Genomic DNA, 72,089 nt, shown 5'->3' with positions numbered 1-72,089 from the left:
AGAAACAATTAGATTTGTTGGTTCCTGAGCTGGACTGAATCCTATGTTCCAGTCATATACTGTATCAGCAGCAGTTAGGATCAAGCCCCTGGGTCCACCAAGCAGGCCGGTACCCTGGGCTTCTCCCGACGCGTTTCCCCCCCTCCTAACTAAGTGGTCGGGGGTTCATCAGGGGTAAATTGCCAACAACACCTGAAAGAATGAGAAAGACAAATGGTGTAATTCAATATAGAAATTACCTTGATATCAATCTCCAAAAAAGGCCTTTACATGTATAAGATTTACTTGGAAAAACTCCCAAGATAGTGATGTAGCAGCAGCAGAATATGCTTGCCTAATATGTCTTACTGAGATCTCCAAAAAGCATATGTGGCTTCCTAAAACAGATAACGGCAAAAGGTCTACATAAGTTATTTATCCCCACTACTTGTTCGTCCCTCCTAAAGTAAACCAAAACAAAAGGTGGGCCAAGTCAATACACACTGAGCCTCTACCTTATTTCCTCAAAGAATGATGTCTCAGCATAAATAGTGCTATTTATGATACATAGATGCAGTATATAACACCTGAAAGAAAAGAGGGGGAGGGTCATGACAGAATAACTCTCAATACGTCTGTCTCCTCCCAATTTCCAGAGCATAAAGGCTTATAATGTCTATAGATCCCATACCTTATTAGATCATATAGGTAACCAAGTTCCCCAGGAACTCTCAATAAATCAAAACAGCCTCTTAGCTCCTGTAAATAAATAGGAAGGGGAGACAAATCAGCAGCATAAATAGAGACAGTGTCTAAGTCTAGACACTATATGCTGCACATCCATGAGTGCATATTAACATGCGTGGTGGAAATATACCTATATTTGTGTTGGTAAGCCTTTTATTAATACAAGATACACAGCTTTGAATCGGGGGATTAGTCGGCCCTCTCCTGTATTATACAAGTTGCTGTTCTGTGATCCAGGTAGCAGTCCTGTGAAACAACACATATTGCATCACCTATGTGTGGGGCGAACACATGTGACCTTACATCACCATTTAACCCCTAAATACCTGCAATGTACTGATTCCTACATGGAAACGCTGGGTCTCTGCTTTAAAATGTACAGGGCCGTGTGTGCACCTGTGAAAAGAGTATATACATAGAGCTAGCACAGGATTTCTAAATGTCTGGCAAATATCACTGGTCAATAGAGGAGTATGCAAACAAGGGAACAATTACCTACCAGAGGTATAGCAAACAACACACTCAATCTGCAAGGACAAATGTCCCGAGCACTGTTTGCACTCTAATCACGCAGAGAGTGGAGGAACGGCTGCCAGGGCTAGAGGTGGTACATCCTGAGGTATCTCCGCATGCTGTCTCGTCTGCCATTACCACAGGCATCTTTAAAGAGCCCGCGCCCGGAAGTGAAGGTGGGCAGTCCCATCCTTGCAGGACTGACAGATGAAGGGACCTATCCCCTCATTGTTCCGTGAAACCGGAAGTGTGGTATCGCTTTTTGATTGACATATCCAGCAGCGTATTGTAGCCTCTCCTGCTACAGGAAATGACAAAACGGAACCAGCACCCAGTCACTATCTTAGCAAGATTGACACATGAGGGAGCATATCCCCTCAAGGTTCCGAAAAACCAGGAAGTGAGATATCACTGTAAGATTGACATGGCCAGCAGCCTATGGTATTCACCACTGCTAACACTAATCCACTGGCTAGTCCCAGATCTCCTGTACTATTTTAATAATAATAAGCCCACAAGCTTCCAGTTGCTGCTCTGGCTACCCAGATTATCCTATCACCATCCGTGAATATTCCTGCATAATATACCGCAGATATAAAGACTGGACCTATAATAAATAGTGTAGCCTATAGAATAATGAATATATTTGTCCATAACTGGCTATAATCGCCCCAGAAAGCATATTCATCAACCAGGGACATACAAACCCTGTCTATACACGGATCAGATTATCATGGTGAAGGACAAAAATGGACCCCTATATCAAAACTGGCCTGCCAGACCATAGAACTGTACATATGATATATATAGCTTTAAGACCTAATTACACGAAAACAGCGTCAGTCCATCGGTAGTACCCAGCATCATCTCCAGTGCACTATTCTAAATGGTGCACTCAGGTCAAGGTAATTAAGCCCCAACACTGCATGACTATCCCCAGGTATCTCAGATTACCTGGAGATTTTAGAGGTATCCGTGCCCAATAGCTCACGCAGACATGGACATTGCCCTTTGTGAAATGCTATCGGGAATATGCTAATGAAGAACCAGGCTAAGGAGATTAGTCAATGACTAGAGTCAGGTATGAATGACCTGGCCAAGGCAAAAGATGTATAACTTCCTATCTTATATGATATACAACCAACATTTCAGATGAAACTGACAAAGCTCAAAGTTTCGTTAAGCCCACCAGGGTTAACGGAGTCTAGCAAAAAGGTCCATCTAGCCTCTCGTTGAAGAATTTTGTTATTCCAATCACCCCCACGGAGAGGTTTGTTGACCACCTCAATCACTTGAAAAGATATTGTATTGATGTCTCCATTGTGGCAGGAGTTGACATGTCTGGCGATGGCCGTATCTCTTTTATGGCCAATATCTCCCAGGTGTTCCCCAATTCTGACCCGCAGCTCCCTCTTTGTCTTGCCCACATATCCCATAGGGCAGCTGCAGGTACAGAGGTAGACTACTCCCTCCGTCCTACAGTTTGCAAAGTCCTTAATTTTGAAGATTCTACCTGTTACATTATTGCGAAATTCCTTAGTTTGATTCATGCATGGGCAATATATGCACCTACCACATCTGAATGTACCCTGGGGTTTCCGATCCAGCCATGTCCCTTGTCCCTTTGGGGCTGAGAAATGGCTGTGTGTTAGGTGATCTCTAATTGATCTACCCCTCCTAAAAGTGACACTTGCATGTGGCGAGACAAGTTTTCCTATATCCGGATCAGATTTGAGAATAGGCCAGTAGCGTCTAAGCACCTCCATAATCCTGGGATTTTGGTCATCATACGTGCCTATCAATCGGGTAATCTGGTCTTCCTCCCGCTTTTTTATCGATTTCAGGAGATCTCCTCTGGTGGTAGATCTTGCATGTCTATATGCTGGTTCCAGCACATGTAGAGGATATCCTCTCTGTCGAAAACGGTTCCCCATGTCTAGCGCTTGAGATTCAAAGTCAGACAGGGACGAGCAGTTCCGTCTTAGTCACAGGAACTGTCTCTTTGGGATGCCTTTCCTCAGGGGTACTGGATGGTAACTTTCCCACCTGAGGAGACTGTTTGTTGCTGTAGGTTTTCTATATATACTTGTAGCCAATTTACCTCCAATGTCTTTAGATATTTTTAGATCAAGAAAGGCCAGGCAATCCCCACTCACTTCAAAAGTGAATCTAAGTCCAACATCGTTACTATTCAATCTCTCCACAAACTGAACAAACAGGGCTTTCTCCCCTGTCCACAGGACGGGGATGTCATCTATATAGCGCCCCCAAAATTGAATATGGGGGGTAAAGATGACATCCTCGTCCTTGAATACGTAGGTGTCCTCCGACCAACCCAGGAACATGTTGGCATATGTGGAAGCACAAGGGCTCCCCATCGCCGTGCCCCTGAGCTGGTGGTACACCTTACCGTCAAATAGAAAATAATTGTGAGACAGAACAAAGAGCAATAGATCACCTACAAAGCTGCTATGTTCACGGCATTGATTGCCTCGTGTGGAGAGAAAGTGGTGGACTGCTTCTAGACCCCTATCGTGTGGGATGCTACTGTATAATTGCTCCACATCTATTGATGCGAGCATTGTGCCAGGATCCAGGATGATGCCATCAAGTTTAGAGATAAGATCGTTTGTATCTCTGATATAGGAGGGCAGGCTGGTGACAAATGGGCGTAAGACTGTATCGATATAGATGCCCGGATTTTGTCCAATCGCATCAATCCCTGAGACAATGGGACGTCCTTTTAAAGGATGCAATCCCTTGTGTATCTTTGGGGTGGCATAAAAAGTGGCTGTCACTGGGGACCTCTGGTACAGAAAGTCGTATTCTTTATCTGAAATCAATTTAGACTCAAGTTCTTTCCTAAGAAGCGCCTCCAGCTCCCCTAGGTACTCTCTTGTTGGATCCCTAGGGAGTATTTGGTAGGTTGCCCTGTCTGCCAAAATACGTTTACACATTATTGGATAGTCTTTGGTGTCCATCACTACCGTATTTCCCCCCTTATCAGAAGGTTTAATTGTAATTTGGGCATTCCTCTCCAAATTGGTTAAAGCCTCCCATTCCTCCCTATTCAGATTCGACTTAACTGACCGTAGTTTGGGTTGAATATTCTTGAGATCCCTGATCACCAATTTAGAAAAGATATCTAAGCCACTATAATCCAGTGGGGGTGGTGTCTTCTTACTTTTGGGTCTCAAGAAGGTAAAGGGCCCTATGCCCATACATTCCCCTCTTACATCATCCAAATCAGATAATAGCCTGACATCATCTAACATGTCCCCTGGAATTCCCAACCTGATACATTCAGCCTCATCGTTGTGTACAAAATTTTTTTTCCATTTGAGTTTCCTCAAAAAGAGTTCCAGATCCTTTACCCAGGTAAAAGGATCGAACCTGGTTGTAGGAACAAATGAGAGCCCAAAACCAAGCACCCGCATCTCCACCTCCGAAAGATGGTAACTAGAAAGGTTGATGACTTGGTGATCCAAAGAGCTAGAAGAATCTATTTTTTCGATGTTCTGTATCCATGGTTTCTTAAATTGTATGGATCCCGCTCCCCTAAAAAAGAATTGGGGGCCATAGAATGGGATCCCATCTGGTAAGTACCCTGGGAGGAAGGGGGAGGGGGGGAGGAGGAAGTGGGTATGGGAGGCACTGTGTTGTCCATAGATCTCGATTGCCCCATACCTTGATAAGGTACTCCAGAAGAGGATGGCGAGCCATATCTTCCATTGACCCGGTCCCATTGCCAGTTTCTCTTTCCCTGCCTTATGAGGCAAAGAGGATGTCATCTTTACCCCCCATATTCAATTTTGGGAGCGCTATATAGATGACATCCTCGTCCTGTGGACAGGGGAGAAAGCCCTGTTTGTTCAGTTTGTGGAGAGATTGAATAGTAACGATGTTGGACTTAGATTCACTTTTGAAGTGAGTGGGGATTGCCTGGCCTTTCTTGATCTAAAAATATCTAAAGACATTGGAGGTAAATTGGCTACAATTATATATAGAAAACCTACAGCAACAAACAGTCTCCTCAGGTGGGAAAGTTACCATCCAGTACCCCTGAGGAAAGGCATCCCAAAGGGACAGTTCCTGCGACTAAGACGGAACTGCTCGTCCCTGTCTGACTTTGAATCTCAAGCGCTAGACATGGGGAACCGTTTTCGACAGAGAGGATATCCTCTACATGTGCTGGAACCAGCATATAGACATGCAAGATCTACCACCAGAGGAGATCTCCTGAAATCGATAAAAAAGCGGGAGGAAGACCAGATTACCCGATTGATAGGCACGTATGATGACCAAAATCCCAGGATTATGGAGGTGCTTAGACGCTACTGGCCTATTCTCAAATCTGATCCGGATATAGGAAATTTTGTCTCGCCACATGCAAGTGTCACTTTTAGGAGGGGTAGATCAATTAGAGATCACCTAACGCACAGCCATTTCTCAGCCCCAAAGGGACAAGGGACATGGCTGGATCGGAAACCCCAGGGTACATTCAGATGTGGTAGGTGCATATATTGCCCACGCATCAATCAAACTAAGGAATTTCGCAATAATGTAACAGGTAGAATCTTCAAAATTAAGGACTTTGCAAACTGTAGGACGGAGGGAGTAGTCTACCTCTGTACCTGCAGCTGCCCTATGGGATATGTGGGCAAGACAAAGAGGGAGCTGCGGGTCAGAATTGGGGAACACCTGGGAGATATTGGCCATAAAAGAGATACGGCCATCGCCAGACATGTCAACTCCTGCCACAATGGAGACATCAATACAATATCTTTTCAAGTGATTGAGGTGGTCAACAAACCTCTCCGTGGGGGTGATTGGAATAACAAAATTCTTCAACGAGAGGCTAGATGGACCTTTTTGCTAGACTCCGTTAACCCTGGTGGGCTTAACGAAACTTTGAGCTTTGTCAGTTTCATCTGAAATGTTGGTTGTATATCATATAAGATAGGAAGTTATACATCTTTTGCCTTGGCCAGGTCATTCATACCTGACTCTAGTCATTGACTAATCTCCTTAGCCTGGTTCTTCATTAGCATATTCCCGATAGCATTTCACAAAGGGCAATGTCCATGTCTGCGTGAGCTATTGGGCACGGATACCTCTAAAATCTCCAGGTAATCTGAGATACCTGGGGATAGTCATGCAGTGTTGGGGCTTAATTGCCTTGACCTGAGTGCACCATTTAGAATAGTGCACTGGAGATGATGCTGGGTACTACCGATGGACTGACGCTGTTTTCGTGTAATTAGGTCTTAAAGCTATATATATCATATGTACGGTTCTATGGTCTGGCAGGCCAGTTTTGATATAGGGGTCCATTTTTGTCCTTCACCATGATAATCTGATCCGTGTATAGATAGGGTATGTATGTCCCTGGTTGATGAATATGCTTTCTGGGGCGATTATAGCCAGTTATGGACAAATATATTCATTATTCTATAGGCTACACTATTTATTATAGGTCCAGTCTTTATATCTGCGGTATATTATGCAGGAATATTCACGGATGGTGATAGGATAATCTGGGTAGCCAGAGCAGCAACTGGAAGCTTGTGGGCTTATTATTATTAAAATAGTACAGGAGATCTGGGACTAGCCAGTGGATTAGTGTTAGCAGTGGTGAATACCATAGGCTGCTGGCCATGTCAATCTTACAGTGATATCCCACTTCCTGGTTTTTCGGAACCTTGAGGGGATAGGCTCCCTCATGTGTCAATCTTGCTAAGATAGTGACTGGGTGCTGGTTCCGTTTTGTCATTTCCTGTAGCAGGAGAGGCTACAATACGCTGCTGGATATGTCAATCAAAAAGCGATACCACACTTCCGGTTTCACGGAACAATGAGGGGATAGGTCCCTTCATCTGTCAGTCCTGCAAGGATGGGACTGACCACCTACACTTCCGGGCACGGGTTCTTTAAAGATGTCTGTGGTAATGGCAGACGAGACAGCATGCGGAGATACCTCAGGATGTACCACCTCTAGCCCTGGCAGCCGTTCCTCCACTCTCTGCGTGATTAGAGTGCAAACAGTGCTCGGGACATTTGTCCTTGCAGATTGAGTGTGTTGTTTGCTATACCTCTGGTAGGTAATTGTTCCCTTGTTTGCATACTCCTCTATTGACCAGTGATATTTGCCAGACATTTAGAAATCCTGTGCTAGCTCTATGTATATACTCTTTTCACAGGTGCACACACGGCCCTGTACATTTTAAAGCAGAGACCCAGCGTTTCCATGTAGGAATCAGTACATTGCAGGTATTTAGGGGTTAAATGGTGATGTAAGGTCACATGTGTTCGCCCCACACATAGGTGATGCAATATGTGTTGTTTCACAGGACTGCTACCTGGATCACAGAACAGCAACTTGTATAATACAGGAGAGGGCCGACTAATCCCCCGATTCAAAGCTGTGTATCTTGTATTAATAAAAGGCTTACCAACACAAATATAGGTATATTTCCACCACGCATGTTAATATGCACTCATGGATGTGCAGCATATAGTGTCTAGACTTAGACACTGTCTCTATTTGTGCTGCTGATTTGTCTCCCCTTCCTATTTATTTACAGGAGCTAAGAGGCTGTTTTGATTTATTGAGAGTTCCTGGGGAACTTGGTTACCTATATGATCTAATAAGGTATGGGATCTATAGACATTATAAGCCTTTATGCTCTGGAAATTGGGAGGAGACAGACGTATTGAGAGTTATTCTGTCATGACCCTCCCCCTCTTTTCTTTCAGGTGTAATATACTGCATCTATGTATCATAAATAGCACTATTTATGCTGAGACATCATTCTTTGAGGAAATAAGGTAGAGGCTCAGTGTGTATTGACTTGGCCCACCTTTTGTTTTGGTTTACTTTAGGAGGGACGAACAAGTAGTGGGGATAAATAACTTATGTAGACCTTTTGCCGTTATCTGTTTTAGGAAGCCACATATGCTTTTTGGAGACCTCAGTAAGACATATTAGGCAAGCATATTCTGCTGCTGCTACATCACTATCTTGGGAGTTTTTCCAAGTAAATCTTATACATGTAAAGGCCTTTTTTGGAGATTGATATCAAGGTAATTTCTATATTGAATTACACCATTTGTCTTTCTCATTCTTTCAGGTGTTGTTGGCAATTTACCCCTGATGAACCCCCGACCACTTAGTTAGGAGGGGGGGAAACGCGTCGGGAGAAGCCCAGGGTACCGGCCTGCTTGGTGGACCCAGGGGCTTGATCCTAACTGCTGCTGATACAGTATATGACTGGAACATAGGATTCAGTCCAGCTCAGGAACCAACAAATCTAATTGTTTCTGTTTGTTTCTGTTTTGCACACAATTCACCTGGTTGGTGGTGGGCATAGGCCAGGGAAAAGCAGGGACAGCCAGGGATAGCCACCCGGAGCGGTGGGTGTTCTGTACATTATAACACTCTCCGCAGGTAGGAAGGATAAGTGAAGGATCTAACTAGTCCCTCCTAGATTGCCTAGAATTCATCTAGCTATCCATTATCAGTATATTCCTGCACGCTTTTTTTCTACCTACCTCTATCTGGCCCTTCACGAGCATATTGTCTTTTTTCCTTTATGTTTGTCAGACACATGGTGTCTCATTTTAATATTTAATATCAATAAAGACTTATGTTTTAGAGATTTTAATGAAGATCCCTGTAAACGTGTCTCTGGTATGTTTGAAAAAGGATGCTACACATATGGGAAACATTGACACTTGAAGGGGGCATAATGTGTAAGGGGGCGTTTATATGACTCAAATTTATTTTATACTTTTGATATTTTTATACATATTACATTTTCGAAATCGTATTAGAACACTATATTTTCAATATTTTTCTTAAATTTTGCTGCCATCTACTTTCCAGTATTTCTCATGGTTAAAAATTATTATCGTTCTTGGAAAATATGAATTTTGACATCCTCCACTGCATTGAGGCTGATAGAAATTATCATAGAGAAAGCTATAAGCAGATGTTATCCCATTAATTAGACCTGCACCTATGTACATCTGAGAGTTCCATTTTTTCAGGCCAAAAGGAATTGGTCCCAGTGAGTTTGCTCTATATCCACATTTAGTATCAGCTAATAAACAGTAGAAAAATATGCAGTCATTCCCTAGGATATTATACTCTATTGGCAAGTATCATCAAATAAATATTATTGTCACTGATTCTATATCATTCTTCTGCATAAATATTATTTTTGAAACATCAGAAATCTCAAACACAAAACTATCACATTAGTAAAGAGGTATTCCACCGTTCAAAGGAAAAACTTGAAAGATTTCAGGTATACCATTAATACTATATTCTAAATACCTTTACTTACCCTCTATGTCATGTTGCTGCTTCCTTTCTTACATTCGTAATACACCAAGAGTGGGCTTGGCCTCAGCAGCAAAATAGTGGACTACAGTTCCCATAATGCATTGCTCACATTTGATCCTGTTGTTCTCTGTTGCCTCCTTTTTATTTCTAATGCTGGAAATGAACATGCTCAAATAGGTTGTAGCAAGAGTTTAACAATTCAATTACATCTAAAAAGAAATCAAGTCAAATTGTAGGAAATGCAAAGGTCCAGGCAAATTTGAGCAATTTGCAATGTGTTGTTTTTCAAATTCCATACAAATGTTGACCACCTTTTTAAATATTGCAGAAGATTAAAGCAGTCACAGAAGGCTGATGACGTCAGTCACTACTGTGCAGGCTGATCTGTAATACTTTGATTATGCCACATCACAAAGCTCAGCCAATGAGGAAGGACTATCATAGCCTGTATACAAGCCTAAGCAGGGAGTGCAGCAGCCATTTTAGGTGGACACTGAAAGTATATCAGTGCTTATACCTGAGCAACATAGATTGCAAGAAAAAGCCCTAAAACAATAAACAAATACTCCAGAGAGTAATTTGTTGTACAACACTTGCAATGAAGAACATGACTGTAGTAATCTGTGAAAAACACAAAAAACATCAATTGATAAGGGAGAAAGAAAGGAAAGGAGCCCACCACAGTGCAACACTCAATATGCTTGATCAGTGTTATGATCTTAATGGCATTTGTACTGCAGAATTTGAATTACAATTACAGTCTTTTCTTCATACTTAATGCAGTGGAAAGCGAAAGCAAATCAGTACAATAGTTTTTAGAGTAAATAACTGAAATCAGTGTCAGATGTGTTTGCTTGTCAAAAGCTGTACTGAGTTTTTGCATTTTTTGTTCAATTATTTTTGTGAAGAAAGGATTTTTTTTTATTTTTAAAAATGCAGAAGAAATTTACCTAAAATCCAGATATTTAACCTTGACTATCTAACTCAGGGTTCCCCAACTCCAGTCCTCAAGGGCCGCCAACAGTGCATTTTTTCAGGATTTCCTTAGCATTGCATGGGTGTTAGAATCATAAACTGTGCAGGTGATTAAATTATCACATGTGCAATATTAAGGAAATCCTGAAAACATGCACTGTTGGCGGCCCTCAAGGACTGGAGTTGGGGACCCATGATCTAACTAATGATGTGCATTTGTCACAAACAATGTTTTGCATAACTATAATGCTAGTCAAAATTTACTACCATAAAGGCCACACCAACACAGTGCCATGTTGTATATATTTATTTTAAATGCAGAAAAAGTTACCTACAATACTGATATTTAACCTTGACTGTCTAACTTATGATGTACATTTGTCACAAACAATATATAAATATTGTTAGTGACAAATGTCCATCATAAGTTAGACAGTCAAGGTTAAATGTCTGGATTTTAGGTAACTTTTTTCTGCTTTTCAAATAAAAAAAATAATAAAGTTGCTTCTTCACCAGCATCTGTATCAAGCACTGTTTATTAGTGATTAGTGAGACTTGGATCCTATTTTATATATTTTATATATCTCTGTTATTTCAGAGTATACACTTTTATCATTGTGCTTATCCAATGCTGGTTTTTACCATCTGTCTATGTGTAACAATTGTCAAAATTATAAACCATGCTCTTTATGTGCAGGATGCCTTGTTCATGTTTTTGACCCAGTCTGTTATTCATTCATTTTACTTGTGCCCTATATGTAATTGTCATCTAGTACATCTATATTGTATCTGCCGGCCTGTTTTTGCCGCTGATTCTTTTGTGCCAGTTGCTATTTATTAAACATATTTGCACTTTACTCCTTGTCCTCCAGTCTTTGTTTGATGTTCAGAGTGTGCTCAGACAGGTGCCATGCAGTGGCTTTCCTGCTTCTTTTTCATCATTGTTTGTTCCTCTTGCATATTAACTAATTTTTCTGTGGTTCCCACAGCTGATTCCAGTCTTACCATGGACTTTCGCTCCCATGATGAATCGTGGTTGATCGAGCTAGATAAAGCACTGGCTGAGGTTGGCGGCACTGCAGTGGAGACGGGAGGAGAGAGCGCATTGTCTGAAAGTGTGCAAAACTATAGATCCTTACTTCACAAACATACCAGGGCTTGGTGGAACAAGGCGTTTCTCACCAAATATCTACAAATGGGGCTCATTCCACGGGGCCTACGGGTACAAGTGTGTCCCTCATTTCAGGTTGATAATTTATCCATCAGAACGCGATGGGAGGATTTTTCCAGTGCCTGTTCGAGAGGGTTTTTAAATCTTCTTATTGAGCTTGACACAGCCTCGATTTTGGAAATGGAGACAGAGATGGAAAAATTACTTATTACCATAAAGGAGAATATGTCGAGCGATGCCATATCTAAAATTCACTGCACAGAATGAAGCTGATCTGCTACGCTGGGAAAAAGAAATTAAAACCGTAAAAATAAAAAAATTTTCACGTGATCAAAATGATTTTCAGCTAAATCGTGTTTATAAATGGCGCTCCAATACTCTTGGACGCTGGTCAAGATCACGATCTTTCTCCAGGACGAGGGGAACGAGTGCAAACAGCGGACGTACCTTTCCTGGTCCCAGTGAAACTGATGAATCTGATGCAGAGATTGGCCATTCTAGTGGTATCGTTACGAGATTTAAGTCAAGACAACAACCCTCTAATGTGAATAAGCGCAGAACACCTCAGGTAATTAATCTGTCTCAACATTTCCTCTCCACTTCCCAAATCGATGTGCTGTCAAGGGGACTTTCCTTTTCACCATCTAATGCCTTCCATTGTTTTACAGCGGTAAAGGATTTATATATTTTTGCACGGAAAGTCATTCTCACCAAATTACATAATAGACGTACACAACATTTTTCTGGACCATTGGATTTGAGGGAACAACAGGCCATACAGGATCTTGAGGAGCTGCTGGATGAAGCCACACAAAGCACCTTAGGTGAGTTTCCATCCTGTGCTATGCCCAGATCAACAAGGTTTCCCCCTTTGTCTGTTTGCCCGGCCGTTGAGATATTCACTAAACTTGTGATATCCGATTTTGAACATCTGTCCAGGAGACGTCGGTATGACAATTTAACTCATGCCGAGAGATTGGCAATCGAGTCCCTGGACAAACTTGGTGACATCGTAATAAAGCCTGCAGACAAAGGGGGTAACATTGTGATCTGGCCAGCTGTTATGTATGAGAAAGAGGCGCTTCGCCAATTACGTGATAAGTCCACTTATGTTAAGCTCACCTGTAGCCCCACTTCCACCTTTTCTGCTCAACTTCAGGTCATCCTTGGTAAGGCTTGTGATCAAGGGATCATTAGTAAACAGGTAGTGGAGGGACTTACGGTACGTTTTCCTAAAACACCTACTTTTTATTTGCTGCCTAAAATCCACAAAGATGCCCTTTATCCTCCTGGTCGTCCCATCGTGTCCGGCATTGAGGGGTTGTGTCAACCTATATGTCAATTTATTGACCATTATTTGAAACCTTTGGTTGAGACACTCCCCTCATATGTCCGTGACACGACGGACGTTCTTAGGAGGATAGATGGCATCTTTGTGGACAATAACACTCTACTTGTTACGGCAGACGTTGAGTCCCTCTACACCTGTATTTGCCACGAGGATGGCCTGAAGGCTGTTGAATATTTTTTGTCAACTTCCGGTCGGGATAGCCCTTTGTGTGACCTAATCCTTGAGTTGTTCCGTTTTGTCCTCACCCATAATTTCTTTTTATTTAAAGATGTACACTATTTGCAGCAGCGCGGCACTGCCATGGGCGCGGCCTGTGCGCCTTCGTACGCAAACCTCTTCCTAGGTTTCTGGGAGAGGGGTTTGCTTTGCGACGGGGGCAGGCCGGCCGATGCCCATGTGCAGTGCTGGCTGCGGTACATTGATGATTTGTTTATTTTGTGGACGGGCAGGACGGAGCAACTCGACGAGTTCATGGAACGACTTGGCATGAATTCTTTTGGGATTAAACTAACCCATAAATATGATGGCAGGTGTCTGGATTTCCTTGATATTGATATTCAAATTGGTGAAGATAGGAAGATCCAGACTAATGTCTATCGCAAGACGACTTCGGTTAACTCCCTCCTTCATGCCTCGTCGTCCCATGATCAGTGCACTATTCGGGCCATCCCCACTGGTCAATTTTTACGTATGAAACGTATCTGCTCGTCTGACTCTCTGTTTGAGGAACAGGCGGCAGATTTACAAATTCGGCTTCAAGAGCAGGGCTACAGCAATAGGAGTATTAAGCGGGCTTATCTACGAGCGAAGCCTACCCCTCGATCTACTCTTTTATATAGTAGTGGGGCGAAATCTGGCGGTTCCTCAAATCCTAGCCAAATCCGTTTTATTTCCACCTATAATCACGAGTGGTCCAATATGCGATCTATTTTGAGCAGGCACTGGCATGTTCTCCTTTCTGACTCTGTTCTATGTGACCTTTTACCCAAAAGCCCCTCAATGACGCCTCGCAGGTCACGTAATTTACGTGACATGCTTGTACGGAGTCAACCCCACCACCTTTCTTGACCTTGGTACCCCCCTTAGGGGCTGTTTCCCTTGCGGCCATTGTCTGGCCTGCAGCAGTGTTCTTCGGATTTCTTCCTTCACCTCTGCTGATGGTTTGCGCAGCTTCGATATACGCCACTATGTATCGTGTGGTACCAGCAACGTGGTATATTATGCCACGTGCGGGTGCTACATGATATATGTGGGCCTTACTAGTAGGGAGCTGCGCAAGAAGGTGAGGGAACATGTGAGGGACATTGCTGCCGCCCGGACAGTGGTTGACATTTCCACTCTTAAAACCCTCCCTCGCCACTTTCGTGTTTTTCATGACTGTGATCCAACATCCCTGAAAGTCAGGGGTATTGATGTTATACATGGGGGGCGAGGGGTGGGAATACACGCAAAATACTCGCCCAACGTGAAACAGGCTGGATTTATACCTTAGGTACACTGTCCCCGAGGGGGCTTAATGAGCATCTGAATTTTGCGCCTTTCTTACGATGACTGCTCTCTTCTCTGACCTTCCTGGTTTTTGTGCCTTGTTTTTAATGTTATACAATTTTTTTATTTTTATTTTAGATTCACTGATTTTTTTTCTGCTGGCACTTTTCTGGAACCAAATTTCTGATTTTGAACATCGACATGGATTTTTTTCATATATTGATTATCTTCCTTCTTGTGCCACGACTGGGACATCTGAAGCAATATTGTATTCTCTGTTATACTTATGTTTTTTCACCAGTGTCACTGTGTTTATATTCATAGTTTCATTTTTATCATGGAGTTATTGTATAATGATTATTTCCCTCTTGTGCCACGACTAGGAGATCTCAATTTACATTGAACATCTTGTGACATGAAGTTTATGTATATTATACACTGGTCATTCCTCTCCTGTGCCACAACGTGGGAGGCTTTTTTTGTGATATTGAACAATCTGTGCTACAGTATATGATCTCTTTATGTGTTATACTGTTCATATTTATTTAGTTTAACTTTGATATGGAACTCATGTATTATGCATTGATTACCTTTTTCTCTGTACCACGACTATGACACTTGCATTAATATTGAGGGTTTGATGTTATAATATATGTCTTTTTATCAGTGGCACATTGTCCATAATTACCTATGTATATCCTTGGTATTTATCATGTATCTTCCTCTTGGGTCAGGGCTAGGACCTTTCAAGTTACATTCATTTAAGACTTTATGGCACAGTTGATGTTCTCTTATTACTGTTACATTGCATATTTACTTATCCTTGTCTACTTATGCTCGCTCCCGCCTCTCCTCCCCCCGTCGGCACGGCTGCATCAGTGACCTGCTGGCCCAGCTCTGTCGGCGTCATCATCGCCTGCGCATGTTTGCGGTTCGTGGGTGACGCGTCCCCGCTTTCCGCACATGTGCGCTACCTAACACAAAAAAAAAGGGGCGTTGACTGCTGACTGTGTCGGTTACCGGCCGCGATTGGTCCGGCCGCGCTGACAGAGTGGGGGTGGAGCAGCTGGAGCATGGGAGCACCATGTATAAAAACACATGGTTGCTTCACAGCGTTCCACCTCCCCCTGATGAAATAATCTTATAGCTGAGATTGTGAAACGTATACATTGGGGCTCTCTCCGGGGGGGGGGGGGGTCTGCTCTGCTGCTTATCAGGCCGGCTTTGTGCACTTATGGGTATGTTTATTTAACCTGCTGGGATTCTTTTCATGCATTCATGTCTTTGTACTTTATCTGATTGTTCATTGGCATCTAATTAGCACCTCATGGTGGCTAAACTTGTTTATCTGTTTTTGACTGTTTAACTATTTGACTCTGTCACCTCAGAAGTTGCTGCTTCACCAGCATCTGTATCAAGCACTGTTTATTAGTGATTAGTGAGACTTGGATCCTATTTTATATATTTTATATATCTCTGTTATTTCAGAGTATACACTTTTATCATTGTGCTTATCCAATGCTGGTTTTTACCATCTGTCTATGTGTAACAATTGTCAAAATTTTACACCATGCTCTTTATGTGCAGGATGCCTTGTTCATGTTTTTGACCCAGTCTGTTATTCATTCATTTTTACTTGTGCCCTATATGTAATTGTCATCTAGTACATCTATATTGTATCTGCCGGCCTGTTTTTGCCGCTGATTCCTTTGTGCCAGTTGCTATTTATTAAACATATTTGCACATTACTCCTTGTCCTCCAGTCTTTGTTATATATATATATATATATATAATTTTGTTATGTTATATATTTTATTTATATATATATATATATATATATATATATATATATATATATATATATATATATATATATATATATATATATATATATAAATACAGTGCCTGCAAGTAGTATTCAACCCCTGCAGATTTAGCAGGTTTACACATTCGGAATTAACTTGGCATTGTGACATTTGGACTGTAGTTCAGCCTGTAAGTGGGAAATGCACTGCAGCAAAAAAGAATGTTATTTCTTTTTTTTTTTTTTTTAAATTGAGAAAAGTTTATTCAGAGGGTCATTTATTATTCAGCCCCTCAAACCACCAGAATTCTGTTTGGTTCCCCTAAAGTATTAAGAAGTATTTCAGGCACAAAGAACAATGAGCTTCACATGTTTGCATTAATTATCTCTTTTTCCAGCCTTTTCTGACTAATTAAGACCCTCCCCAAACTTGTGAACAGCACTCATACATGGTCAACATGGGAAAGACAAAGGAGCATTCCAAGGCCATCAGAGACAAGATCGTGGAGGGTCACAAGGCTGGCAAGGGGTACAAAACCCTTTCCAAGAAGTTGGGCCTACCTGTCTCCACTGTTGGGAGCATCATCCAGAAGTGGAAGGCTTATGGAAGTACTGTTAGCCTTCCACGGCCTGGACAGCCTTTGAAAGTTTCCTCCCGTGCCGAGGCCAGGCTTGTTCGAAGAGTCAAGGCTAACCCAAGGACAACAAGGAAGGAGCTCCGGGAAGATCTCATGGCAGTCGGGACATTGGTTTCAGTCAATACCATAAGTAACGTGCTCCACCGCAATGGTCTCCGTTCCAGATGAGCCCGTAAGGTACCTTTTCTTTCAAAGCGTCATGTCAAGGCTTGTCTACAGTTTGCTCATGATCACTTGGAGGACTCTGAGACAGACTGGTTCAAGGTTCTCTGGTCTGATGAGACCAAGATCGAGATCTTTGGTGCCAACCACACACGTGACGTTTGGAGACTGGATGGCACTGCATACGACCCCAAGAATACCATCCCTACAGTCAAGCATGGTGGTGGCAGCATCATGCTGTGGGGCTGTTTCTCAGCCAAGGGGCCTGGCCATCTGGTCCGCATCCATGGGAAGATGGATAGCACGGCCTACCTGGGGATTTTGGCCAAGAACCTCCGCTCCTCCATCAAGGATCTTAAGATGGGTCGTCATTTCATCTTCCAACAAGACAACGACCCAAAGCACACAGCCAAGAAAACCAAGGCCTGGTTCAAGAGGGAAAAAATCAAGGTGTTGCAGTGGCCTAGTCAGTCTCTTGACCTTAACCCAATTGAAAACTTGTGGAAGGAGCTCAAGATTAAAGTCCACATGAGACACCCAAAGAACCTAGATAACTTGGAGAAGATCTGCATGGAGGAGTGGGCCAAAATAACTCCAGAGACCTGTGCCGGCCTGATCAGGTCTTATAAAAGACGATTATTAGCTGTAATTGCAAACAAGGGTTATTCCACAAAATATTAACCCCTTCAGCCCCAAGCCTATTTTGACCCTAAAGACCCGGCCATTTTTTGCAATTCTGACCAGTGTCACTTTATGAGGTTATAACTCTGGAACGCTTCAGCGTATCCCGGTGATTCTGAGATTTTTTTTTCGTGACATATTGGGCTTCATGTTAGTGGTAAATTTAGGCCGATATTTTTTGCATTTCTTTGTGAAAAAAACGGAAATTTCGCGAAAATTTTGAAAATTTTGTAATTTTCAAACTTTGAATTTTTATGCTCTAAAACCAACGAGACATATGACACAAAATAATTAATAAATAACATTTCCCACATGTCTACTTTACATCAGAACAATTTTGGGAAAAAAAAAAAATTTAAGGAAGTTATAGGGGTTCAAAGTTTATGAGCAATTTCTCATTTTTACAACAAAATTTACAAAGCCACTTTTTTTAGGGGCCACATCACATTTGAAGCAATTTTGAAAGGTCTACATGACACAGAACACCCAAAAGTGACACCATTCCAAAAACGGCACCCCTCAGGCTACTCAAAACCACATTCAAGAAGGTTATTAACCCTTCAGGTGCTTCACAGTAACTAAAGCAATGTGGAAGGAAAAAATGAACATTTTACTTTTTGCAACAAAAATGTTAATTTAGCCTCAAATATTGCATATTCACAAGGGTAGCAGGATTAAATGAACCCCCAATATTTGTTGGGCAATTTCTACTGAACATGCAGATACCTCATATGTGGCGAAAAAAAAATGTTTGGGCGCACGGCAGGAATCGGAAGGGAAGGAGCGCCATTTGACTTTTTTGAACAGAAAATTAGCTGGAATCGTTAGCCGCACCATGTTGCGTTTGGAGAGCCCCTGAGGTGCCGAAACAGTGGAGCTCCCCCACATGTGATCCCATTTTGGAAACTAGACCCCTCATGGAATTTATCTAGATGTTTATTGAGCACTTTGATCCTCTGGGGGCTTCACAAAAGTTAATAGAGTTGAGCTGTGAAAATAAAAAAAACATTTTTTTACCACAAAATTGTTACTTCAACCAGGTAGCTTTTTTTTCACAAGGGTATCAGGAAAAATTGCACCATAAAATGTATTGTGCAATTTCTCCTGAGTACACAGACACCTCATATGTGGTGGAAATAAAATGTTTGGGTGCACAGCAGGGCTCGGAAGGCAAGGAGCGTCATTTGACGTTTCAAACGCAAAATTGTCTGGGATAATTAGCGTATTCCATGTTGCGTTTGGAGACCCCCTGAGGTGCCGAAACAGTGGAGCTCCCCCACATGTGACCCCATTTTGGAAACTAGACCCCTCATGGAATTTATCTAGATGTTTATTGAGCACTTTGAGCCTCTGGGGGCTTCACAAAAGTTAATAGAGTTGAGCCGTGAAAATAAAAATTTTTTTTTTTACCACAAAATTGTTACTTCAACCAGGTAGCTTTTTTTTTCACAAGGGTATCAGGAAAAATTGCACCATAAAATGTATTGTGCAATTTCTCCTGAGTACACAGACACCTCATATGTGGTGGAAATAAAATGTTTGGGCGCACAGGAGGGCTCGGAAGGCAAGGAGCGTCATTTGACGTTTCAAACGCAAAATTGTCTGGGATAATTAGCGTATTCCATGTTGCGTTTGGAGACCCCCTGAGGTGCCGAAACAGTAGAGCTCCCCCACATGTGACCCCATTTTGGAAACTAGACCCCTCATGGAATTTATCTAGATGTTTATTGAGCACTTTGAGCCTCTGGGGGCTTCACAAAAGTTAATAGAGTTGAGCCGTGAAAATAAAAAAAAACTTTTTTACCACAAAATTGTTACTTCAACCAGGTAGCTTTTTTTTCACAAGGGTATCAGGAAAAATTGCACCATAAAATGTATTGTGCAATTTCTCCTGAGTACGCAGATACCTCATACGTGGTGGAACTCAAATGTTTGGGCGCACAGCAGGGCTCGGAAGGCAAGGAGCGTCATTTGACGTTTCAAACGCAAAATTGTCTGGGATAATTAGCGTATTCCATGCTAATTGGAGACCACCTGAGGTGCTGAAACAGTGGAGCTCCCCCACATGTGACCCCATTTTGGAAACTAGACCCCCATGGCATAGAAAAAAAAAAACAGCGGAAGATGGGGGGGGTGGCAGCAGATGGGGAGGCAGCAGCATATAAAGGGAGCATCTGTGATTGTGAGATGGCGGCTGGGATAGGGTGGGGGCGGATGGGAGAGGGCGCAGTGGATGCAGGAGCGGCAGAGGATGGGGGAGGGGGCGGGGTGGGGGGGATGGGTGGGAAGGGGAGTGGGAGGTGAGATTGGGGATAGTTACCCTACAGGATGGATCTAGGCAGCTGGATCACAGGAGATGAAAGAGGCAGCAGATCGGGGAGGGTGAGAGGTGGGGGAGGGAGCGCAACGCAGATCACGGAGGAGACAGGTGAGCAGAGCACAGATCACGGAGGAGACAGGTGAGCAGAGCACAGATCACGGGGGTGAGAGGTGAGGGAGAGTGGACAGCAGATCACGGGGGGTGACAGGTGAGGGAGCACAGATCACGGGGTGACAGGTGAGGGAGCACAGATCACGGGGTGAGAGGTGAGAGAGCGCAGATCACGGGGGAGACAGGTGAGCAGAGCGCAGATCACGGGGGTGAGAGGTGGAGGGAGAGTGGACAGCAGATCACGGGGGTGACAGGTGAGGGAGCACAGATCACGGGGGTGACAGGTGAGGGAGCACAGATCACGGGGGTGACAGGTGAGGGAGCACAGATCACGGGGGTGAGAGGTGAGAGAGCGCAGATCATGGGGGAGAAAGGTGAGCAGAGCGCAGATCACGGGGGTGAGAGGTGGAGGGAGAGTGGACAGCAGATCACGGGGGTGACAGGGGAGGGAGCACAGATCACGGGGGTGACAGGGGAGGGAGCACAGATCACGGGGGTGACAGGGGAGGGAGCACAGATCACGGGGGTGACAGGGGAGGGAGCGCACATCACGGAGGTGACAGGGTAGGGAGCGCACATCACGGCGGTGACAGGGGAGGGAGCGCACATCACGGCGGTGACAGGGGAGGGAGCGCACATCACGGCGATAACAGGGGAGGGAGCGCACATCACGGCGGTGACAGGGGAGGGAGCGCACATCACGACGGTGACAGGGGAGGGAACGCACATCACGGCGGTGACAGGGGAGGGAGCGCACATCACGGCGGTGACAGGGGAGGGAGCGCACATCACGGCGGTGACAGGGGAGGGAGCGCACATCACGGCGGTGACAGGGGAGGGAGCACACATCACGGCGGTGACAGGGGAGGGAGCGCACATCACGGCGGTGACAGGGGAGGGAGCGCACATCACGGCGGTGACAGGGGAGGGAGCGCACATCATGGCGGTGACAGGGGAGGGAGGACACATCATGGCGGTGACAGGTGTGGGAGCACACATCACAGCGGTGACAGGGGAGGGGGGCGGGTAGCTGACCACGGGGGTGAGAGGTGGGGGGGAGCGTGCAGCACATCACGTAGGGGAGGGGGGCGAGCAGCACATCACGGAGGGGAGAGGGCGAGCAGCACATCACGGAGGGTAGGGGGCGAGCAGCACATCACGGAGGGGTGGGGGCGAGCAGCACATCACGGAGGGGAGGGGGCGGGCACCGATCACGAGGGGGAGGGGCTGGGCAGCAGATCGGAGGGAGCGGTGGCACTATGACAAATGGAGGAGGACAGGGATCGTGCAGCACATCACGGAGGTGAAGGGCCGGGCAACGATCATGAGGGGTGAGGGGCCGGGCAGCAGATTGGGGGGAGCGGTGGCACTGTGGCAGATGGAGGGCGGGCAGCGGATCGGGAGGTGTGGGGGTGAGGGTGCGGGCAGGCGATCGGGGAGACAGGTGGCAGATCGCGGAGAGGGCAGCGGCGGCGGCGGATCGGGACGCTTTTCGCCGGTTTTCATACAGTGCAATGGCAGCGCGGCAACTTCCGGGTTCCATGCTCCGGTCTCATAACAGCATGGGACCGGAGCTTGTCGCCCTGCCATTGCACTGTGTACACTCACTGTGCTCAGTGTGCTGGCGTGCTGCAGGGACAAGTGAAGCTGATGGGGGCGGTCACCGGCAACAGGTCCACTGTGATTGGAGAAATCGGTCACAAGGCCGATCTCTCCAATCAGAGCATTGGAGCTGGGGGAGGGTGATCCAGTGAGGTCACCCAGCTCCAGCCAATGACCAGTGCTACAGCTGCACTGGCCAGGGCTGGATTTCAATGTTTCAGTCATTTTAAATGGCTGGAACATTACAGTGGCTGTGATTGGTTGAGCGGCGTTCGTCAGCCAATCACAGCCTCCGTAAGTCCGGGGAGGAGGCACCACCCCTCCTAAGGTCAGGAACAGGTCCCCTCCTCCCCGAATCTGCATTTTTTGTTAACATATTGCAGTCACCGGAGGCAGGTATGAAAAAGTGCTCAAAACTGATAAACTGCAAAAGTGCGGATAGCCAGTGAGGTATAAAAAGAGGATTGTGTATGTCAAATTGCCTCGTGCCGAAATTACCTCACATTGATATATAAGTGAGGTGGGTATGGCTATTGACAGAGGTTGGGTGGGAGTAGGTCAAAAAGGAGGGGACCCTAGTACCTATCTCCTGACTGCTCCCTACCTCAAGCGGGGGTCGGCACCCTAAACAAAGCGATACAGTATGGCGCCCCCACACCATGATGGCTACCCGTAAATGAGTCCCTATTGCACCCTGCCAGATAATACATGTATATATATAAAGTGCCTGTGCTGTGAACCTAAGGTGCATAGTGATACATGTATAGCAATAAGAACAACAGGCATCTATACTGAAATGCAGTAATAATTTATAGCAGCATCTAGGTCAGAAAGTGCCTGCGCTTAGTAAGAGTGCAGGGTACTAAAAATAGGGGGTACTCATCACTGATACATGATCCAATTGTCGCCTCTGGTTGCCTCAACGCATTTCTCCCTCCAGGATCATCAGGAGGCCTGATAATCAGCGTGACAGACAGATGTCAAGATGAGCAGATAAGGAAAGGGGCCTGATGCCAGAAGCTCCCTATTAAACTGAACCAGGCACCTCAGATTCCACCCCCTCCAGTCCCACCCCCCCTCCCAGAAAAGGATAATACAATAAAGAGACAAAGATTTGCCAGTCAGTATGATTGACTATACCTAGCACCACATAGACGTTACTTACATACCTTTTAACAAGTGATATATCCCTCCCACCGGCCTATTCAAACATGTGGAGGCCGTTTGCGTTCCAGGGTGAACCGCATCACATGACCGGATGTGACGTTACGTTACCCAGCCACAAATCGGAAGTTACGCGGTAACGTCCATAATCATGTGACTGGTGTTTGTCTTCCAGCCTGGAACGCACCACTATGTTGCTGCCAGGTCTAATAATGGCAAACCACCCCCCTAAAGCATAGCCGAATATAGTAAAGCAGGGCATAGGATCCCACATCTACTCAGCCATATTTATACCATAAATAGACAAATATATATACATATACCCCCATCCACAGTGTTAATCCCCGTCAATCATTATATTGTGATACTTTTATGCAGAAGACAATTATAAAGCATTAGCAGATACGTCATGTCTATGTACACATATAGATAAATCAGCCACATAGTGTAATCTATGGGCTACAGTAAACGGGCCAAGGAATAATTTTGATGAACTACTGGTGGGGGGGGGGGGTGGGGGGTGGGGAAGGGGGGGGAGGAAGGGGGGGAACCAGTGCCATATATATGTCAATAATGCACAAAGGTGTCATTAACCACAAAAGCATAACAAAAATTACCTCCCAGTTGCGGGATACAGACCAGTATAACCACCACAGACCAAAAAACAGCACCCTCGAGCTCAAAGGAAAGAAACATAAGACAACTGCTCATTAAGTCACCCAGGGTGTACCGACTCCATCCTGAAGATCCACTCACACTCCTTTCTAAGGAGGATCCTATCATGATCTCCCCCCCTAGGCTTCTTTTTAACCACCTCCAACACACGGAAGGATAACTGATGGATATCTCCTCCATGATGTCCATTTATGTGTCTCCCCAGTGGTGTGTCACGCTGATTGCGGACATCTCCCAGGTGTTCCCCGACTCTTCTGCGTAGTTATCTCTTAGTCTTTCCTACGTAATCTAGGGGACATGAACAAGTGGCCACATATATCACTCCTGTGGTCTTACAATTACAAAAGCTCCTCAGATAAAACTCTTTACCATTTTTGGCACTAATCACTGATTTGGAGGGCTTCATAGAACCACAATATATGCAGTCACCACATCTGAAAAAACCATCCTTTTTAAATCCCTTTCCACCAATTCCAGAAGGATATCAATATTTGTGGTATCTCCTTGTGGAGGCATTTTCTTGCTTTTTCCCCTGAGTCTAGCAAATGGACCAAGACCATTTTCTGTGGTGGTACTCTGCTCTTGCAGAAGCCCCATTAATGATTGGTAGCCCTCTAGATCTTCCTCTGTCAGCCCCATCCGTTTGCAGCCCTCCCTATCATTGTTCAGGAAGAACTTCCTCCACTTCAACTTCCTTCCAAAGAGCTGTAATTCTTTCACCCAGTGAAAGCAGTTGAAGTCATTAGTGGGGACAAACGAAAGGCCCTTTTTCAAGACATCATATTGTTTCTCATTAAATGAACAACTGGATAAATTAATTTAATGATTTGATTTTTGGGATAGCCACCATCCGATTCCCCTAAAGAAGGGTATTCTTAAGGGCCAATATTTGCGCCTGAGAAGAAATTGCTCCACTATGACGAATTTTAGAACGCAGGCTAGGGACATGACCCGACGTTTCCTTGATAGAGGCTATCCCGGCAAAATTCTACATACAGCCCGTGACTTTGCAGAGAAACAGGATAGAGCAGTACTCCTGCATAGATGTGGTAATAAGGCTAAACATAATGAGGATATTACCAGATTAATTGGCACATGTGATTGCCAGAATGAGCGGGTGCTAGGGGTCCTGAGAAAGCACTGGGATGTACTTTCCCTGGATCCAGATTTGAGGGGGATGATATCCCAGAAACCTAGCGTTACATATAGAAGAGGTAGATCGATCAGGGATAGATTGGTTCACAGTTGGTACACAAGACCACAACCTGTGGCCACTTGGCTTAATAGAGGTCTTTGTGGTTTTTTCAGATGTGGTGACTGCATATATTGTGGCTCTATGAAGCTCTCCAAATCAGTGATTAGTGCCAAAAATGGTAAAGAGTTTTTTCTGAGGAGCTTTTGTAATTGTAAGGCCACAGGAGTGATATATGTGGCCACTTATTCATGTCCCCTAGATTACGTAGGAAAGACTAAGAGATAACTACGCAGAAGAGTCGGGGAACACCTGGGAGATGTCCGCAATCAGCGTGACACACCACTGGGGAGACACATAAATGGACAACATGGAGGAGATATCCATCAGTTATCCTTCCGTGTGTTGGAGGTGGTTAAAAAGAAGCCTAGGGGGGGAGATCATGATAGGATCCTCCTTAGAAAGGAGTGTGAGTGGATCTTCAGGATGGAGTCGGTACACCCTGGGTGACTCAATGAGCAGTTGTCTTATGTTTCTTTCCTTTGAGCTCGAGGGTGCTGTTTTTTGGTCTGTGGTGGTTATACTGGTCTGTATCCCGCAACTGGGAGGTAATTTTTGTTATGCTTTTGTGGTTAATGACACCTTTGTACATTATTGACATATATATGGCACTGGTTCCCCCCCCCTTCCCCCCCCCCTTTCTCCCCCCCCGCCCCCCCCCCCCCGTATTTCATCAAAAGTATTCCTTGGCCCACTTACTGCAGCTCATAGATTACACTATGTGGCTGATTTATCTATATGTGTGCATAGACATGACGTATCTGCTAATGTTTTATAATTGTCTTCTGCATAAAAGTATCCCAATATAATGATTGACGGGGATTAATACTGTGGATGGGGGTATATGTATATATATCTGTCTATTTATGGTATAAATATGGCTGAGTATATGTGGGATCCTATGCCCTGCTTTATTATATTCGGCTATGCTTTAGGGGGGTGGTTTGCCATTATTAGACCTGGCAGCAACATGGTGGTGCGTTCCAGTATGGAAGAGAAACACCAGTCACATGATTATGGACGTTACCGCGTCACTTCCGGTTTGTGGCTGGGTAACGTAACGTCACATCCGGTCATGTGATGCGGTTCACCCTGGAACGCAAACGGCCTCCACATGTTTGAATAGGCCGGTGGGAGGGATATATCACTTGTTAAAAGGTATGTAAGTAACGTCTATGTGGTGCTAGGTATAGTCAATCATACTGACTGGCAAATCTTTGTCTCTTTATTGTATTATCCTTTTCTGGGAGGGGTGGGTCGAGGGGTGGGACTGGAGGGGGCGGAATCTGAGGTATCTAGTTTAGTTTAAAAGGGAGCTGCTGGCATCAGGCCCCTTTCCTTATCTGCTCATCTTGACATCTGTCTGTCATGCTGATTATCAGGCATCCTGATGATCCCTGAGGGAGAAACGCGTTGAGGCAACCAGAGGCAACAATTGGATCGTGTATCAGTGATGAGTACCCCCTATTTTTAGTACCCTGCACTCTTACTAAGCGCAAGCACTTTCTGACCTAGATGCTGCTATAAATTATTACTGCATTTCAGTATAGATGCCTGTTGTTCTTATTGCTATACATGTATCACTATGCACCTTAGGTTCACAGCACAGGCACTTTATATATATATGTATTATCTGGCTGGCTGCAATATGGACTCATTTACGGGTAGCCATCGTGGTATGGGGGCGCCATACTGTATCGCTTTGTTTAGGGTGCCGATTCCCGCTTGAGGTAGGGAGCAGTCATGAGTAGAGTTGAGCGCGGTTTGCGGTTCTCCAGTTCGCGGTTCGAGTGATTTTGGGGCTGTTCTAGATCAAACTAGAACTCGAGCTTTTTTGCTAAAATTCGATAGTTCTAGATACGTTCGAGAACGGTTCTAGCAGCAAAAAGCAGGGCTTTTTACAGCTACAGTGTGCAGGAGCCATCGCTGGCAGGCTGCCACAAGCTAATAACCAAGATAAACATCGGGTATCCAACTAAAGTGCTTTGGTTAGTAACCCGATGTTTATCCTAGTTACGTGCAGGAAGCCCACACTTCCCCGCTCAGCTCGCTCCGTCCCCTCCTGCCCGCGGCATGTACACACGTACAAACACACACACACACTCTGCACACATGGTCCCGCTCGGCTTACCTGCGGTGATGAAGTCCCGCCATCCCGACCTCAGCGCTGTCACTGTCCTCCATGGCCGCCGCTTGTCACATCACCTTCTCTCGCTTCTGACCCGAGACTGACTAGCGGTGACGTCACGGGCCTCTCGCGATACTTGGCTGTGAAGGCGACGGTCATTGAACTCAGTGACAGGTGCTGTCAGTGTGCTGGAGATCAGCGCAGGTAATGTACCTCGCTGACAGCAGCACTTGTTATGCCCTGCAGTGACCTAGGCTGACCCATTGATGTTAGCTCAGGTCACTGCATTGCTCTCCCAGCCAATGGGGAACATTCTGCTCTTCATTGACTGTGACAGTGTGGATCGTCATGGCAACCCTTTGGATTACACCAGACCTGGATTTGTTTTTCTTTCTAATAAATTGGTTAAAGAGGGAATGTTTTGGGGAGTGTTTTGTCAAATAAAAATGTGTTTGTCGTCTATTTTTTTTTTTATTACTGACTGGGTTGGTGATGTCGGGTATCTGATAGACGCCTGACCTCACCAACCCCAGGGATTGATGCCAGGTGACATTACACATCTGGTATTAACCCCATATATTACCCTGTTTGCCACCGCACCAGGGCGCGGGATGAGCTGGGGCGAAGCACCAGGATTGGCGCATCTAATGGATGAGCCACTTCTGGGGCGGCTGCGGCCTGCTATTTTTAGGCTGGGGAGAGTCCAATAACCATGGACCTCCCTAGTCTGAGAATATCAGACCCCAGCTGTCTGCTTTACCTTGGCTGGTGATCCAATTTTGGGGGGACCCCTACGTGTTTTTTTTTTTAATTATTTATTTAATTTAAAATAACAGCGTGGGGTGCCCTCAGTTTTGGATTACCAGCCAAGGTGAGGTTTCCAGCTGTGGTCTGCAGGCTGCAGCCGTCTGCTTTACCCTAGCTGGCTACAAAACTAGGGGGAACCCTACGTCATTTTTTTTTTCATTTTTTTGGCTAAATACAAAGCTAAGCACCCCTTAGTGCCACATGAAAGGCACCAAAGGGTGCAAAATTACAAAATGCAGGAGAGTGGGACATTATGTGTCTTTCTGCCATTATAATGACAGAAAAGACTGATATGAAGTGCACAAGCACAAGAAAATCACCAGAGCGCTCTACGCTGTGAAAAGCAGTAGAAAATGGCACTGGAGTGAACATGTGACCATGTGACCGCCTCATGTAGGATGAAGCTATGGATCCTGGGTAAATTTATGCATTTACCCTCCTTCAGTTTTTTTGCAGTACACAAAAAAAACGGAAGGCACACGGATGACAAACAGATGACATACGAACCGTCTACGGAACGGAAATGGATGCCACACGGATGCACCCGTGAAAAAAAACGGACTGTTTTTTGCAGACCGCAAAAATGAATCGGTAGTGTTAATGTAGCCTTATTCTGATCTGCCGTTTATAAACAGCAGGCAGAAATAAGTGAATAGCGCCCCCCAGCATCAGAAAATCTCTGGGGTTTCAGGGCTAGCTGAGACCCTGGAGATCATGATTCAGGACGGTTTTTCCGGTCCCCGCTCAAGTGATCACAGGTATACACCGTACACCGATGATCATGTTACAGTAAATGACAGCGCTGGTAAAAAATTATTTATCTCCCATCTGGCATGAAAAAAATGATAAATCTCCTCCCCGGTCCCCCGGTGTCGCTAAAGTGCCCCCCCTGATGCCCTCCCAGAAATCCAAGATGGCCGCGCGCACAGCAGCGCGCCGGCCGCATTCACCCTACTCCTCTGATTTCTGTCGCATGTGCCATGACACATGCGACAGAAAACTCCTCCCCAGGCCCTGCCAGGTCACCCCCTATAACCCCACCGGTGTTCCCCGGTATCCCACGGTACCACTGCAGCGTTGATCCCCCGCGGCCCTCTCCTTCACAATAGACGCTGCCGCATGCACAGAGCGGCTGTCAGCTCAGCTTCCTGTGTTCAGACACAGTGAGTGGTGGTTATGCATCTCTAAGCTAAATGGGCGGTACGGTGGCTCAGTGGTTAGCACTGCAGTCTTGCAGCGCTGAGGTCCTGGGTTCAATTCTCACCAAGGACACCATCTGCAAGGAGTTTGTATGTTCTCCCTGTGTTTGCGTGGGTTTCCTCCGGGTACTCCGGTTTCCTCCCACACTCCAAAGACATACAGCGCTATGGAATTAATAATGCTATATAAATGAATAAATTATTATTATTACTGCAATGCCCTGCTCATGAGGTAAGGAACATAATTGATCAGGAGAGCTATACTACATTTCCAAATGGAGGGATTTGCTTTTATAGTTGCCCTGCTGAATGACTACCAAACATGAGAGTCCGTTATACGCCACAAGAAAACACATCTAAATAGCGAGCTCTGTTGTTAAGTATTCATTCAGCTGGATAACTGGACTTAAAGGGGTATTCTATCTCCAAGATCCTATCCCCAATATATAGTAGGTGGAATAGCAATAATATCAGTAAATACCAATATTTGGAAATGTAGAATAGTTCTCCTGATTAGGCATGCCCTTACCTCATGAGCAGGGCATTGTAGCTTTGGTAGCAACCATTACGACATGGACTCTGCTGCTGTGGACCCGGGGAGAGTGAGTGCAGATTCATTGCACCCACACTCCTCACATGAAGGGTCTGCACTTGTTAGGACCAGGATGACGGGTAGGCCCAGGAGGTGGATCCACTGGACTGAGCACCCCACCGAGGGCAAGGTGCCCGGTAGCCAAAGAACTAAGGGTAGCAGGACAGTCCGTTCAGAGGAGTGGGTGTAGAAGTCCCTGAGTCTCTGAAGGTAGTCCGGGTGATGGAGCGCAGGTTCGGAGGCCGAGATGATGTCAGGCAGGGTCCGAAACCAGCGGAACGGGGAGGTCGGTCACCACACGGATCCAGGGATCGGAGACAGTAGGAACTGAGAAGATGGCGGACAGTCCGCTCGGGGTTCTGGAACCGTCAGGACCGGTTGGCTAGACAGGAGCGGCTCTACAAGAGAGATAGGTAAGTATGAGATAATGGCACAGGGAGACCTGACTCCTAGCTTAGCAAACACGAAGAACAGGCCCCGCCCACTTGGAAAGGAACCCCCTATATACCCTGCACCTTAATCTTCAATATCCTGTTGGAGGACGCTGGCCCTTTAAGAGAGGGTCAATGACCGCGCGCACCCTAATGCGCATTCACGAGGCCCGGGTGCCAGAAGCCAGAGCAGGGAGCGGTGCACAGGAGGCAGGAGCGCTCAGCATCGCAGATGGGCGCCGGGACCAGGGACCGGGTTGCCTTGAGGACGCAGGTGAGGGAGCATGGAGGCCGTGGAGCGGGGGACGCCTGGAAAAGGAGCCGGGGAGCGTGGCAGGGGAGCCGGGGAGCGTGGCAGGGGAGCCGGGGAGCGTGGCAGGGGAGTCGGGGAGCGTGACAGCACTCCTAGAAAATGGGGGATACATTCCCTGAGTGTCTCCCCCCCATATTCTAGACGGTCCAGAGTCGTCGTGGGACCCATTTATTTTTTTTCTTACAATAAATTGGTGAAAGAGGGAATGTTTTGGGGACTGTTTTTTCAAATAAATTTCTTTTGTCGATTTTTTTTTTGTTAGTACTGACAGTTTATGATGTTGGGTATCTAATAGACGTCATGACATCACAAACTGCTGGGCTTGATGTCAGGTGACCTTACAGCTAGTATCAACCCGATTTATTACCCCGTTTGCCACTGCACCAGGGCACGGGATGAGCTGGGGTGAAGCGCCAGGATTGGCGCATCTAGTGGATGCGCCACGTCTGGGGTGCCTGCGGCCTGCTATTTTAAGGCTGTGAAGGCCCAATAACTATGGACCTTCCCACCCTGAGAATACCAGACCACATCTGTCCGCTTTACCTTGGCTGGTGATCCAATTTGGGGGGGACCCTACTTTTTTTTGTGTAATTATTAATATTTATAAAATAATTATAAAAAAAGAGCCTGGGGGGACCTCCACATTGGATCCCCAACCACGGTAAAGCTGCCAGCTGTGGTTTTCAGGCTACAGCCGTCTGCTTTACCCTAGCTGGCTATCAAAAATGGGGGGACCCAACGTCATTTTTTTTTTAACTATTTTTTAAATAGAAAAAATTAATGGGCTTCCCTGTATTTTGATTGCCAACCAAGGTAACGGCAGGCAGATGGGGGTGGCAACCCATAGCTGTCTGCTTTATCTGCGCTGAGAATCAAAAATACCGTGGAGCGCTACGTCATTTTTTTTAAAGATTTATTTTTACAGCACTGTGATGTCCAGCAATCAAAATACAGGGAAGCCCATTGTATTTTTAGTTATTTAAATAAATAATTAAAAAAAATATATATGGGCTCCCGCTGCATTTTTTGTATTGCTAGCTAAGGGTAATCCAAGCAGCTACTGGCTGCTAACCCCCACTGTTTGGTGTTACCTTCACTGGCAATGGAAAATCCAGGGAAGAATTTTTTATTTTTTTTGCCAAAAAACTACAAAAAAAGGACGTGAGCTTCGCCATATTTTTGTATGCTAGCCAGGTATAGCAGGCAGGTGCTGGAAGAGTTGGATACAGCGCCAGAAGATGGCGCTTCTATGAAAGTGCCATTTTCTGAGGTGGCTGCAGACTGCAATTCCCAGCAGTGGAGCCCAGAAAGCTCAGGCCAACCTGTGCTGCGGATTCCAATCCCCAGCTGCCTAGTTGTACCTGGCTGGACACAAAAATGGGGCGAAGCCTACGTCATTTGTTTTCTAATTATTTCATGAAATTCATGAAATAATAAAAAAAGGGCTTCCCTTTATTTTTGGTTCCCAGCCGGGTACAAATAGGCAACTGGGGGTTGGGGGCAGCCGTACCTGCCTGCTGTACCTGGCTAGCATACAAAAATATGGCGAAGCCCACATAATTTTTTCAGGGGGCAAAAAACGTCTGCATACAGTCCTGGATGGAGTATGCTGAGCCTTGTAGTTCTGCAGCTGCTGTCTGTCTGTATGGAGAAGAGCAGACAGCAGATGCAGAACTATGAGGCTCAGCATACTCCATCCAGGACTGTATGCAGACGTTTTTTGCCCACCAAAAAAATGACGTGGGCTTCGCCATATTTTTGTATGCTAGCCAGGTACAGCAGGCAGCCACGGGCTGCCTCCAACCCCCAGTTGCCTACTTGTACCCGGCTGGGAACTAAAAATATAGGGAAGCCCGTTTTCTTTAATTATTTCACTTATTTCATGAAATAATGAAAAAAAAAACCGACGTGAGCTTCGCTCCATTTTTGTGTCCAGCCGGGTACAACTAGGCAGCTGGGGATTGGAATCCGCAGCACAGGTTAGCCCGAGGTTTCTGGGCGCCTCTGCTGCGAATTGCAGTCCGCAGCCGCCCCAGAAAATGGCGCTTTCATAGAAGCGCCATCATCTGGCGCTGTATCCAACTCTTCCAACAGCCCTGGAGCCGGATGGCTTGTTGGGTAATCATGAGTTAATACTGGCTTTCTTTTACTAGCTAGTATTAAGCCAGAGATTCTTAATGTCAGGCACGTTTGACCCAGCCATTAAGAATCTCCAATAAAGGGTTAAAAAAAAGACACCACACAGAGAAAAAATACTTTAATAGAAAAAAATACACAGACACATTAGAGACTCCATCTTTATTACCCCCTGTCAGCCCTCCACGATCCATGGTCTTCTGTCTTTCTCGTTCAACAAATGCAGCTCTGCTACATCACTGCTGCATGAGGGAAGACGCTGCTTCCCGTGCAGAAATCACTGTGTGAAGGGTGCACGGAAAGCAGCGTGCAGCCTTCATGGAGTGAGAGATCAGTGCTGCTGGCTGCTGGCGGTGACAGACGCGTTACCATAGCAACAGGGCTCCGATTATGTGATTCCCGGAGCCGCGGTTAGCGGTGACGTCACTGCTAACTGCGTTGCTATGGCAACGGTGATTTCCGTTAATGACCGGCTGTGTCAGCCGGTCCCTAACGGAACAGGGAGTCGACCGTGTGTTACAGTATGTCGCCGGTACACGGCGATACACAAATGTGCACCGTGTACCGGAGAGATGCACTCGCAGGTCCTACATGACGCGTCATAGTCATGTGACCAGTCTGTAGCCAATGAGATAATAGCCACGTGACTGGTCACATGGCCATTTTGACGTTACGATAGGTCCTGCATCTCTGCTGGCAGTGCCGGTCACCGGTAGGATTCAGCGATCATCGGATGGAATAGCGACAGGAGACAGAGTGCAGGAGGGATCACGGGGACCGGTAAGTGTTATGGCAATGTTTATTAACTGTATGTGTACATTTATAATGCATTTTTATGTGTTTGTGATTGCCTCCCATTATAGCCTATTGGTTCGAGTTCGGTTTGTCGAACGTTCGACGAACCGAACTTGAACCGACCTCGAGCCGAACCGCGACCGGTTCGCTCATCTCTAGTCATGAGATAGGTACTGGGGTCCCCTCCTTTTTGACCTACTCCCACCCAACCTCTGTCAATAGCCATACCCACCTCACTTATATATCAATGTGAGGTAATTTGGGCACGAGGCAATTTGACATACACGATCCTCTTTTTATACCTCACTGGCTATCCGCACATTTGCACTTTATCAGTTTTGAGCACTTTTTCATACCTGCCGTTAGGGTGATTTAGGGCAGGTCAAGGATAGCCGTCGGTGAGTGGGGGCGCCATATCATTTTTTAGGGTGCCAACCCCCGCGTGAGGTAGTGGACAGGAGGGAGGTTTATCTTTAGGGTTTTACTCTTTACCCTTCTCCCTTCTCCACCTGTGCACTTTAGGTTCTATATTGTGTGTATTTTTTGGATGTTTTTAAGCTTTCCAATAAATTGATGTTTTTAAGGGTTAATATATTATTTGTAATGCGAGAAAATCTCTCATTGCCCTCTGACCAATGCTAGTCAATGAGGGAGAGCAGTTGATCAGCTTTTCTCATCCAGATTCTGGATGCCAGAAAAGTCACAACATGCTGCAATTTTCTGCGAGAGCCGTGTCCCTCCCACCCATTCAAGTGAATGGGTGCGAGAGAAACATCGGACTGCACTCGGATGTTGTCCCAGTGCAGTGCGATATTCGCACAGGCTGACAATGGAGGAGATGGGGGGATTAACTCCTCCCTCTCCTCCACAGCCCCCGCCCTCAGCTTCGCAGCTGTAACCTGATTGAAGCATTGGGTCACAATCGCATGACACTCGGCTCACGCTCACAGCAGAGCCTGAGTCGGGGGTCATCAGCATATCTCATCCGATGCTCTCACATCAGATGCTATATGTTTGTGTGAGTCCAGCCTAAATAACATAATGCTTGAGTGTAGCGTAGCTCTAGTGACCACTGTAAATATTGATGCATTTCTTATTGTAGTTGTAAAACAGATGGTGAGATGGGGAAAAATATTGCCAAAAGTGAAGAACAGGTTGTTGCAAATTCGAATTCACTAGTTTACCAAATCTTACCATAAGATAAATATTTTTGGCATTAATTTGTATGCCATTCTTTTAGATTTGAATTAAAGTTATTTTCCGCTCTCTAATGCAAACACAACTTTATTAATGTCCCAAGTCACCTCAAACTATCTGGTTAGGGGAAAATATGGTAACTGGTTGAAGCCATTAGCCTATTTAAAAAAATCCTGCAGTTTCCGGCTTCATAGGCTACATAAATTGTATAATAGATCCAAAATGATTCCTTTTGGGGGAGATGTCTGCCTTAGGCCCCCTTCACATGTCAGTAATTCTGGTACGTATGTTACTGTTTTTATACTTACCAGAATCACGACATATGCAGACCCATTAAAATCAATGGGTCTGCGCACACATCCATGACTTCTCACTGACATGTTTCCGTGCAGTGTACACGCGTGTCCGTGGGCTTCACACGGAGACATGTCTGCTTTTTCTGGCATCACTGATGTGTGGTGTCTCTGAGGCTTCTGTCGCCACAGAGGTACTGCACCTCAGCCAGAGGTGTAGAATCCCATTCCAGGGTAAAGAAGGGGGTCACAAACCGGTATACACACAAACACAGATACTCTCATTTAGCCACAATTCATTAGACCTGGGTTAGGGTAAGTTGCACCTTTGATGTCGCCATAGGAATGCACAGTCCAAAGCCAGCCAGGGGGGGTGGAGTTGAGTTAGTGGGAGCAGGATGTGGAAAGTTAGTGAGATCGAGTGAGGAGAGAAAAGGAAGAGGATGTGGAAGAGAACGTTGCTAGTGTCGAGGGCTGGATCCGTTCAACTCAGGATCATGGGAGTGAAGGAGTCCTAGAGACCATGGGAAGTACGCTAAACTCCCGTGGCTCTTCTCCAAAGTGGAGGGACTTGGCCACAATGGGGCACCCATCCCTAGACTAGAGGAGAGGAACCAAGGTACTCAGCTAGTAAACCGGAGGCGAAGGATACTGCAAGTAGCTAAGCCGACTCCGCACACATCTCCTGAAAAGGTGACCACATAGGACCAAGGGACTAGGCCGACAGGCTCTCCTTCTGTAGGATCCGCGGACACTGGATCAAAGCTCTGTGTATGTGTAGGCGCAGGACAGGTGGGAGGGGTCAGGACTGGCAGACAGCCAGGAAAGAACACTGAAGGATGTACCGAGTTGTGCCTCTGAACTACTCGTGATCGGCTGGAGCCCCATAACAGCGGAATATTGCACTCCATGGGTAGCCACTGACCGTTCGTGTAACTTGGAGCAACAGTGAGTAAACATCTCTTGACTGCACCCCTGTGTTGCCCAGTTATTCATCTGCGCCATCGGCCCTGCACCCCACCATTGCAGCCCACCACCATAGACTACTACTCCCAACAGCCCTGCGGCCCAGCTCTACCAGTGGAGAGCGATACCAACCCAACTGCATTACCAACAACCGCAGTACAGCTGAATAGCAGTGGCGGCACCTATCTTGCCGCATACCACAAGTGGCATGACGAAAGACTACTTTATTCCCCTGTAAATAATTCCCCCATTTAATGACCACTGCCAGGGTCATGGAGTTGGGCCCTGCCACCGTGACATCCTCCTAAAGCAAGTAAAACCCCCACGGCCCTGGTGGGCACGTCCGATGTCACATGGACCACACAGTGCTGTGATCCGTGAAACACGTACCAGAAAAACACATACATTTAAAATAAAAAGCTTGGTAAAATCACCTTCTCCAGTGATGCTGTCTTCAGCCTCTGCTGCTTCTCCTTCAGGCTGGCTAATTATGCTCATACATATGCACTGCACAGCCGGCCGGACACAGCATTGAGGAAGACTTCAGCACCATGGAGAGCAACGGCGTGGACAGGAGAGTATGAGTGCCTGATCTCCATGTATTATTATAGATAGCATACGGAGATCACATGTGTGCCAAAATCATGGCACATGAAGGGACATACATACCTTTATCACGTCAGTAAAAAATGTGTGTTTTTTACCTCCGTGAAAGAGGCCTAACTAATGATTATTCACAGGCAGTTCAAAGTGAAGAAACGGTGACTTTATCACACTGGGAATGCAGAAATTAATCATTTTTGGGGTGTAATAAAAGCTTTGTTCTTTGTTAAAAAAAGTTGCAATAGTTTTTTTTATTAAGCTATCCAAACAGTATCCCATTATTTAAGAATGCAAAACAGGTGTACTGTTTTGAATAGGAAGACATTGTGGCTTCTCAACAAGGAGTGGAAAAATGATCCTTGTTTTGGAATCTGTAACATGTTTGATATTCACAAAATAATTAAAAGGAACATGTCAGCTAATACATGTTTCCTAATCAGGGGGCAGCATGTATCAGGCATGTATTAGGTATGTTTGACTCTGAAACACTGTGGCATTTCAGAGAAAAACATACTTTGATAGCCGACTATGGCCTGAGCTGCATTGCAGGCTAATTGCACAGCCAGATTTCCCCCGATTGGGCAGGTCTATGTCTATGTGCACTTATAAGACAACAGAAAAAGCTGATTTATGATTTTTTTCTGAGGTGCTTTTAACCACACGTTGCCTGTGCTGTGTATTGCAGAGGCCAATACCCGCCTCCTCTAATGACCAGGCCTTGTCCTCTTCAGAATCATCATCATCAAAATCACTGATTTAGCTGACAATTAGCTCAATGTGGGAAATTGTCTGAGCTCCTTGCCTCTCACCTCCTTCCTCCTCACCCCTACCGCCTCACCTGATTCCCAGTTCAAGATTTACCCTGGCTCAGGGGGCTACTCTAATGATCAGTGGATCTTTTGAAACTTGAATTTGTTAACTTTGCTAATTATTTATTAAAAGCTTGATTCATTGAAAATAAACTAGTGGGTTAGAGGAGAGTGGGAGAGAGCGATAAAACTGTGCTAACCGTAAGAGCTTACACTGTACAGGAGAAAGAGAGAACCCTGATTATCATAACAGTCTACATGCTAAAGGAGAGAAAGAGAGAGGACCCTGCTGACCATAAGAGCTTACACTCTACTATACAAAAGAGAGGACTCCGCTGGTCATAAAAGCTTAAGCTGTACAGGAGAAAGAGATAACCTTGATTATTATAACAGGTTACACGCTAAAGGAGAGAGAACTCCACTGACCAAAAGAGCTTACACTCTACTATACAGAAGAGAGGACCTGGCTAACCATTAGAGCTTACACTCTACTGTACAGAAGAGAGGACCCTGCTAACCATAAGAGCTTACACTCTACTAAACAGAAGAGAGCACCCCACTGATCCTAAGAGCTTACACTCTGCAGAAGAGAAACAGGACCCCGCTGATCAAAATAGCTTAGGCTGCTTTCACACATCCGGTTTTAGCAGTGCGGCTCAATCCGGGTCAAAAACCTATGCAACGGATGCGGCGAAAAAAACTGATCCGTTGCATAGGTTTTTCCATTTGGACCCTCCGTTTTTTCACGGATACGACTTGATACTGAGCATGCGGAGTGAAAAAAAACACATCCGACAGCCATACGCTTGCATTGTAAATCGCGTCGCATTGCGCCGTATCCGGCACAATGCGGTTTTTTCGCCGCAGAAAAAAACGTGCCAGGCAACGTGCCATCCGGCCACCGCATGGGCTAAATATGCCGTATCCAGCAAAAAACGGACGCAACGCAAGGCCATGCGCCACAATACGGCGCTAATACAAGTTTATGCGGGAAAAAACGCAACCGGCGGCAAAAAAAAAACGGTTGCTTTTTTTTTTGCAAAGCGCCGTATTGTGCCGCTCAGCAAAAACCAGATGTGTGAAAGCAGCCTTACACTCTACAGTGGAAGGAGACTTCTCCAATGACTCTGGAGGGAGGTGACAAATGACTCTGTCGTGCAAAGTGTGCTCCACTGGGAACCACTGATCTGTAATAGCACATGTACTGACCACTAGAGATGAGCGGTGTTCGAATCGAACTGTTTACCAATCTCAAATTCGACCTGTTTTAGGTGATGTTCGAGTCGTTCGACGAACGCGAACAATTAGCTTTAAGTTCGACAGTTCGAGGTTATGTTCGATAAAGGTTCGATCACCAAAAGCGTAACTGGCTTTTCACAGTGAGTGTAATACGATCATTGTTTCTCTCGCACGCATTCACGTCAATGGGGAGAGAGAAAAATCGCACTGCACTCGTGGTACACCGCTATAGCGCGAGTGCAGGCTGAGAATGGCAATTGCCGGCAACGGAGGAGAGAGGGAAAGAAATCCCTCCCCTCCTCCGTGTCGGCCCGCTCCTCCGCAGCACCGGCCTGCCCCCCGCAGCTGAGGTCTGCTCGCACAAACGAACGTCAGTCGCATGGACACTCATATGACACTCAGCTCTGCTGTACTGCTAGTGTGACGCCCTGGACTAGTCAGGTCGTCCCAGGTAGTCCCATGCACACACACCCCCTCCCTAAACCGGTGACAGCAGCCAAACTTCAAAACCTTGTCACCACCCTCCAGGTTTGATGTCCACACCAGGGGGGGTGGAGCCAGGCAGTTGGCTCTGCCCACCGAGGAGTTCACAGGCCTGGAGGCGGGAAAAAGACACAAGGGCAGTGTGTAGTAGTCTAGCCTTGACAGTGAAGGAGAGAGGTCGAGTTCAAGGGCAGACCTGGGACCAGATTTGCCAATAGTCTACTCAGGTGGCTGGGTTGGAGCCCAGTCACCTCTGGCAAGGAGGCAGACGGTGGTGGCTGCCTGCAGGAGCTGGGATTACAGCCGGTGGAACCGTAGGGATCGGGGTCGGGCAGTTGCCCGCCGGTACCGAACTGGGGAACCGATTGGAACCCAGAGAACCAGGAGGGGTACTCAGACCCGGTACGAAGCTTCAAACCAACAGGCCCGAGTCAAATCAATTGATTGAGGACTGGACTTAAGGACCTTTCCCACACAAGACCCATTAGAAGACAACAGCCCAACCATACCGGGAAAAGCCACCGCCAAGGCATAGAGACCCAAGGGGCCAGCTTCTGTGGGCAAACAGGGCTCTTCCGACACCCAACAAGCCGGGGAGTGGACTACCATTGCTTAGGCATAGGAGTCAAACATTCACACAAAGAAGTGCAGGAGAAAGGCGGAAACCACCAACCTGATAAGGGAGAAGCTGCAGTCGGCTGCGGGCCCCGTTCATCATCCTGTTTGGTTTACCAGAGACTCCAGTGTATTGTGTCATAGTGAGTACACCAGTGCCTTCGGGCCGCGCGCCGCGCCGCACCAGCATCCAGCACGCACCTGTCCCCACACCTCAGCACTTCCCTTGGGCCCCCGGGACCATCAACACCAAGCTGCGCAACACCATCCCCGGGAGGCCTAGTTAAATGGCAGCGGTGGTGTCCATCCATTCACCACAACCCGTGGGTGGCGTCACGAACTTACATCCCTTCCAAACCACCGTGGCCCCGGCTGTGGAACTCCCCACCAAAGTTCCTGCGTGTAGCACCAACCCCCTTGCAGAGCGACGTGACCCACGGGTCCATGAGGAGCTCGAGCCACCCACCGTACGAGTACAGATCCGAGTGGCTCGGCGGTCGCAGCCGAGCTCGCGGGGCTGTACACTAGCATGAGCCCAGTGTCATGCGAGGGGATCGCAGTAGATCCCTGTGTTGCCCCAGCCTAATATCCAGCTTCAGTGTATAGTATGCGGGGTGGCGGGGTTTAGATCAGTCCTGCTGAAAAAATGGTGATCTTTTTTTTTCGTAACCACATGTAGAGTGGGGCAGTGCAGGCTATCAGCCAATCACACACACACACACACAGCAAAGTGCATTTTTTGCACACAAGCAAGGTCATGAGTCATTGGCTGTGTATGTCACATGTGCTTGCCCTATAAGACCCGGACATATTCCCCATCGCTGTCATTAACTCAGTGCTGCAGTTGTGTGTGGACGCTATAAAGTTTAATAGAAAGATAGGTTTAGGGAGTAGTGAGTAGTTGTAATTTCAGCCCTTTTGAGGGTTAGGTTCGAGTGCAAAGTGTGCTCCACTGGGAACCTAGCAATTTTTGCCAGGCAGGTCTGTGACAGTGTTGTGCAAGTGTTTTTCACAGCATCTGGCCAAATCTAGCTCGGGCAATCCTTTTGGGCAGGTAGTGTTGCACTGCTGTGTAGAAAGCTACACCACCTGTCTATCCAGTAGCCAATTTTTTACTGCAGCTACCCAAGGCAATCCCTTGGGCATAGTAGCAGTGTCTAGTAATCAGGGTTGTAGCACTGCTGTGTAGAAAGCTACACCGCCTATCTATCCAGTAGCCATTTTTTTACTGCAGCTATCCCAGGCAATCCCTTGGGCATAGTATCAGTGTCTGATAGTCAACGGTGTACCACTCTTGTAAAGTAAGATAAACCACTTGTCTCCAGTTGCCATTTTTTAACTGCAGCTAGCCCAGGCAATCCCTTGGGCATAGTATCAGTGTCTGATAGTCAGCGGTGTTGCACTCTTGTAAAGTAAGATACACCACCTGTCTCCAGTTGCCAATTTTTAACTGCAGCTAGCCCAGGCAATCTGTGAGGAAGGTGCAGGCGGAGATATAATGTTGCCTTCTTCCAAAGGTAGTGCTCTCCATGTTTGAGAGCAATGGGAAAGATCCAGCTGGACTCCAACAGGATAAATATTTATCTTTTTGGAGTCCATCTGGATCTTTCCCATTGCTTTGTTCAATCAGATATCTGAGTCTCATCAGCATGTTCCTCATTGTCTCCACCAAGAGGAGTTACAGTTTGGGAATGAGGGTCTACATTATGCTCAGAACCTTCTTCATCTGGGCCTGGATCCGACTCACAAAGCTTCCGGGCATCAGTGCAGATCATTTCCTTGTCTGGACTCACTGCAGCTGCAATGCCCCCTGGGAAATATTCAAAACAAGAAAACTTTCTTGTTTTGAGACCTGAGAGCTGGTAGGAAGCAAGTGCGATCAGGGTGACACCTCAGAGGACTGGAGTATTTGGGATGTTGAAGTTGAGGTGGAGGAGAGGCCACTTGATGGAGTATTTGAGATCCATTCAAGCACCTGCTCTTTTGGTGCCTCATCTACATTTGGTAGCGGTGGTCGTGTCCGTAAGAAAGGGATCATATCAGATTGTCCACGGAAAGAAGTAGACATATTTTGTCTGGAAGATGGTGTTTCTTCAGCAGATGTTACTGTTGCTTTACCACCTACCCCACGGACACAAACTTTTTTTTCCCTTTCCAACACGCCTGTTCCCCTTTCCACCAGCATCTAGCCTTTTTTCACTCATTTTTTTATATGACCAAATTTGCAACTCTGCAGGGACACCATACTCAACGCCGTCTCAGCACAGCAGCACAGCAGCCAGCCCTCGGTCCCTCAGATGTGTACAAGTAAAAGACCATTTCCTCCTAGCCATGACAAAGTTGTGAGATTCATTCTGTGCACCACTGGTGTTTAGTGGAAAAGCCGATCTAAGATTATGTAACAGCTTCTGCTGATACTGCTGCATACGTGCATCCCTTTCTATGGCAGGAATTATTTCGCCACATTTTGACTTGTACCGGGGATCTAAGATTGTAGCAACCCAGTAGTCAGCATTACTTTGAATTCTGACAATCCAAGAGTCATGTTGTATATAGTGCAGCAAGAAGGCGCTCATGTGTCTTGCGCATCCAGGAGGACCAAGTTCTTGCTGTGTTGTTGGCGGCGAGGTGAGAATCATGCTTCCTTCCTCTGTGCTCTCTCCCCAACCTCGCACAACAGAAATGTGATTAAGGTCTCCCTCATCTGCTGAGTCTTCCATGCACATCGCCAGTTCGTCCTCCATTTCTTCATATTCTCCTGCACCTTCCTCAACAGTTTGGCTGCTACCATGCGCCCTTGTTAATACCTCTCCCCCACCATCCCATGCCTGCCGCCTTGGTGCTGCTGACCTACACACTAGCTAGGGACCCCAACGTAGAGAAATACTTTAGCGTTGTGTTGGGGCTCTATTGCATTGATCAATTCAATAGCTAAATTTCTCTTTATTCATATGTTCATGGCAGTAATGCAGGTTCCATTTTTCACATTTCATTCTTACATATAGCTATTGGATTTTTCATGTCAGTATTCACACAGCAGTTTCTGCTATTACATGTATTCCCCTTGCATAGTCACTGGTGTGCATACCTTATCCCCCTATATTGGTGCTGCTGACTGTCTGAACCTTGGAGAAACTTGTTATCCCTTCCGCATATGACTCCTCCTGTTCTTTCTCCCCTTCCTCTTGTCCCACCACCTTACTCCGAATACTGTTTAGAGTGTGCTCCAGCATGTAGATGACCGGAAATGAATTATGCTGATAATGGCATTGTCAGCGCTAAACATCTTCGTCGACATTTCGAAACTGTGCAGAAGGGTGCATAGGTCTCCTTGATCTGAGACCACTCCAGAAGCATGATCTGCCCCAACCCTGGATCTCGTTGGCCCAGACTATACGTCATAGCGTATTGCACCAGAGATCGGCGGTACTGCCACAGTTGCTGCATCATGTGCAGAGTCGAATTCCAGCATGTCGGCACATCGCATTTCATCCAGTGAACCGGCAGGCCGAAAGACTTCTGGAGCGATGCAAGTCGTTGAGCTGCAGGGTTTGAATGACGGAAGTGAGCACATAGTGACCGTGTGTTACGTCGCCACCAGAGTCCGCTCCAGCGACTTCTACTCCTATCTCCAGGCGACGCCGTGTTCCTGCCGTGGATAGTGCTAGTGATGGGAGAGGAGTTGATGCCATCGGCACCATTGGGCTTCAGAATGAGGACGGAGATGGCTGAAAGAAGAGGCGCCGGCACCGAAGAATGAAGATGCCCAAATGACCCAACTCCACCGCAGCAACCGTTAGGTAAGAATTATAAAGTGATTTTTTTATGTTCTACACAATGGCCAGGGTTTTTATATACAGCATGTTAGAATGCTGTATATAAGAACCCACTGGTGTTGGCTGCAGCTTTTAGGGCCCAAAACTGGTGAGAAGTTCCATTTAATAGAAAGAATACCACTGCATCCAGAGCTGTTTTTCCCATCAAAAGAAAATACATACTAGGGAGGAACTGGACAAACCCCATTATAACTCAATGTATTGTGTTAATCAATACTAGAGTCCATTCTGCACAGATCTGGCATTCTATCGTGGCTTCCATTTATGACACTGATGTAACAAGAGCGTAAGAACCATAAAGAACAATAACACAACAAAGATAAAAAAAGCTCAATAAAAGTAAAAAAATAAAACATACTTAAATTGTTTCCTTATCTATTGTAATAATATGCATGTTGGAGATGCTATGAATGAACAAGGGAGGTTGTGCCAGTTTCCCCCCACTTTACATTATTTGTATTCAAGGTTTTTGAAATGACATTGCAATCTGATGATGCACCAGGCTATTATATTGTCTAGCAGGACAAATATCCTTGCATTTTCTCTATAGAACTAACACAATTTTTCCATGTCAGAGGTGCATAATATTCTGGCAGACCAAGAAGCAGCCAGTGCATAAGGAATGATGCTATTAATCCTCTTGGGCAATCTCCAGGTCTGATTATTAGGGAAATAAATTTGCATGCTGCATATGAGCTAGGTGAATCACCAAGAGCACAAATTATATTTCCTGACAGCACGTTAGAGAATGGAGCTGCATCACTTTTTTATCTTTCTTTTTCCCCCCTCTGAAAGCTATAGAATTTCAATTCATTACATGAAATTGGTTAGGATTCAAGATTCTTTTTAAAGTTGATATTGAGTCTGTTATCTGTGTGAAGACTATGAGGTTCCCCTGTGGATCCACCTAATCACAGTTAAAAAAAAAATCTAAATGTATTGTTAGTGTCCTGATTTAGTTGCTAGATTCCTACAACACCCAGCAATTTCAATTTGTTGTTTTGTGGTCGTTACGGCATTTCAGTAACATAAATCTATTTTTATAATATTTTACTCGCAATGATCATGTCAGCTTAGAGGGTATTTTTACTTTTTAAAATCTTAAAAATATACTTTACAAAAAGAATTTAGCAAAAGAAAAAAAAACATAAGTAGAAACTGGAAATCATACATAGCACAAGTACAATATTATAAAAAAAAGCAACAAAAGAACTTAAAATAAGAAAAATAATAACAAAACTGATTAGGGGAAAATGAGAAAAATACTGAACAAAATATATATTTTCTTCATGTACTTTATGATAGATTGCAGGCACAATGAGTTCAGCATGGCCATCGACGGAGTCAACGGAACCGGGGATTCCTGGCCAGTCTCCCACGCTGGTACTTGCCAGGCCTCAAACTAAGTAACGCCTGTGATCCAACATGGGGAGACACAATGAGTTCAGCATAGCGGTCGACGAGTCAATGGAACCATGGATTCCTGGCCAGTATCCCATGCTGGTACTTGCCAGGCCTCAAACTAAGTAACGTCTGTAATCCGACGAGGGCAGGCACAATGAGTTCAGCATGGCCGTCGGCACAGTCAACAGAATCGGGGATTCCCTGCCAGTCTCCCACATTGGTACATGCCAGGCCTGAAACTAAGTAACGTCTGTGATCCGAAGAGGGCAGGCACAATGAGTTCAGCATGGCTATGGACAGAGTCAACGGAACTGGGGAATCTCAGCCCATCTACCATTAAGGGTCCCTTTTGACTTTGAGGATTTCTACTTCCAATAGGTGGCACCAGAGTTCATCTTCCTCCTCCCTGAAGACACAATTTGAATATTTCGAAGAGCATTGCCCCCTAAAGTCTCCTCACCGGCATGCTGGAATGGTGTGTCAGTCTCCGTAAGGAGAGTAGCTTCCCATTTAGACTATATTGTATGACCTCTCTAGATAGTTTTTTGCTTTTTTACCTTTAATCCTCCATGTTGTCAGTGATGCAGATAATGGTTGTTATATGTACTGCTACCAAATTAAAGAACTCATTCTCCCAAAATTTTGCTTAATGATTGTGCATAAGGCTGAAACTGCAATTTGATATAAGCTTATTTGCCCATAAAAAGTGCATAACACAATTTTGCGAACAGATTGCTAAGAACTGAAGCATCTTCAAAAATGTCTCTTCTTTTGTGTACAAGTAAGAAACTCAATAGATACATACAGCTTGGTGACCAAATATAATAATGATCATTACCAGTTATGGAAATTTAATTTGAAAATGTTATTGATAGAGTTGACTACAAAGAGACAGCAGATTAAAGGGGTTGTACAGTACTTTCATACTGATGGCCTATCGTTAGGATAGGTGACCAATATCTGATCGATGGGTTTTCAATATATGGCTATGAATATAAAAGTCTTGGACAATCCATTTAATAATCAGCAATTAAAAGGAAAAGAAAAAGAAGAGCAAGAGCCATTAAAGTATTACCGGCATCTTACAATACAAGGTGTTATAGCAACGACTGCACCTCCGGCAATTTTCCTTAACACAGAAGAATGGATATCTACCATTGTGGCAGAAAAGGAGGGAAAGATGTACTCGGAGTAAAACAACCGGTGATTGATGATGATGGGGATGATGACACCCAATTACTAAGCATTAATAATAGTACTGGCTGGAAAGGATATACACCAGTATATTTGTGGAGTGAAAGCTTGTTAAATTTTACTAGTAAAATAGTTATGCAAAAAAATAACCTTTGCTTAACTTATAGATTTTTTGGTTAATGGGAACTAATCACCAGGATTTTCATATATAACCTAAAGCCAGTGTTATACTGGCACTATCAGGCTGATTCTCTACATACCTTTAGTGGTCAGCTCGGATGTATAGGTTTTGAAATACAAGAAAGTAAAGTTAATAACATTGGCAGTTGCTTGAGTGACAGAAGCTGAGGGTCAGATAATATCTGGGGGGAATTTATAGTTATCCCCTCCCCCTGTTAGAATTAGCATAACTATTATACAATCGATGTAACTTTTCTCTTCCTGGACCTGTGGTGAGGTCATACCCATGTGACCAGAAGGGTCGGGGCCTCAGCCAATAAGAAAATGTTGCTTTCTGATATCAGCTTTGTTGGCTGAGGCCCCACCCCTTCTGGTCACATGGGTATGACCTCACCACAGGTCCTGGATAAGAAAAGTTACATTCATTGTAAAATACGTATGCTAATTCTAAGAGGGGGAGAGATAACTATGAATTCCCCTCCAGATATTATCTGCTCCTTAGCTCATGTCACTCAAGCAACTGCCGATTTTCTAAACTTTTTTTTCTTGGATTTCAAAACCTACCGTATATATCCAAAATGACCACTAAAGGTAAGTATAGATTCAGCATGATAATGCCAGTATAGCATTGGTTTTAGGTTATATACGAAAATCCTGGTGATTGCTTCCCTTTAAATTCTTTTCCCTTTCACAAAAATTCACTAACCCTCAAAAGTATGTTGATAAGTAGGTATATGCAAAGGAAAGTAAGTTGCAGCAATAGCCAGCAGTATTGTGGCATGTACGGTTGATAAATTGGACTGGTATAACAGTTGTAAAACCTTATCTTTTTTTGTATTGTGGGTTTTTTCTATTTTTTTTTTAGTTAATTGCTCAAAAGGCAAAATTGCAGTGTAACCCTAAAATGATGTGTTGGAAAGTATCTACAATTAGGTTCACTAGATTCCAACAAATCACAAACTCTATCACACAGGTTAGGCCATGGTCTCAGTGCAACCAAACAGAGACTCCAGGACTGTGAATGGGCGGGGGGAAGAAGTGAATATGCATGAGCTTTAATGATCGGACCTGGAAGAAGTACAAAAGCCATGGGGAAGGTTTGTAAGTATAACTGTCCTGCTTTAGTCCTTATTTTCTTTCTTTTTCAGTCCCCTTGCCCAGACTAATACCAGCCTCCTAGCCCTTACTAATGCCAGGCCCCCTATCCCTTACTAACACCAAAGTTTTGCCTCCCATTGAATTCAGTGCTGTTCGGAGATGTTTGTCGAACTGTTCAGCAAACTGTTCACCGAACTATGGGAAAGTTGGCACACCCAAAACAAACCTTAAAAGGTTTGCTCATCTTTATCCATGCCCTCAAGCTGAAGCGCACTTGGGTTATGCAGCAGGACAATGATCACAAACACACCAGTAAGTCAGCCTCTGACTGGCTTAATAAAAACAAAATTAAGACTTTAAAGTTGCCTAATCAAAGTCCTGTCCTTAATCCAGTTGAGATGCTGCAGCTGTCATGGGCTGTAATGATGTAACTTAAAATAAGGGCACCTACACTGTCTCGAGGGCTAGCAGGGGTCCTAACAGTCCCTTATACCAGAGGCACTTCTGATTGTGAAGAGTTCTGGACCATCAGCCTAACCCTAGCTCCTGAATAGCCTAAGGCGGGCTTTGCACGTTGCGACATCGCAAGCCGATGCTGCGATGTCGCACGCGATTGTCCCCGCCCCCGTCGCAGGTACGATATCGTGTGATAGCTGGCGTAGCGAAAATTATTGCTACGCCAGCTTTACACGACACGCACACACTTGCCCTGCGACCGTCGCTCTGGCCGGCGACCCGCCTCCTTCCTAAGGGGGCGGGTCGTGCGGCGTCATAGCGACGTAACACGGCAGGCGGCCAATAGCGGCGGAGGGTCGGAGATGAGCAGGATGTAAACATCCCGCCCACCTCCTTCCTTCCGCATATCCTACGGAAGCCGCGGTGATGCCGGTAGGAGATGTTCCTCACTCCTGTGACTTCACACACAGCGATGTGTGCTGCCGCAGGAGCAAGGAACAACATCGGACCATCGCGTCAGCGTAATTATGGATTACACCGACGCTGCACCGATGATACGATTACGACGATTTTGCGCTCGTTAATCGTATCATCTAGGCTTTACACAGTACGATGTCGCATGCGATGCCGGATGTGCGTCACTTTCAATTTGATCCCACCGACATCGCACCTGCGATGTCGTAGTGTGCAAAGCCGCCCTAAGTCTATACCCCTCTCCCCCACCAACAGGGAGGGATCAGACAGGAGTCGTTTATTCTACACAAAAAGACAGACAGGGAAAAAACAAAACTCAAACTCACTGGACACACACACACACATACACAGAGGTAAGAAAATATGTGCTCAGGAAGAAATAAAGAATCAAAGAGGAAGTAAATGAACAATAAAGATATTTCCACAACACATCAAATAACGGTCAGAAGATCACCAGAACAGGTTTATAACAGCACAAGGACCCGTATTCGCAAATGAAGTTAAAATCAGCATACAGGAAAAGGCTCCATCATCTTTTAAAGGGTGTAGGTGGCTGTGATAGGTCTCCTGTAACCTGTGGTCCTAGCAGCAATCCACAGGTCAGTAGAAATTAACTCCTGCTAGACTGATCAATGGTGAGCACACAACTGGTTGATTCCCGAGTCTGACTGAGCAACTCAAAAGCACCAGGTGGTGTGTCAGACTCTGTAGTGTTACCAGGGTCACATGTTGTCAGTGTCGGACTGGCTACCGGAGAAACAGCCAGTAATACCAGGCCTGACTGCATTTACCTGCATTGAATCCTGGAGCTCTCACCTGAGCTCTGGAGTGGAGCCTGGACTGAACTCAGGGTTTGCAGAACTGAACCGAGCGAGTGCTGACTGATTCCCTGGCGATTGCGATTTAGTTCATGACAGCTGCGGACAGGCCGGGTTGAACTCCAGACCTTAGGTGAGAGCTTTGGAGTTCAGCCCAGCCTGTCCGCAGCTGTCATGAACTCAACCACAGCTCTGGAGTTCAGCCCGGCTTGTCCGCAGCTGTCATGAAATGCACCGAAATCGCCAGGGAATCAGTCAGCGCTCACGATTCAGTCCTGCAAACCATGAGTTCAGTCCAGGCTGCACTCCAGAGCTCAGGTTAAAGCTCCGGAGTTCAATGCAGGTAAACACAGCAAGGGCTGGTATTACTGGTGGTTTCTCTGGTAGCCAGTCTGACACTCGATGTCGCCATGACACATGGTGAGTTTAGAGCTGATCACCATGTGACAGTGGCATGACTACCAAAAGGCGATTCATGGTTGTAAACCCTCCAATGTGTCTAAATTACAATAATTCTGCAAAGATTAATGGGACAATATTCCACAGGAGAGTTAAAAAAAACTCTTTGCCAGTTATCATAAAAGCTTGATTGGAATTTTTGCTGCTAAAGGTGGCCAAACCAATAATTAGGGTTGGGGCATACACTTTTTCACACAGGGCATGTAGGTTTGGTTTTCTTTTTGTCGTAATAATAAAGACCATCATTTATAAACTGCATTTTGTGTTTACTTGTTTTATCTGTGTTTAATATTTAAATTTGTTTGGTGATCTGAAACATTTCAGTGTGACCAACATGCAAAGTAATAAGAAATCAGGAAGGAGCAAACACTTTTTCACACTGCTGTATAAAAAAAGTGGTCGTTTCTACAATACGGCTAGATAGCTCTGGTAAGCTCTTATAGGGATTGGGTTAAAGACATTTTTTAAAACATACATGTATTTTTAAACTAAATAGGATAATCTATGCATGAATTCCTATCTTTGCATATTTACAATAGGTTGCATTTGACTGTGACTTTGGACTCAAAATGAATGGTGTGCAATGACATTAAGAGAAGTAGTCTGGTATGCAGAACTGACATGGGTGACATATGTCTATAGTGACAGACAATCAGCAGTACTCAACATGAATTAATCAGAAAATGTTGCAGTCTTAAATGTAGAGGACTAGAAATTGTGAACTACACATTTACCATGATAATTTCACTAAAATCATTTTTTACCTAGAGATAGCTTAAGGCTACTTAATACTTTAAAATCAATTGCAAAATGACTACTTACACATTCATTTGACAAACATTTTTTGAGAACTAAACTTTTAAATCAATGAGGAAATGGAAAATTGTATGGTATAAAAATGAGTGCTGTATATGCCCTACCTGATTTAAAAGAATTCATTATCCATAAAAAATGTGAAATGTCAGTGCTTCATTGTCACATGGATTCAACCATCTTATAGTTAGCTTATTTTATACAAGATACAGTATCTATTTTCAATGTTGTCTGACTGAAAGTTAAGGGGACATACTATATAAGGTGCCCAATTATATAATTATATACCATATTTTCCGGATTATTAGACGCACTTTTCCTCCAAAAAATTTGGGAGGAAAATGAGGGGTGCGTCTTATAATGCGAATGTAGCTTACCGGGGGTGGTGGAGAGGGGTCACAGGAGGCAAGGTCAATGCTGTGCTGCTCGGTGCGGCTCTGTATGGCGTGCGGCGCTTCTCTGTAAGGTGTCTTCTCTGTGCAGCTCTGTACGGTGGCTGGTGGCTGCTCTGTGTCGTGGCCGGTGGCGCTGCTCTGTACGGTGGGCGGTGAGCTATGGGCTGTTCTGATGATGTCAGAGGTGAGGACTTCAAATAATGGCGCCCAGAGTCTATTCATGCGCAGATGGAGCTCTCGGCTCAAGATCTCATCTGTGCATGTGCCGCCTCTGGGCACCATTTCCTTGAAGCCCTTACCGCCAACATCTTTAGAATAGCCCGTGCCTCAATGCCTACTGCACAGAGCAGAGCCGCACAGAGCAGAGCCAACACAGAGCAGAGCCAGCACAGAGCAGAGCCCGCAAAGAGCAGAGCCAGTACAAAGCAGTGCCTGCACAGTGGTAAGACACCACCAGATTATAAAACAGACTTTTTTTCCCCTGCAAATTGTGGATGCATTTTATAATCCATTTTATTGAAGATTATATCAAATATTAAAAATCCAGCAAGTGAGGCATGAGTATCGGATAGCCAGTTCTGCTGGCTATCCGATACTCATGCCTCACTTGCTGGATTTTTAATATTTGATATAATCTTCAATAAAATGGACTTTTAATTTTCCTCCGTGGTGCTGGAAACTTTTCTTCCTTCCTATATTGATTGGTGGCCAAACCATTTCCGTGCGCAGGATTGGATTATACCAGCAAGGCAGTGTGGTGAGCTGGACTGTTTTCCTTTTGCATTTTATATACCAGTGCGTTTTATAAAACCAAAAATATGGTATTTATACACAGTATATATATATATATATATATATATATATATATATATATATATATATATATATATATATATATATATATATATGTATATATATATTATACACTGTATATACATATATATATATATATATAGCACTGGCACAAATTAAGAGACCACTGCAAAATTGTCAGTTTTTCTGATTTTTCTCTTTATAGGTGTATTTTTGAGAGAAATGTAAATTGTTCTTTTATTCTATAAGCTACTGACAACATGTCTCCGAATTTCCAAGCAATACATTTTGTGAAAAAGAGAAATGGTCAAAATAACAAAAAAAAGCATTGCTTTCAGACCTCAAATAATGCAAAGAACATAAGTTCACAATCATTTAGAAACAACAATACTAATGTTTTTTTTCAGGAAGAGTTCAGAAATCAATATTTTTGTGGAATAACCATGATTTGTAATCACAGCTTTCATGCGTCTTGGCATGCTTTCCACCAGTCTTCACACTGCTTTTGGGTGACCTTATGCCACTCCTGGTGCAAAAATGTAAGCAGTTCTTCTTTGTTTCATGGCTTGTGACTATCCATCTTCCTCTTGATTACATTTCAGAGGCTTTCAATGGAGTTCAGGTCTGGAGATTGGGCTGGCCATGACAGGGCTTTGATGTGGTGGGTCTTTCATCCACACATTGATTGACCTAGCTGTGTGGCATGGCACATTGTCCTGCTGGAAAAAACAGTCCTCAGAGTTGGGGAACATTGCCTGAGCTGAAGGAAGCAACTGTTTTTCCAGGATAACCTTGTATGCTGTTTGATTCATACGTCCTTCGCAAAGTTTAATCTGCCCAATTCCTGCCCAATTTCTACAGTAAGGTAATCTTCTCTGATGAGTCTAATTTTCAGCTTTGCCCAATGGTTAGATGGAGACCTGGAGAGGCGTACAAGCCACAGTGTCTTGCACCCACTGTGAAATTTGGTGGAGAATCGGTGATGATCTGGGGATTCTTCTGCAAGGCTGGAATGGGCAGATTAAAAAAAATCCAGGAGTCGGACGCGATTTCAGCAAAGATGTGACCGTGACCATCCTTTGAAGGTGTGCATTCATTAGCATGTTAGTACGCCCACAGGGGCATGCTTACATGCTAAGAGAGCCGACAAGCCAAGATAACTAACACCCTTGTAACTAGTTGGTGGCCTCATTAGCATATCATTTGGGATCTTTAGAAATACTTTTTCTAAAATTCTCTTTATTTATCCTACTATAGACTGGGACGGTTAGGCAGGGATTAGCAATATGCACCCAGAACTGCTCTATTGCACCTGACAGGTTCCCTTTAAGATAACTGCTAGATCTGCCAAGTAAGTGACACATCTCTGAAGTCAGGTCAATGTCCCTACATTACCCTGCTCTCAGATTAGGGAGCAAAAACTTGCTGACAGATTCTCTTTAAAGGTACCGTCACACATAACGAGATCGCTAGCGAGATCACAGCTGAGTCACGGTTTCTGTGACGCAGTAGCAATCCCATTAGCAATCTCGTTATGTGTGATCAGGCCCCTGCTGTGAGATCTCTACTTGTTGCCCAATGCTCCAGGCCATTTTATTCAAAGGCGATGTCCTGCTGGGCAGGACACATTGCTGTGTTTGACACTGTGTGACAGGGTCGCAGTGACTGCTGAGACCGTTATACAGGTCGCTACTGCGACCTGTATTGTTCCTGCATCGTTGGTAAGGTCTGACTGTGTGACATCTCACCAGCGACCTCCCAGCGACTTACCAGCGATCCCTATCAGGTCGCATCGTTTTCGGGATCGCTGATAAGTCGTTGTGTGTGACTGGGCCTTAAGATATTTTACAAAGTTTCCTATCTTGTAATCTTTGCTTGTATTGTTGATTAATGAAATACGCGCAAGAGTAAATCTGGGCATATCTTTAGATTTATAAAGGTTACGCATGAAGAAGTCCACAGCTAATTCTTTTGACTCCACCATAAACATGTACACTCAGCTCAGCAAAGCGTTTATGATTATTTCAATCAGAAAAGAAGAAGCTATTGCCAAACCCCTCATCAGTGGTCCCTTAATCCCCTACCATCTGCAATTGAGCCGAGTCGGGAGGCCTCCATACACACAGGGTAGCTTTTTATTAAATCCAATTTATACCCAATACTGTAGAAATCTAGACACATTCATCTTACGGATTTGGCCAGTTTAAATTTAACCGCTCTCTTTTTTAAGGTTTATTCGGTGTTAAATTACAGAACTGACTACAAAAGTAACTGCATGTATGCCTACATTGTTGTAGGCAATGATCTACATACTATTCAGCCGATAATTAAATGATTATTGTAAGAAAAATGCAGTTAATATCATTCAAATTCTCTAAGCTATATTCCATCTAGAGAGACCGGCTCTTCAGCCCTTGCATTGATTTATCTTTCTGGAGCGGTGCTTAATTAGCTGATACTAGACATCAGGCTCTCTTGAACCAGCTAAAGGAGCTGCACTGCCGTTATTAATTTAGATACTTTAATGGTGTTCACAATTTGAGAGATGCAGTATTATTTCAATCTTCCAGGTTAGGTTGTCATTACGGAGGCAGACTTTTTAACACCTGCACTGATTTGCTCTATCAGCGTGTTGCCAGATTATCCTATATTCCCTATTTAGCTAACTCTCTGTAAATATCATATTGACCTCTTAAATGGTATGTATTTTAAATGCACCTGATAATTCACCTTCGTTGGTTGCATCATTATTTCACTTTGGAATCTTTTTATCTCTTTGCAGGGTAATTTTCTACATTCAAATTTGCAGCAATATATGAGATAATCTGGATGGAATTATTTTTTTTTCTTTTTTAAATCAATAAACCATAACATCTGTCTGATATAATGTCTATATTTATACCTTTAAAAGCTACATGAAAATAAAGTAAATTTTTTACATTATGTGAAATATAAATATTTGAAAATTATTGATGCAATTAATACAGCATACTTTAAATAAAATTATATTTTATTTTATATTGTATTTAAATTTTAACATACATTAATCAACCACTTGCCATATATTGTGTAGGTCTCCCCTGACCTGCAAAAGCATAGACATCCAAAGACATCTTGGGCTACATGCGTACAGTGCATTTTTATCGATTTTTTTTTTATGTGTTTTTGAGTTGAGTTTTGTCACAAAACTGCATACAAATCCTTACACCAGCAAAGTCAATGAGAATCCTGAAGTTTTGTGCACGTGTTCCTTTTTTTCCTTTGCATATTTGGTGCAGAAAATAATCTGCAACATGTCAATTCTTTCAGCCTTCGGGCTCTTTTCTACCTGCTATTTTCATGTGCGAGTGCATCCGATAAAAAAATCGGATTGCACTCGCACCAGTGTTAATCAATGAGACAGTGTCCTCTTTCCTGTTATTTCTCGACACCAATCGTGCTCTCAGTGCAATCACAGCATGCTGTGTTTGGCAGCGAGTCTCGGCTCTCGCATTCCCATACAAGCCTATGGGAGCGTGTGAAACATCGCACTGCACTCACATTTTTTTCTGCCAAGAGATGCAGATTTGGTGCAGAACTTTGTGCAACCAAATAATCAGAGTACGCACATAGCCTTAAGGTGTACTGTGCTACAAGGCACCACAACATCTATGCATCAAATGTCGATCGAATTGAGATCTAGTAAATCTGTAGGATAAGCAAATTCCTCAGGCAATGCGTGAACAATGGCTTATGCTAACCAGCTTGCTTTTAAAGAGATCTTGTTATTAGTTTTTGACCCTATGAACAAATGACACCACCCAGCAACAGTTTCTTTGTTGCTTTCAACAAACCTATCTATCAGCACCTGACTCCCCCTGTGTACCTCCCAAAATATCATTTGATATGCTTCCGCACAATGTGTCAATTTGAGTGGTCCGGTCCGATGTGCCTCCTCTCTGCTGCTAATCGGGTCTTCTGCTTTAATTGATGGATATACCGTAACATCCACATAATGAACCAAGATCTCGAACCTATGCAGTACCCTCACTGGCCCGTGCAGGCGTTCTCTGCTCTGCCCTACTACACATAGAGTGTGATGCCCCAGGGCTGTGGGGTACTCGGTCCCGGGCATGGGGAGTCGTGGTCACGGCCGATGCCTGGTTCCGTGACCCTGGGGGTCGGTCCGAATAAAAAGGGGTAAAAAGTTAAACTAAAGAAAATAAAAGAGTTTGTTGACTACGCCACTTGGAATGTGCGCAACAGTCAGTGTGTGTATGGTGGTGGTAAGTATTGCAGTATTGCAGTTTTAACTTGCCTTGTTTTTACTTGAGTGTTTGGACCCGCTGGTGCTGGTTCCAGGTGTTCCCGCTTCCCTTGTTCTCTTTGCCAGATGTGACATGGATTGGCTGTCCTCCATGCATACTTGTTGTTGATGGGCTCCTGTGGCCTAGAGCTGCTTGGGAACCCCTCTGTTTCTGTCTTGGTCCTATTGCAGGCAGCCTCGACTATTTAAGGGTGTCAATCTCCGGTCCACTCTTTGCTGCTAATGATCAGACTCTTGGATTGGCAACGGATCCTGGAGATCTTCTCGCCTGGCAGATTTAACAGTTGACCATAAAGTGTCCCACTGTCCTAGTGTCTGCACCCCGCCTCGTGCTGAGTCCTGTGAGCCTAGGTTCCAGACTTCCACAGGTGTCCCGCTGTCCCTTGACTTTTCCACTTCCACAGGTGACTCACGGACCCTGAAGTCCTGGTTCCTTACTCCACAGTCCCTCACTTCTGTTACAGCACTCTGTTGTTACTTCAGGTCTTTTCCTTTCTTTCTGCACTTTCACTCTTTCACTCCTCCGACTACTACTCTCAACTTCCTTCTCTTAACTCACTTCCACCTGCCAATTTCCCAACTGACCACTGGCCCCTCCCCCTTGCTGGGTCTCTCCCTATAGATTGGGTGGCGACTATCCAGTCAGTGCTCATCCCTTTTACCTGCTACTTGCTAGGCAGTATTCCAGTTTTATGTTGGGGTTGTGTGTGTGGCCTGAAGGTGCTGGTGTGTTGACTGGCATGGATATTCCAGGGTTTGGGTTTCCACTTACATTTGTGGCACCTGGTACCTCAGGGGTGCTGCAAGAGCATAGAACATTACTGCTCAAGTGCCAAAATTAGAATCACATCGCAATGATATTGCTCCTTCAGTGATGTTCTATGCTCTGCCCACAGTAGGGACGAACATAGTGCGCCTGTGTGGGCCTGCAAAACTACTGTGTAGGCTCAAGATCTCAATTCACTATGTGGATGATGCAGGATATGTAGTGCCCTGGACTAGCCAGGTCATCACAGATAACACTCAAACACCCCCACCCCCCATTAGACAGGGACACCAGCCAAACAAAAACCCTTGTTGCCTTCCTCCAGTGTCCAATGTCCACACCAGGTGAAGCGGAGCCAAGCGGTTGGCCCCACCCACCGAGGAGTTCACAGGCCTGGAGGCGGGAAAAGGGACAGTTCAGTGTTGGAGTTTGAAGTTAGAGGAGCAAGCACTTGGGTGTATGGGTTTGTGGCCCAGGCACTGACAGTAAGGTTGGCAGACGGTGGTGGCCATCTGCAGGAGTGGTGAAGCAACGCGGAACCGTAGGACCGGGGTCGGGCGTTGGCCCGCCGGTACCGACCGGGGAGCGAAGTGAAGCCAGCACACACAGGCAGGGCCATCGGACCCCGACCAGGCTTGGAGCCGCCGACAATAGTCAAATCCGAATGTGACCGGAACCCCAGGGGTTTCCTAACAACCAAAGACCCGATAGAAGGCAACCGCCCACACCGTGAGGGTATACAGCTACTGCCTAAGGCTAGATACCCAAGGGCCAGTGCCTGGGGCAAACGGGCTCCTTCGGCATCCATCCACCGGGGAGCGGACTACTGTTGGGGATCCATGGTAGTCAACTGAGAACATCAAGGTGCAGGGAAAGACAGCCGCCATCACCTGTCCGGGGAGGGACAATGCAGCCGGCTGCGGGACCCGTCCATCCAGCCGTTTGGTTTACCAGAGACTCTGTCATTGACTGCCTGAGTGAGTACACTAGTGCCATCTGGCACCGCGCCGCACTGCCCCTGCAACCCTGCATCCCAGCCATCCTGCCTCCCTATCACCTCACTGGGCCCCGGGACCACCGACCCCTACCCACGGAGGGGGAAAACAACATCCCAGCTGCTCCCTACCATCGCTCCTGGGAACCCCGTCACCAGCAGCAGTGGTGCCCATCTTCACCACAATCCATGGGTGGCGTCATGGACTAAATCCCCCAAACCAACCACCCCTTTCACTCACGGGCGAGGAGCGCCGCTCGAGTCCCCGGATCCGGCCCACTGCTCGAGCCACCAAGCAGCCGCAGCAGCGCTGGACCCGAGCGATAGTGATCGACCAGCAGCGGCGGCGTCCTCCCCGCCCGCGACAACTTGGCGTCACGAACAGGATTGAACCCCTCTACTTACCAGTAGAAGTGCGCCTTGTAATCTCCGCCGGTGGTGTCCGGCCGAAAATTTTGAAGCGCCGCCATCTTGGCGCGAAAATCTCCCGCTCGAGCGTCTTCTCCGAGCAGGGAAGGCGCGAAAGCAAAGCCCCACCCCTAACAAGCGGAAGTGCTGAAGAAAACCAAGGGGGGGCGGGTGTGTGTCTGATTAATGTAGCCGAGGCTATAGCAAGCGGGGACGCCAGGACTCTGCAAGATATCCCGTTCCTGGAGGACGAGCAAGTATGATGTCCATCCTGTCCAGCAGGCCCACGCCCGGAACAGCGGCGTGGGTGGAGGCTCGGGTGGCCCAGTTAAGCCGCAGGCTGCAGACCCGGCTCCAGCTCCTGGTGCAAGAATGGGAGGCTGGAATGGTGGAAGTGGTGATGACCGTGCAGGCCCGTGAGGTGAAAGCAGAATCAGAGGAGCGGGTGAGTGACCCACGCCCCTGTGTCCCGGAGGGACCGGTCGCTGCGGCCGAGGGGCCCGGTCTGCCATCGCTCAGCCTGCTGCGTTCCCTGCTGCCCGTATTGGTCGGCGCCACCCCGCTGGCCAGCCCGCTGCTCCTGAACCCGACAACAGATGACATCACTCCACCTGCGAAGATCCACCTGCAGGTGCTGCCCGTGAACGACAACTTGCCCGGCCAGCCCCGACTTCGCTCCCCTTGAAGGTGCCCACTCCCCAAAGGGAGCCATCCAGCTCGGAGGCGGCCGCACCCGAAGATGCCCCGGCAGTCCGTCCGGCCAGTACAGAGGTGGAGGGTAGCCCTCCTCAAGCCTGGAAGGTGACGCTGACTGCTCTCAAACTCCAGGCCTCGGCTGAGGCTGCGGAGGGTTGTCGCTGCAAGGCAGCAAAGCAGGCCGCGACACAGCAGTGCTCCCCTAACCAGAAGGTGACGGTCGTGGCCCGCATCGAGGGGTACCAGCTGGGCCCAACCCCCGCGCTGGAGGAGCCGCCACGTTGGGAGCGGCAGCCAAACCTGATGGGCCGGGAGACAGAGGCCCGGGAGAAAGAGAAGACTGCTATCCTGGCCTGCACCATAGAGGCAAAGGACGTTCTCCGGAGAGCCTCTCCCGAAGCTCGGGGCCCGATCTTTGAAGTTCAAGTCTGGCAGTTCTTCCCCCGGCGTGGATGGGGGTTTATTCATGAGCCAAGCCTGGGGGTCGAGGCGTTCTTCTCCAGACGAGATGTGCACAGCCAGCTGTCCCTGGGCCATCCGGAGCGTGAACTTTGTGTGGGAGAATTGGTCACATATACCTGTCGCCTGGGAGAGAGGGGCTTGTTCGCCCTGGATGTCCAGAGAAGGGTGAGCCATGATGACCACGAGCAGCCCCGGTCACCTCCTCCACCATACAGTCCTAGGGCGGATCCGGAGGAAGTGAGTGGTGATGGTGATCTCCAGTAGTGGCAGCGGTCCACCGTTGCAAGCAGTTGTCCCCCGTTGGGACCCTCAGCAGTTTAAATGAATGACATTAATCAACCGTGACCTTTATCTGATTGACTACCTGATTATTCTGGCCGTTGCCGGCAAGTTGTCCCCGGAGGGACTTTATGTGTTTGTACAACCTGCATGAGAGACTCATGGACATGGCCGAGAACTGGCAGGCCACCCACGAACTGGTGGGCATGTAAATAGTTCTATGGGATGGAAATCGTTGCCGCCTCCGGAGAGGCAGATTGGAGGAAGGGCCCACAGCAGAGCAGGCTAGGGCCCGGCAACCACCAGGACCGGTGGCCATCCTCTGGGGGTCAGGGGTCCCCCAAGGACGTGGGGTCCCCTGAAATGACAGCCGGGTGCGAGAAACCGTACCCGTTCCCGCTCGGGCAGCCTGAACCTGGACTGGGGTCAAGGGGTGCTGCCCACTTCTTAGGGGCAGCTCCAGGGCTAGGTTGCTTGGGTGGGAGAGCGGAAGACATCCGTCCGTCCGTCAGTATTAAAAATGTTTGTTTTATATGTGCAACGTTTAAGTGTCCTCACAAAAATGCTTACCTGTTCAAAATGTTATATGTTATTTATATTTTTACAGCTTTTGAAAAAAAAAAATAAAAACGGTGATGGACGGCCAGCCCGCGGATGGTCTGCATTTCACCAAGTGGGAACGTGGTGCCCTGGACTAGCCAGGTCGTCACAGATAACACTCAAATACCCCCACCCACCATTAGACAGGGACACCAGCCAAACAAAAACCCTTGTTGCCTTCCTCCAGTGTCCGATGTCCACACCAGGTGGGGCAGAGCCAAGCGGTTGGCCCCACCCACCGAGGAGTTCACAGGCCTGGAGGCAGGAAAAGTGACAGTTCAGTGTTGGAGTTTGAAGTGAGAGGAGCAAGCACTTGGGTGTCTGGGTTTGTGGCCCAGGCACTAACAGCAAGGTTGGCAGACGGTGGTGGCCGTCTGCAGGAGTGGTGAAGCAACGCGGAACCGTAAGACCAGGGTTGAGCGTTGGCCCGCTGGTACCGACCGGGGAGCAAAGTGAAGCCAGCACACACAGGCAGGGCCATCGGACCCCGACCAGGCTTGGAGCTGCCAACAATAGTCAAATCCGAATGTGACCGGAACCCCAGGGGTTTCCTAACAACCAAAGTCCTGATAGAAGGCAACCGCCCACACCGTGAGAGTATACAGCTACCGCCTAAGGCTAGAGACCCAAGGGCCAGCACCTGCGGGCAAACGGGCTCCTCCGGCATCCATCCATCGGGGAGCGGACTACCGTTGGGGATTCATGGTAGTCAACTGAGAACATCAAGGTGCAGGGAAAGACAGCCGCCATCACCTGTCTGGGGAGGGACACTGCAGCCGGCTGCGGAACCCATCCATCCAGCCGTTTGCTTTACCAGAGACTCTGTCATTGACTGCCTGAGTGAGTACACCAGTGCCATCCGGCACCGCGCCGCACTGCCCCTGCAACCCTGCATCCCAGCCATCCTGCCTCCCCGTCACCTCACCGGGTCCCGGGACCACCGACCCCTACCCACGGAGGGGGAAAACAACATCCCAGCTGCTCCCTACCATCGCTCCCGGGATCCCCGTCACCAGCAGTGGTGGTGCCCATCTTCACCGCAACCCGTGGGTGGCGTCACGGACTAAATCCCCCAAACCAACCACCCCTTTCACTCACGGGCGAGGAGCGCCGCTCAAGTCCCCGGATCCGGCCCACTGCTCGAGCCACCAAGCAGCCGCAGCAGCTAGCAATAACCCGAGCAATAGCGAGCGACCAGCAGCAGCGGCGTCCTCCCCGCCCGCGACAGATGTGTCATCCATGTTAATAAAAGAAGGAGGATGTGGTTAACAGCAGAGAGGAGGCACAGTGAGGACGTTTATTGGACTGTACCACCCTAATTTACATACAGCGGAGGAGCATATCAAATGGTATTTTGGGGGGTATATAGTTGGAGTTAGGTGCTGATAGACATGTTTGTAGAATGCAGCAAAGAAACAATAGGATTTAGGTCAGGGCTCATAGAAGCCACTTCAGAATGGTAGAGTGTTTTCCTCTTAGCTATTCTCGGGTGTTTTTACCTGTGTGTTTTGGGTCATTACCCTGTTGCAAGACCTATGACCTGCAACTGAGACCAAGCTTTCTGACACTGGGCAGCACATTTCTCTCTAGAATCCCTTGATAGACATGAGATTTGATTGTACCCTGCACAGATTCAAGACACCTTGTGCCAGATGCAGAAAAGCAGCCCCAGAACATAACAGAGCCTTCTCCATGTTTCACAGTATATATGATATGCTTTGATATGCTTCATTTTTCCATCTGTGAACATAGAGCTGATGTGCCTTGCCAAAAAGTTCCATTTTTGTCTCATCTATCCATAGCCCATTCTCCCAGAAGCTTTGTGGCTTGTCAACATGTAGATTGACAAATTCCAGTCTGGCTTTTTTATGATTTTGTTTCAACAATGGTGTCCTCCTTGGTTGTCTCCCATGAAGTCCACTTTGGCTCACACAATGATGGCTGGTGCGATCTGACATTGATGTTCCTTGAGCTTGAAGTTCACCTTAAATCTCTTTAGATGTTTTTCTGGGCTCTTTTGTTACCATTCGTATTATCCGTTTCTTTGATTTGTCATCAATTTTCCTCCTGCAGCCACACCCAGGGGGTTGGCTATAGTACCATTGATCTTACATTTCTAAAGCATATGTGCAACTGTACTCACAGGAACATTAAGCTGCTTGAAGATGTTCTTATAACCTTTACCTTTAACTAGCTTGTCTATAAATTTCTTTTTAATCTCCTGAGACAACTCTTTCCTTCCTTTCTTCCTCTTTTCCATGTTGAGTGTAGTGCACACCATGTCACCAAACAGCACAGTGAATATCTGTAGCCTTATATACAGGTCCACTGACTGATTACAAGATTGTAGATACCTGTGATGCTAATTAGTGAACACACCTTGATTTAACATGTCTCTTTTGTTACATTATTTTCAGGGGTACCATCATTTCTGTCCAGGCCTGTTTCATGAGTTTTATTTTTTGAAAATTTCTCTGGAAGCATGGTTGAAAAGCAATATCTAACTTTCATTTGGTCATTTTTATAGATGTTTTATTTATTATTACAATTGTCAGATTCAAGTTATTCCTGTGACCATCGTGGGTTTTTCTTTCATTAAATGAGGGGTACGAGGGGTACCAACAATTTTGACCGTATGTGTATGTGATGCCCCTGGACTATTCAGGTCGTCACAGGGAACTGCACAATCTTCCCTCCCCATGCAGGATTCAACCTCCCATGGTTCAGGGTCTCTATCCTGCAGTACTGCCTACAGCAGCAAATAAAATCCTAGATACACCTTGCGCCACACCCTGTCAGGCAAACCAGTGGTCAGCTTTAGCTGGAATAGGGCCTCCCACTTAGGGGTCAGGCAGGGAGGTGGGAGGTGTCAGTGGAGTTGAGTAGGAGCCCTCGAGCTGAGAGGAGCTCTGAGGAAGCTGGGAGTTGTAGCTCCCAGGGGAGAAGCAGACTAGGTCGCAGACAGTGGTCTGGACCTAGGGGAGTCGGACCCCGGTGGCAGGGGATTGAGGCTAGATACCTGGGACCCATCTTGGAGGATGGTCAGCAGCCTGGTCTTATCAGCGGTCCGTGACTTAAGGCACAACTGGGTACACGTACCCTAGGTTGGGTAGAAGCTTCAGGCGACCCGGCAATTAACCTGTGGAGGACAGGGCCTCTATGGACTGTTCCCAAGAAGCTCAGAGATCGGGGGGACTAGCGCAACGAGGGGGATAGGGCTTACCAAATAAGCAGCCCACTGAAATCCCAAGCGTGAGCTCCTGAGAGCAGGCTCCTTCACTTAGCCATAGTGGAAAGCGGGGCCCGGAAAGCTCCAAGCTGATGGGCCACAATGGACAATTTAAATTAAGGTGCCAGGAGGAAGGTTACGGACCACCAGGCAGTGCTGCAGGGGACGGGTCCCGGACAAGCTCCCCTCGAGAGACAGCGGCAGTCAGAGACTTGGTTTACCACGTTGTCAGCGTCTTCTTTATTGCTGAGTGAGTACCTGATTAACCCCTACAACTAGCGAGCCTGCGCTCCCCCTGCACCCCATCTGACCATCCAGAGTCCCGGGACCTTCCCCTACCCGTGGAGGGTAACAACACCTAGCTGCCCCACTCCATCACCCCGGGTACTCCCAACAGCAGTGGCGGTACTCCCAATTACCGGACACCACCATGGGTGGCATCACGAACTCTATATACATCTCCTCTGTAAATAGCCCCTTCTTCATTTTGGGAGTGACCTATAGCCCCCTTGAGCCACGAGCAGTGACATCCGGATCCAAGCGGTTTGATCGCTGCTGCGTCGGTGCATGTATATACTTTATATATATATATATATATATATATATATATATATACCGTGTTTCCCTGAAAGTAAGACAGTGTCTTACATTCTTTTTACCCCCAAAAGTGCCACTATGTCTTACTTTCAGGGTATGTCTTATATTGGAAAAAATCCCACAGCAATCGCAGCAAGTCTCCATGCAATGTACCGTATGGGGACTTGCCGCGATTGCGCCCTAAGTGTACCGCAAGTTAAGGAAACTTAACCACCAGCGGCTGCACATCAGGGCACTGAGGCTCCGTGATTTTGTATGTTGTCCATGGTCCTGATGGACCACAGACAACATTACTGCAACATTTCAACATTTCTTGGTAGCCGAGCGTTCAGCTGAGCGCCCGACTGCCGGCATGTGTCAGCTCTCAGCTGAGCGCTCAGCCGCCGGCATGTCAGGGCGTTCAGCTGAGCGCCAGACCGCTGGCATGTGTCAGCTGTCAGCTGAGCGCTAAGCCGCCGGCATGTCAGGGCGCTCAGCTGAGCGCCTGACCGCCAGCATGTGTCAGCTGTCAGCTGAGCGCTAAGCCGCCGGCATGTCAGGGCGCTCAGCTGAGCGCCTGACTGCCGGCATGTGTCAGCTCTCAGCTGAGCGCTAAGCCGCCGGCATGTCAGGGCGCTCAGCTGAGCGCCCGACCGCCGGCATGTGTCAGCTCTCAGCTGAGCGCTCGGCCGCCGGCATGTCAGGGCGCTCAGCTGAGCGCTCGGCCGCCGGCATGTTAGGGCGCTCAGCTGAGCGCTTTGCCGCCAGCAAGTCAGGGCACTCAGCTGAGAGCTGTCACATGCCGGCGGCATGTCAGGGCGCTCAGCTGAGCGCTCAGCTGCCGGCATGTTAGGGCGCTCAGCTGAGCGCTTTGCCGCCGGCAAGTCAGGGCGCTCAGCTGAGAGCTGTCACATGCCGACGGCATGTCAGGGCGCTCAGCTGAGCGCTCGGCCGCCGGCATGTCAGGGCGCTCAGCTGAGCGCTCGGCCGCTGTAACTGTACTGTAAAGAAGAAAAAAAAAAATAAATAAATTTTTACTACGTCTTACTTTCGGGGTACGTCTTACATTAGCCGACCCCCCCAAAACCCCCACTACGTCTTACTGTCGGGGGTGTCTTACTATCGGGGAAACACGGTGTATATATAGATATATATATATATATATATATATATATATATATATATATATATATATACTGTATATAAAAAGTATATATATGCTTGGATACCCGATATTTACCTTGGTTACCAGCTTACCGCAGGCTGCCAGCGATGGCTCCCTGCACACTGTAGCTGTAAAAAGCCACACTTTTGGTGATCGAACTGTTCTCGAACGTAACTCGAACTGTCGAGCTTGTAGCAAAAAGCTCGAGTTCGATCTCGAACACCCCCCAAATTCACTCGAACATGAAATTGGTGAACCTCGAACCTCAAACATCGCTCATCTCTAGTTGTTAGTGCAGCGGTGAGGTCTAGTGAACCTCATCTACCCCTCACTAGTTATGGTTACTATAGGGCCTTTTTTAGGGTCCCAGATTCCTGTTCGGCGACAGTTGTGGAAACTGTATAGAGACTGGTGAGGGAAGAAGGGACAGTTGCAAGTGAGGTTAGGAGGTGCCCACCTACACCTCTCACTAGTTTCAAGGCCTCTTGTTGTTTTTGTGTCCCCGGTACCCCCTTTACTTGTGTTTTTGTTGTGCTTTAGACGCACGTAGGTCTGAACACAAGCATGACAGTTGACAATCTATTTTCCTTAGGTGGGTCGAAAAATAAAAAAATGATAAACCTTATGCCTTTTAATCCTAACCAAAAAAAAAAATAGAAAGAAAAATGATGCTGAGTAGTGATGAGAGAGCACTAAGTTACTCGATAGTTACGGTTGGAGGCTCGAATGGACTCAAATCCAGTACCAAGTATAATGGAAGTCAATGGGAAACTTGAGCATTTTTCCAGAAGACTCTTGAGTTTCTCATTGACTTCCATTATACTTGGTACTAGAGTTGAGCCCGTTCAAGCCTCTAACCAGATCGTTTCAAGTACCGAAAATTTTAGTGCTCACTCATCACTAGTCCTGACATAAAGTAAACTTATGGAAAATGATATGTATCAGCTATTTTGAGTGATATGACTTTCTGTTTTAAAGACATAAAATTAATAGTTTGACAATTGATAATTTTTTTGGATTTGTGTTCAATTACATATATTTACCGTATTTTTTTAGCATTGTAAGAAGCACTTTTTTCCCCCCAAAATTGGGTAAAATGAGGGTGCGTCGTATAACGCGGATATGACTTACCAGGGCAGCGGTGATGGAGTGGGTCATAGGAGGCAGGGTCAGCGATACTGAGGGTGTCAAGCCAGCATCGCTGCGGCAGCGGACGCCTGATCTGACTGCGGGCTCTATTGAATCGTCCACAGTTGTACGCAATTGTGACGCCCTGGACCCCAGGGGTCACAGGTAATTACATCAGCCACATACACAAACACCCCCGCCCCCTGTGAGGTCACACACATGTCACCCAAAAGGGAGACCTGATGCCTCCCTCATGGCTAGCAGAGCACACCAGGTGGGCAGAGTCAGGCGGAAAGACACGCCCACCAAGGAGACTACTGTCCTGGGGCAGGAAGTTCAAGCAGATTAGTTTGTACAGGGACAGTGAGTGGTAGTGGAGTAGCTGTCAGGGACCCGGGTAGGAGCCTGGGCCCCTTGGAGAACGTCAGGCAGGCAGACGGTGGTGGCCATCTGCAGGAGTACCGGTATAGCAACTGGCGGAACCGTACGGACCGGGCCTGGGTTGGAGCCCACCAGTCCTGAACCGGGGAGTCATACATTTACCGAAGCACCAAAAGGAGGGTACTCAGACCCCGTCCTAGCTTAGAAGCCACTGAGTATAGGCAAATTGACTGATTGCTGGCCGGACCTCAGGGGTTCATCCACAACCAAAGTCCCGAAAGAAGGCAAAAGCCCACCGAGACCGGGTGAGCACCACCGCCAAGGGCCAAACACCCGACGGGCCAGCGCCTGCGGGCAACCGAGGGCTCTTCTGGCAGCTCAACGCCGAGGAGCGGGCTACCACTTCTCAGGCAGGGGGAGCCGAAACACAACATCTAGAGGTGCATGGGAAAAGGGGCCATCATCAACCCTAACAACCAGGGGGACATCAGCAGCCTGCCGCGGGAACCGACCAGACCGAAACTTTGGTTAACCAGTGACTCAGTGTGAATTGTGAGTACACCAGTGCCATCCGGGCACGACACACTACACCGCGGCACGGCGCCCTGCACCCTGACAACAGCATCAAATAGCCCTTACAGTCCCCCACTGGACCCCGGGACACACCGCCCCTACCCACGGAGGGGCTAACATCTCGGCTGCGGCCGCAACACCAATCCCGGACGAGCCCGCCATCACTTCAGCCGCAGCGGTGGTGCGTCTCCCGTCACCACGACCCATGGGTGGCGTCACGACCCGTTACATGAAGACCAACCCTCCACACCACCTCCCCGTTTTAACAAGAGCAACGTGGCTAGAGATGAGCAAACCATTCGCGGTTCGGCTCGAGCTTGGTTCGTCGAACGGAGGTCTAGTTCGAGTTCGAGTTCGGTTCGGCGAACCACTCGAACTCATAGGTAACAATGGGAGGCAAACACAAACACATAAAAACACATTATAAATGTACACATACAGTTAATAAACATTGCCATAACACTTACCGGTCCCCTAGACGCGTCCTGCACTCTGTCTCCTGCCACTATTTCATCCGATGATCGCTGAATCTTCCCAGTAACCAGCACTGCCAGCAGTGATGCAGGACCTATCGTGACGTCAAAATAGCCATGTGACCAGTCACGTGTCTGTTATCTCATTGGCTACAGACTGGTCACATGACTATGACGCGTCATGTAGGACCTGCGAGTGCATCTATCCAGTACACTGTGATCGTTTGTGTATCGCCGTGTACCGGGGAAATGCTCTGGTACGCGGTCAGGTTCCCGGTCTGCTTCCCCGTTCTGTTATAAACCGGCTGCCACAGCCGGTCGATAACGGAGATCACCGTTGCTATAGCAATGTGCTTGTCAGTAGTGACGTCACCGCTCACAAGCAGCAGCTCGGGGAATAGCACCGCCTTCTTCCTATGCAGCACTGATGTAGTAGAGCTGCATGTGTTGAAGGAGAAAGAAGACAGAAGAGCCGGATCGTGGAGGGATGCGAGGGAGTAATAAACATGGAGTCTCTAATGTGTCTGTGTATTTATTTCTATTAAAGTATTTTTTCTCTGTGGTGTCTTTTTTAACCCTTTATTGAAGATTCTTAATGGCCGGGTCAAACTTGCCTGACATTAAGAATCTCTGGCTTAATACTAGCTAGTAAAACAAAGCCAGTATTAACCCTTATTACCCAGCAAGCCACCGTCACCAGGGCTGTTGGAAGAGTTGGATACAGCGCCAGATGATGGCGCTTCTATGAATGCGAAATTTTCTGGGGCAGCTGCGGATTGCAATTCACAGCAGAGGCGCCCAGAAACCTTGAGCTAATCTGTGCTGCGGATTCCAATCCCCAGCTGCCTAGTTGTACCTGGCTGGACACAAAAATATGGCGAAGCCTAAGTCATTTGCTTTTTAATTATTTCATGAAATAAGTGAAATAACTAAAAAAAACAGGCTTCCCTATATTTTTAGTTCCCAACCGGGTACAAATAGGCAGCTGGGGGTTGGAGGCAGCCCGTAGCTGCCTGCTGTACCTGGCTAGCATACAAAAATATGGCGAAGCCCCCGTCAATTTTTTTGGTGGGCAAAAAACTCCTGCATACAGTCCTGGATGTAGGATGCTGAGCCTTGTAGTTCTGCAGCTGCTGTCCGCTCTCCTCCATACAGACAAACAGCAGCTGCAGAACTACAAGGCTCAGCATACTCCATCCAGGACTGTATGCAGGACTTTTTGCCCCCCCAAAAAATTATTTGGGCTTCGCCATATTTTTGTATGCTAGCCAGGTACAGCAGGCAGCTACGGGCTGCCCCCAACCCCCAGCTGCCTATTTGTACCCGGCTGGGAACCAAAAATATAGGGAAGCCCTTTTTTTATTATTTCATGAAACAGTTAAAAAACAAATGATGTGGGCTTCGCCATATTTTTGTGTCCAGCCAGATACAACTAGGCAGCTGGGGATTGGAATCCCCAGCACAGGTTGGCCTGAGCTTTCTGGGCCCCTCTGCTGCGAATTGCAGTCCGCAGCCGCCTCAGAAAATGGCGCTTTCATAGAAGCGCCATCATCTGGTGCTGTATCCAACTCTTCCAGCTGCCCTTGTGACGGGTGGCTTGCTGGGTAATAATGGGGTTAGAGCTAGCTGTATATTATCAACTGGCCCTAAGCCTGAAACTCATGGTGGCACGCCAATATTAGACATGGCCACCATGAATATCTAGTACCGATAAAAAGAACCGCAACACACAGAAAAATATTTTTATTATAAATAAAACCCAACACAATTTGTGACTCCATCTTTATTGAAATAAAGAACCCCCCTCCGCAGTAATCCTGGGTCAAGGGTCCCGCACTGTCCAATCCGGATCCAATATCATCTGATCGGTTTTCTGGAAGGCAAAGCGATCAGATGATGTGTCAGGTTTAAGGGCCTGATTCACATGACACAGCAGCTGATTGTATAAACGGCTTTTATACAATCAGCTGATGCATCAGTGCAAAAAAACAAAAACACAAACTACACACTTCAGTGCAGACTCCTTTCCGACAGCATCAGCTGATAGTTTAGCCGGCCGGGCAGTAAAAAGCCGGCCTCACCGCTCGACTTATAGTGTCAGCTGATTCTGTCAGGTGACCGCATCAGCTGATCATCGCCAGGTCTGAGAAGGAGAGAGAGAAAGAAGATAGAGAGAGAAAGAGAAAGAAGAGAGAGAAAGAAGCAAAAGAGGAGAAAGAAGAGAAAGAGAGAGAAAGAAGAGAGAGAAGAAAAAGGAGAAAGTAGAGAAAGAAGAGAAAGAAAGGAGAGAGTGAAAGGAGAGAAAGAAAGGAGAGAGAGAAAGGAGAGAAAGAAAGAAGAGATAAAGAGAGAGAAAAATGAGAGAAAGAAAGGAGAGAGAGATAGGAGAGAGGGAAAGGAGAGAGAGAAAGGAGAGAAAGAAAGGAGAGAGAGAGAAAGAGAGAGAAAAAAGAGAGAAAGAAGAGAAAGAGAGAAGGAAGAGAAAGAGAGAAAGAGAGAAAGAAGAGAGAGAAGAGAAAGAGGAGAAAGAAGAGAAAGTAGGGAAAGAAGAGGAAGTAGAGAAAGAAGAGAAAGAAGAGAAAGTAGAGAAAGAAGAGAAAGAAAGGAGAGAGGGAAAGGAGAGAAAGAAAGGAGAGAGAAAGGAGAGAAAGAAAGGAGAGAGAGAAAAAGGAAGAGAAAGGAGAGAAAGAATGGAGAGAGTTAAGAGAGAGAGAAAGGAGAGAGAGAAAGGAGCGAAAGAAAGGAGAGAAAGAAAGAGAGAGAGAAAGGAGAGAAAGGAAGGAGAGAGATAGGAGAGAGGGAAAGGAGAGAGAGAGAGAGGAGAGAAAGAAAGAAGAGAGAGAAAGAGAGAGAAAGGAGAAAAAGAAGAGAAAGAGAGAAGGAAGAAAGAGAGAAAGAGAGAAAGAAGAGAGAGAAGAGAAAGAGGAGAAAGAAGAGAAAGTAGAGAAAGAAGAGAATGTAGAGAAAGAAGAGAAAGAAAGGAGAGAAAGGAGAGAAAGAAAGGAGAGAGAGATAGGACAGCGAGAAAGGTGAGAGGTAGAGAGAGAGAGCTCACAGCTGATGTCCGCCTCCTCCGCTCAGTGCATAATTAAATTATATTTATAAATATATTATAAATATAATTTATTAAAAATATATAAAAATAATAAATTTACCGGGTCTAGAACTCACGACTAGAGTTGAGCGCGGTTCGAGGTTCGAGGTTCTCCAGTTCTAGGCTCGCTTGATTTTGGGGGCTGTTCTAGATTGAACTAGAACTCGAGCTTTTTGCAAAAGCTCGATAGTTCTAGATACCTTTGAGAACGGTTCTAGCAGCAAAAAAAACAGCTAATTCATAGCTGGCTTTCCGCTGTAATAGTGTAAGTCACTCTGTGACTCACAATATTATGACATTTCAGTGTATAGTGTGCGGGAACAGCGCATTCAGATCACTGCTGTATGGATAATGGCGATCACCATTTTTTTTTTTTTCCTTGTCTTCCTTCCCTAAGCGCGCGCGTGTAGTGGGGAGGGCCATTATGTCAGCGAATCCCATACACACACACAGCTAAGTGTACTTTTAGCCAGAGAAGCAACGGCATGTGTGATAGGATGTCCATGTCACATATCCCTGCATTATAAAAACGAGTATCTGCCCGTCCGGACGCCATTATCTCTTCTGCATCCTTGGTGTCAGACATCACTGGCGCAGCTCCGTCCTGAGTCCTATCGCCGATACTGCTGTATGCGCTCCATACACAGCGCTGGACAGCTTAGGGATAGCACTTTCTATCAGTCCTTTTAAGGGCTCGTACGGGCAGGGTCAGAGCCATAGGTGACAGGTCCTGAAAACAGAGACAGCGTCTGTGTAGCTAAGGTCAGGGATTTCCTTGCTGCATTTCCCCATTAGGAGGGATAGAAAGGCAGGCTTCCATTCCTCTACCCAGAGACCCACAACCCTGGCACTGTACCCTCCTGTCCTCGGAAACACTCCAACTCATTATAACTAAGCCATTATACTAGCAAACACTGAGTGAACCTAGTGGCATCCTAAACGTGGCTATTGGACTTTTGCATAGTCGCACTAGTGCAAAGATATTTGCAGCACGTCTGCCTGCATTGCACACTCAAACTCATTGTTACTAAGCCATTATACTAGCAAACACTGAGTGAACCTAGTGGCATCCTAAACGTGGCTATTGGACTTGTGTATAGTCCCACTAGTGCAAAGATATTTGCAGCACGTCTGCCTGCATTGCACACTCAAACTCATTGTTACTAAGCCATTATACTAGCAAACACTGAGTGAACCTAGTGGCATCCTAAATGTGGCTATTGGACTTTTGTATAGTCCCACTAGTGCAAAGATATTTCCAGCACGTCTGCCTGCATTGCACACTCAAACTCATTGTTACTAAGCCATTATACTAGCAAACACTGATTGAACCTAGTGGCATCCTAAACGTGGCTATTGGACTTTGTATAGTCCCACTAGTGCAAAGATATTTGCAGCACGTCTGCCTGCATTGCACACTCAAACTCATTGTT

Source organism: Anomaloglossus baeobatrachus, chromosome 3 (assembly GCF_048569485.1).
Source record: "Anomaloglossus baeobatrachus isolate aAnoBae1 chromosome 3, aAnoBae1.hap1, whole genome shotgun sequence".
NCBI classification, from domain to species: Eukaryota; Metazoa; Chordata; class Amphibia; order Anura; family Aromobatidae; genus Anomaloglossus; species Anomaloglossus baeobatrachus.
The sequence above is the reverse complement of the archived record's forward strand: the minus strand, read 5'-3'. Positions refer to the sequence as shown.